This window comes from Mobula hypostoma, chromosome 4 (genome assembly GCF_963921235.1).
Source record: "Mobula hypostoma chromosome 4, sMobHyp1.1, whole genome shotgun sequence".
NCBI classification, from domain to species: Eukaryota; Metazoa; Chordata; class Chondrichthyes; order Myliobatiformes; family Myliobatidae; genus Mobula; species Mobula hypostoma.
This window is the reverse complement of record NC_086100.1, coordinates 60,082,439-60,154,527: the sequence shown is the minus strand read 5'-3', so window position 1 is coordinate 60,154,527 and position 72,089 is coordinate 60,082,439. Positions and strand designations below refer to the sequence as shown.

The 72,089-nt window shown below is 40.3% G+C and overlaps 1 protein-coding gene across 1 annotated transcript; it reads left to right on the top strand.

The window, feature by feature from the left end:
- The first annotated feature begins 18,506 nt into the window (after nt 1–18,506).
- otol1b (otolin 1b) lies at nt 18,507–63,695 on the top strand. The gene is made up of 7 exons (XM_063047293.1): nt 18,507–18,822; nt 22,616–22,783; nt 34,595–34,717; nt 44,546–44,839; nt 49,989–50,078; nt 51,704–51,775; nt 62,812–63,695. The coding sequence occupies exons 1-7, from the start codon at nt 18,507–18,509 to the stop codon at nt 63,693–63,695; spliced, it is 1,947 nt and encodes a 648-aa protein (XP_062903363.1).
- Nucleotides 63,696–72,089: the final 8,394 nt, after the last annotated feature.

The following is a 72,089-nucleotide window of genomic DNA, read 5'->3' as shown; positions in this document are numbered from 1 at the left end:
TAAGTTTGCACACTAATCTCCTGTGTGGGACCTTGTCAAAAGCCTTTTGAAAATCCAAATATACCACATCCACTGGTTCTCCCCTATCCACTCTACTAGTTACATCCTCAAAAAATTCTACGAGATTCGTCAGACATGATTTTCCTTTCACAAATCCATGCTGACTTTGTCCGATCATTTCACTGCTTTCCAAATGTGCTGTTATCACATCCTTGATAACTGACTCCAGCAGTTTCCCCACCACCGACGTTAGGCTAACCGGTCTATAATTCCCCGGTTTCTCTCTCCCTCCTTTTTTAAAAAGTGGAGTTACATTAGCCACCCTCCAATCCTCAGGAACTAGTCCAGAATCTAACGAGTTTTGAAAAATTATCACAATGCATCCACTATTTCTTGGGCTACTTCCTTAAGCACTCTAGGATGCAGACCATCTGGCCCTGGGGATTTATCTGCCTTCAATCCCTTCAATTTACCTAACACCACTTCCCTACTAACATGTATTTCGCTCAGTTCCTCCATCTCACTGGACCCTCTGTCCCTTACTATTTCTGGAAGATTATTTATGTCCTCCTTAGTGAAGATAGAACCAAAGTAATTATTCAATTGGTCTGCCATGTCCTTGCTCCCCATAATCAATTCACCCGTTTCTGTCTGCAGGGGACCTACATTTGTCTTTACCAGCCTTTTCCTTTTTACATATCTATAAAAGCTTTTACAGTTTGTTTTTATGTTCCCTGCCAGTTTTCCCTCATAATCTTTTTTCCCCTTCCTAATTAAGCCCTTTGTCCTCCTCTGCTGAACTCTGAATTTCTCCCAGTCCTCAGGTGAGCCACTTTCTCTGGTTAATTTGTATGCTTCTTCTTTGGAATTGATACTATCCCTAATTTCTCTTGTCAGCCACGGGTGCACTACCTTCCTTGATTTATTCTTTTGCCAAACTGGGATGAACAATTGTTGTAGTTCATCAATGCAACCTTTAAATGCTTGCCATTGCATATCCACCGTCAATCCTTTAAGTGTCATTTGCCAGTCTATCTTAGCTAATTCACGTCTCATACCTTCAAAGTTACCCCTCTTTAAGTTCAGAACCTTTGTTTCTGAATTAACTATGTCACTCTCCATCTTAATAAAGAATTCCACCATATTATGGTCACTCTTACCCAAGGGGCCTCTCATGACAAGATTGCTAATTAACCCTTCCTCATTGCTCAAAACCCAGTCCAGAATCGCCTACTCTGTAGTTTGTTCCTCGACATGTTGGTTCAAAAAACCATCCCGCATACATTCCAAGAAATCCTCTTCCTCAGCACCTTTATCAATTTGGTTCACCCAGTCTACATGTAGATTGAAGTCACCCATTATAACTGCTGTTCCTTTATTGCGCACATTTCTAATTTCCTGTTTAATACCATCTCTGACCTCACTACTACTGTTAGGTGGCCTGTGCACAACTCCCACCAGTGTCTTCTGCCCCTTAGTGTTACGCAGCTCTACCCATATCGATTCCACATCTTCCCGGCTTATGTCCTTCCTTTCTATTGCGTTAATCTCTACTTTAACCAGCAACGCCACTCCACCTCCCCTTCCTTCATGTCTATCCCTCCTGAATATTGAATATCCCTGAACGTTGAGCTCCCATCCCTGGTCACCCTGGAGCCATGTCTCTGTGATCCCAACTATATCATAATCATTAATAACAATCTGCACTTTCAATTCATCCACCTTATTACGAATGCTCCTTGCATTGACACATAAAGCCTTCAGGCGCTCTTTTACAACTCTCTTAGCCCTTATACAATTATGTTGAAAAGTGGCCCTTTTTAATGCTTGCCCTGGATTTGTCGGCCTGCCACTTTTACTTTTCTCCTTTGTACTTTTTGCTTCTACCCTCACTTTACACCCCTCTGTCGCTCTGCACTGGTTCCCATCCCTCTGTTGTGAACTAACCTCCTCACGCCTAGCCTCTTTAATTTGATTCCCACCCCCCAACCATTCTAGTTTAAAGTCACCTCAGTAGCCCCTGCTAATCTCCCTGCCAGGATATTGGTCCCCCTAGGATTCAAGTGTAACCCGTCCTTTTTGTACAGGTCAAAAGAGGTCCCAATGATCCAAAAACTTGAATCCCTGCCCCTTGCTCCAATCCCTCAGCCACGCATTTATCCTTCACCTCATCGCATTCCTAGTCTCACTGTCGCGTGGCACAGGCAGTAATCCCGAGATTACTACCTTTGCGGTCCTTTTTCTCAACTCCCTTCCTAGCTCCCTATATTCTCCTTTCAGGACCTCAAGGACCCTCACCATCCAGGACATGCTGCCATCAAGGAGGAGGTACAGGAGCCTGAAGACTCACAGTCACTATTTTAGGAGCAGCAACTTTCCCTCTGTCTTCAGATTTCTGAATGCTCTATGCACACTAATTCATTACACCACTTTTGTACCGGCTATCTTTCTATCTATCTATGTATCTATCTATCTTTTTATTTATTTCAGAACTAATAGCAATTTTCATGTCTTGGACTGTACAGGTGCAGCAAGCCAACATGTTTCACAACATGTGACCATTATAATAAATTAGATTCTGATTCTGACACCCAGTGCCTGAAAATGATTTTTAAAAACTTAGCCAGAGGGTGGTGAATCTATGGAATTCATTGGCATAGGTGACTGTGGAGGCCAGGTCATTGGGTATATTTAAGGAAGAAGTTGATAGGTTCTTGATTAGTCGGGGTATGAAGGGATATGGGAAGGTGGCAGGAGATCAGGGCCGAGAGGGAAAGTGGATCAGTCACAATGAAATGTGGAGCAGCCTCAATGGGCCAAATTGCCTAATTCTGCTCCAATATCTTAAGATCTTATGGTCTAAAAACACTTGTAATTCTATGAAAAAAATCAAGTGCAGTTCTCTGTGTAGATTTTACCCAACTGTATAGAGAACAACTCAATAGGTAATGCAGCTCAATAGGTAATGCAGGAGAATTGTGAACCACCTGGTTTGCTTACAAGTATATACTCTCAAACACATTGATTTTAGACAACCGAGAGCATGCAAATTTCCACAAACATTTATTGCAGGCATCTGATAGCAAAGATATTATGTTCACCAATGGATTGCTTGTAAATGCTCACCACTGATGAAAGGTTCACTGATCTGATCATGTTTGCTTCTGTACAGCAGTCTTTTGAAAGCTGGAGAGATTTGATGGTGGTTGTCCTCTTCCTTGCACAAGAGGGTTATGCTCTATTTCAGAGCACAAAGCAGATTTAAAGCTTGGAAGGCAATAATACCATCACATTAGGTTCTGTTTTGTACAGAGATTTTGGAGAGCTAGAGGAGCTGGACATCAGGAACACATAGCTATGTAATGAGGCAGGAGCTATATAATGATATGCCTCATTTAACTTTCCTCCATATAAACCATTGCTTTTGAGATGACTCACATTCTTAGAGCAGGGAATCAAACAGAAACAGGCAGCAAGAAGATGGAGCTTGGGAAAAAGTAGTTTCTTTATCACTTATGGACAATATTCTTGCAGGATTCCAGCAGGGAGAAAGCATGAATCCCCACCTTCAGGTTTGCTTGCTGCTGGAAGTCTGAGAATTTCTCTCAACCATTTTGACTCCTGCAATAATGAGGGCACCAAGGCATGGCACCAAGGTAATGTCAGAGCTTTGATTAAAGTTGCTTATCCCTGCTCTGCCACAATACCTGCCACAAGTCTATGGAAAGTGGTAATGGCTCCGTGACTTCAGAAAATAATTCATTAAAACGTTTCTGTAACAGCTATTTATTGTACATCTGCTCTTTTTCATCTGACTGCAACAACTTCTCCCTTTGCTGCCTCATAATTAAGCTCCACTGGGATTCAGTGCTAGGTAGCTTGCAGAGATATAGATACTTCTGGCAATTTCCGTTGGACTTTGTTATCTCTGTGAATTGTCAAGTTATCTGAATGAGGGCATTGATTCTTGTATTGAGAATGGTTACATTTATAAGTATATAACTCATTTTGTCTGGTGTGAAGCTGCTGATTATGAGGATCTTTGAAGTCAAAAATTTCATTTCTGAAATATGGCACGGCTGGATAGGGTCCCCATCTTAAACTGAAGATTTTAATGAAGTTCTTGCTGAGATATTTCTATAGGAAAAAAAAATCACATTCTTTTCTCAATTAGCCCAGACTCTACACTAATAGCACCATGATCACTACAGCATGGAACAGTTGTTCAAATATCACTGAGGAGACCAGATCTATTGCTGTTTTTAATGGGAAGATAATGCATATTTCAAAGAAGCAAAATTTTAAGGGGTTTTATAAAAAAGGTAGAAAAATGAAGTGGAAGTAACATTTCCATCAAAGAGCTAACTACTCAATATCTGTAAAGTAAAATTCTATGACTTTGTCCATGTCCCTGTTTGAAAAGGTTTGCACCCAAAGAACAAATCTAAATCACTTTCTATCTGAACCACATACTGAGCTTAATAAGTACAGGAGCATTATGTTTTTGAGGCATAGGCAGCTAGTCTTCATTACTTTTTTTATTGAAATTGTGATCTGAATAACATGTTGAGTAATATGTCTTTTTGAAAACCTTTCATTTTTTAAACAAAGCCTATGCAAAAATTATAAGCTATATGTTTGAGCAAGGTACATGACTCTACAATCCTGCATTTGGATAAGCAGCATTTTGACATTACTTTCATAATACTACATTCTTTTTAAAGAATACTAATTTGTATAAGTTAATGTTTTAATTTGAGTGTATAATAATTTGATAAACTTTCATTATGATTGTTCACCAGCAGCAAGACAAATTTCCTCACTCCAGCTCATTTCAGAAGTTCACAGCTTCATTATTGCTCTAATTTCCAGCATGTCATTTCTCACCAGTGACACTAATGATGAAAATCTTTCACTGTAATGATTCATTTGCAGAGAAGTCCACACTTAAAGGAACAGTGGCATGGTAGAGCAGCATAATGTTTTACAGAGCCAGTTATGGAGTTCAATTCCCTCCGATGTCTGCTAGGACTTGTGTATGTTCTCCCCAAGACTGCATGGGTTTCCTTTGGGTGCTCCAGTTTCCCCCCACATTCCAAAGACAAACGGGCTAGTTAGTAAAGGTTGTTAAGTATGGCATGTTGGTGCTGGATGCATGGGGACACTTATGGGATGCCCCCTACATATCCTCGGACTCTCTTGGTTGTTGACGCAAATGATGCATTTCACTGTATGTTTTGATGTACGTATGACAAATAAATTGATCTTTAAATATAGTGAATGTAAACTGGAATGATACATTATTTTCATTTAAATATATTTATGAAATCTTTCACAGTTCAGACTTGTTGTTCTTTATGACTACCGCATTTTTGCACTGTCCCCTAGTGGTCAGTTAGAGTACTTTAATTAAACTTGAATTCCAGAATTCCTTAGGATCGTCCTAGCCAGGGCATAAGCTCCCACGACCTATTAACTGCTCCTAATGGCATGCATCTCAAATAGCCGCTTACAACCAAGTCCATCTCCTAGTCTTCACATATGGTTTATCTACTAAGCTTGGCGGAACTGTTTCTACTGACAGGATTAGGGGAAAAGGTGAGTTACTGGTCCCTTAAAACCAGTTGATCTGGGCTAATGGGGCTTGTCAGCGATAGTTACAGCTTATCTAGGAGAAGGAAAACTCTGATCTCAAACCACCACTGCCTTGAGGTTATACCTACTCATGGGGAAGGCTTTGGGAATCTATCCTAAGGAAAAATCTGGAGCTGAAGTCTCTAAGGCAGTCCTACATTGAGTGCAATGCTGACTGGCAACTCTTGCGATGCTGCTGGTACCAAACTGTATTGGTCTCTGCTGTTCCTTTGGATTCATCAGCTGTATGGAGAGGGGTAGCCTGCTGCATGGGCAACAGCTTGCTCTCTATATTGTACTGTCTTGGCTTATGTATCACGTAGACAATTGGGACGTATCATTCATTGCCGACCCTGACCTCATGATGTCGGAATCATGTAGACAAATTATGATTCAAATGATCACATATTTCCAGCATCTGCAGAACCTATTGTGTCTTAATATAGAACAATGAATGTTTAATTTGAAGCAAACTGCAGTTTTTCTTTCTCACAATCTAATGAAAATCAAAAAAATTAATGATATCTCTTTTAACAGGAATGTCACTTCTGTGTCTTGCTGTGCTCATGGGTCTCAAAAGAATTGAATAGACTTTGTGGTCAATGTGGCCACAACATAGGACATGTTAATGCCTTTGGTGGTATCTACTGTGATCTAAATCTATCCTGGAGTTCCTTCATTCCAGTAACATTTTCATCAAGAATCATCCCACAGGTGGTATTTTCAGCCCAAGCTTCCTTCTTCATTTGTGTAGCCAGCTTTCACACATGTAACTTGCAGCGCTGAAAAAGTAATTTTGTCTGGACCATGCACCACAACTGGTCCCACTCACTTGGCACCCTTGAACTTGCTGACCTACCTTATACTTCTCTGAATAATAACGGACCCTCATCAACAATACCAATAGTCAAGAGCTGCATGTCACTCGTTTATCAAAGCCTGGGAAATCAGATATTCTGACATCTTCATTGCCACTCTAAGTGAGACACAATGAATAGGAGAAGAAAATGCATACTAGAAGAGAAGCACTTACGTCAATAGGGTGGGCTGCAACATCACAAATAGACTGTTAACATCTTAGTGAATCCATCTTGTTAGATGAACCCCTCTTGAAACTTCTGCATTCTTCAATATACTGCAGTCATTGCACATCCTGTACATCCTAAATGTAAAAGCTACAGATGTGGCTAAAGAGAAATTTAAGTTTGCTGTCTACTCCAATCCAGACATGAGTGGTCTCGAATCCATTCTACAGCAAGCTATCCAATCCAGCTTCATTGTCTGAGTAAAAGTCAAAAAGACCAAACTCATCTGAAAATAGCAGTTTCTCTACAGAAGTTTTAGACATTGGCAGAAAGTAGCTCGAGGCACAAATTCACAACTGCTTCCTTCATGTCTAGGGAAAGAAGACACAGCAGAGGACCTCAGAGATTTGGCATTCTGACCATCTTAATAAAGGAAACAAATCCAGTTGCAGTAATCACAGTAAGATCTCCCTGCTGTCTGCAAAGGGGATCATTTTCATCCTTCTTTTCCCAGCAGCTGAAGGGGTACCTCTTGAATCACAATGTGGATTTTATGCATACAGAGGAAGAATAGATATTATCTTCAACACACAACAACTCCAGGAAGCAGCTGTGGTCATTACACATGGCTTTTTGAAGACCTTATTAAAGCCCATAGCTCAATGAGTGAGGAAAGACTATGGAGAAGAATCTGCAGACTGTACACTTGCTGCAGATTTTTGCATTTGCTCTTCCTTTGGAAAGGAAAATGTATGAATAAATGTTCATTCAATCCAATAGCCTTAATTTTGTTAAAATCTTTAATTGTGTTTCCTTCTTGAGGAAATTAAGGAAGAGGAACCAGCTACAACTGTGTCTTGCCACATTCCACCAGCAATGCTGGATCTATGTGATGTTACTCTCCAGTATGCGTGCAGTGTTTGGGTTAGTTTTATGCAGATTGCTGGAACTTGACAGTGATAGCCACAAATGGTGCCTGTTATTTCAAAGCAAATGGAACCTCTACTTTAGAATGTACAAAGTGCTGGAAGAACTCAGCAACATCTATGGAAAGGAATGAACAGTTGATGTTACAGGTTGAACCCTTTATTAAGTCCTGATAAAGGCCTCGGTCTGAAATGTCTACTATTTATTCCTTTTCATAGAAACTGTCTGACCTGCTGAGTTCCTACAGCATTTTGCATGTTTTACTCTGGATTTTCACCATCTCCAGAATCTCTTGTGTTTACTTTAGCACTTAGTTTATATATAGTTTCAAATGATCCAAGTGAATCAATTTCCTCGTAGCATTAAAGAAAAGACAGCAGAAATTACTCCTTACTTTTGCTCAGATGGTTCACTAAAACGTCATATAATTATTTACTGAGAAGGTCATCGTAAATGTAGGTTAATCTACAAATTGAGAGGGAGAAGAGAAACTCAGAAGCGTCAGTAATACAGTTGAACAAAGGGAACTATGGTGCTATGAAGGACGAGCCGGCCAAAGTTCAATGGAACAATACCCTAGCAGGGATGACAGTGGAACAACAATGGCAGGTATTTCTGGGAATAATGCAGAAGGTGCAGGATCAGTTCATTCCAAAGAGGAAGAAAGATCCTAAGGGGGGTAAGGGGAGACTGTGGCTGACAAGGGAAGTAAAGGACAGTATAAAAATAAAAGAGAAGAAGTATAGCATAGCAAAGATGAGTGGGAAGCTGGAGGATTGGGAAACTTTTAAAGAGCAACAGAATATAACTAAAACGGCAATACGCAGAGAAAAAATGAGGTACGCAGGTAATCTAGCCAAGAATATAAAGGAGGATAGTAAAAACTTCTTTAGGTATGTGAAAAGGAAGAAAATAGTTAAGACCAAAATTGGGCCCTTGAAGACAGAAACGGGTGAATTTATTATGGGCAACAAGAAAATGGCAGACGGGTTGAACAGGTACTTTGGATTTGTCTTCATTAGGAAAGACACAAACAATCTCCCAGATATAATAATGGCCAAAGGACCTAGAGTAATAGATGAACTGAAGGAAATTTATATTAGGCAGGAAATGGTGTTGGATAGACTGTTGGGTCTGAAGGCTAATAAGTCCCCAGGACCTGATGGTCTGCATCCCAGGGTACTTAAGGAGGTGGCTTTAGAAATTGTGGATGCATTGGTAATCATTTTCCAATGTTCTATAGATTCAGGATCAGTTCCCGTGGATTGGAGGGTGGCTAATGTTGTCCCCCTCTTCAAGAAGGGAGGAAGAGAGAAAACAGGGAATTATAGACCGATTAGCCTGACGTCGGTGGTGGGAAAGATGCGGGAGTCAATTATAAAAGACGAAATTACGACACATCTGGATAGTAGTAACAGGATTGGTCCGAGTCAGCATGGATTTACGAAGGGGAAATCGTGCTTGACTAAACTTCTGGAATTTTTTGAGGATGTAACTATGAAAATGGACAAGGGAGAGCCAGTGAATCTAGTGTACCTGGTCTTTCAGAAAGCCTTTGATAAAGTCCCACATAGGAGATTAGTGGGCAAAATTAGGGCACATGGTATTGGGGGCAGAGTACTGACATGGATTGAAAATTGGCTGGCTGACAGGAAACAAAGAGTAGTGATTAACGGGTCCTTTTCAGAATGGCAGGCGGTGACCAGTGGGGTACCGCAGGGTTCAGTGCTGGGACCGCAGCTGTTTACAATATACATTAATGATTTAGATGAAGGGATTAAAAGTAACATTAGCAAATTTGCAGATGACACAAAGCTGGGTGGCAGTGTGAAATGTGAGGAGGATGTTATGAGAATGCAGGGTGACTTGGACAGGCTGGGTGAGTGGGCAGATGCATGGCAGATGCAGTTTAATGTGGATAAATGTGAGGTTATCCACCTTGGTGGTAAGAACAAGAAGGCAGATTATTATCTAATTGGAGTCAAGTTAGGATAAGGGGAAGTACAACAACATGTACATGTGTTCTTGTACATCAGTCACTGAAAGCAATCATGTAGGTACAGCAGGCAGTGAAGAAAGCTAATGGCATGCTGGCCTTCATAACAAGGGGAATTGAGTATAGGAGCAAAGAGGTCCTTCTGCAGCTGTACAGGGCCCTGGTGAGACCACACTTGGAGTATTGTGTGCAGTTTTGCTCTCCAAATTTGAGGAAGGGCATTCTTGCTATTGAGGGAGTGCAGTGTAGGTTCACAAGGTTAATTCCCAGGATGGCGGGACTGTCATATGTTGAAAGATTGGAGTGACTGGGCTTGTATACACTGGAATTTAGAAGGCTGAGAGGGGATCTTATTGAAACATATAAGATTATTAAGGGATTGGACACGCTGGAGTCAGGAAGCATGTTCTCGCTGATGGGTGAGTCCAGAACCAGAGGCCACAGTTTAAGAATAAGGGGTAGGCCATTTAGAAGAGAGCTGAGGAAAACTTTTTCACCCAGAGAGTGGTGGATATGTGGAATGCTCTGCCCCAGAAGACAGTGGAGGTCAAGTCTCTGGATGCTTTCAAGAAAGAGATGGATAGAGCTCTTAAAGATAGCGGAATCAAAGGTTATGAGGATAAGGCAGGAACTGGATAGTGATTGTGGATGATCAGCCATGATCACAGTGAATGGGCCGAATGGGCCGAATGCACCTATTGTCTATTGTCTATTGTCTATTGTCTATTGTCCATTGTTAAGATATTTTTTTATAGGTGCTGACCAACACAGACCACATTGTGAAGGTGCAGTAACAGAGATAGCATTGTGTCAGTAAGTGGGTTTTCTGGTATCTAGGATTTTTTTTATACATTTTTCTTTTCATCTAATTACCTGCCTAGAATTGAAGCTTCTTGGCTTAGAAATTTCATTATCTTATATGTGGTACGGAGTGTAGGATTCAATTGATTGTCAATTGAAAACAGTAATTACGATTTAGCAATGAAGCATGATACTGATTTCATCTATTCCTGGATTATTAAAACATAAAAAAAGCAAGCACCTGATATATAATTAGTGAACAATTGCCTACTCTCAGTCATGCATGGCCATTCTATATAAAAGACTTGCTGTTGATCAGATATCAAGATTTCTGACCAAAACTGCAGTAGTGAAGTTGGATTCCTTGCAGGTAAAGCTATATTCTTAGAACAATCAAGCAGTGAATAGTGAATGTCTCAAGCAGATTCTTGGCTTTTTTATGGTGATTTAGTTTTAATAGGAGCTAGTTTATGTATTTCCCTTAAAATGTACAGATACTTCAATTACTTAAAATTTGGAGTATATTTAATATCTACCTGAACTTCTTTTGAGAAAAATGTGATGAATATTTATTAAGAAACACACTGCTTCAAAAAGTCTTATATTTCATTTAATGTGCAATTGATTCATAACACAATGGTAACTGTGACTGTCTTTTCAATGGAATTGGTAAACTAAGCACTAAAATGTGCTTTTGGATGTCTGGAATTAAACCAGTTGATGGAACTTTTCTGAGAAATGATCAATGGCATGAGATCCAAAAGATTCCACCTACCAATGGTTTCATGTTCCTTTTCAACTTAAAATACCAGGGCATTGAGTCTGAGATGTCACAAGAAAGAGGAAACAACAATGTTAAAATGAGCAGATAACTTGCTTCAATTTAACAAGTTTCCCTTTACTTGAAGTAATACAAGTAGCTGAATTGTTGTGCTTATTCCTGAATAGCAAACAATGTAAATCTGTGTTTCCACTGAACTTTTTATTTGATAACATTTGCTATCATTTTCTGCAATTTAGTATACACCCCCAGAGTTTTCTTCAAACTATTTAAACATTTATCAAAGAAACTTCTATCTAGCACAAGAGATTCTGCAGATCCTGGGAATCGAGGGTAATTTATATACAAAATGCTGGAGGAACTCAGCAGGTCTTTTATGTGGTACATTATCTACATACCAATGTAAGATAAAAATGACAAAGCAGATACTAACTCAACCTAAATTTCAATTTTTAAATGCACAATCCACAGTAATATTATAGACATATGGAAGAAGAAGAAACAATGCAGTAATTGAGTGCTGACAACTTCGTTTGTAACATCAACACTAGTGCTTAGCTTTTGTTAATGTACCACACTGAACACTAAAGGCATGTGAGGTTTCAAAACAGCCTTTAGCTCTTGAGAGCATATTTCTCTTATGGGGAAATTTAAAACTATAGGGCTCTTCTTACTTCTCTTGGAAAATTGTAAATCTTTAGATTTTACTGCCCTGTCAGCTCTGGAGGCCAGATCAATGAACAACATCAAGGCCAACATACAGTGCCTATAAAAAGTATTCACTCCCCTTGGAAGTTTCCATGTTTTATTGTTTTACAACATTGAATCACAGTGGATTTTTTTGGACACTGATCAACAGAAAAAGACACTTTTGTGTCAAAGTGAAAAAAATCTCTACACGTGATCTAAATTAATTACAGATATAAAACACAAAATAACTGATTGCATAATTACTCACCCCCTTCAAGTCAGCATTTAGTAGATGCACCTTTGATAGCAATTACAGTCCTGAGTCTGTGTGGATGGGTCTCCATCAGCTTTGCGCATCGGGACACTGCAGTTTTTCCCCATTCTTCTTTACAAAACTGCTTAAGCTCTGGCAGATTGCATGAGGATTGTGAGTGAACAGTCCTTTTCAAGTCCAACCGTAAATTCTCAATTGGATTGAGGTCTGGACCCTGTCTTGGCCACTCCAGGACTCTAACTTTGTTGCTTTTAAGCTATTCCTGTGTAGCTTTGGCTTTGTGCTTAGGGTCATTGTCTACCTGGAAAACAAATCTTCTCCCAAGTCGCAGTTCTCTTGCAGACTGCATCAGGTTTTCCTCCAGGATTTCCCTGTATCTTGCTGCATTCATTTTACCCTCCACCTTCACAAGCCTTTCAGAGCCTGCTGCAGTGAAGCATCCCCACAGCATGATGCAGCCATCACCATGCTTCACAGTAGGGATGGTGTGTTTTTGACGATGTGCAGTGGTTGGTTTACACCAAACCCTGATGAGAAAAGTGGGGTGAATACTTATGCAATCAATTATTTTGTGTTTTATATTTATAATTAATTTAGACCACTTTGTAGAGATCAGTTTTCACTTTGATACGAAAGAGTCTTTTTCTGTTGATCAGTGTCAAAAAAGCTAAGTTAAATCCACTGTGTTTCAATATTGTAAAACAATAAAACATGAAAACTTCCGGGGGTGGGGTGAGTACTTTTTATAAGCACTGTATATGTGTTTGGTCTTTAGAAGAGTCAAGGATTATGGGGAGGATAATCAGCAAAATAACTCAAGAATGTAGGGCTGTGATCAAGTTGTTGACCTGAAACCAAAGACAATTGCTATAACGACTTGTCAAGGATGACCCCACACTCCTATGATATTCCTTAGAGTATAACTAAATTTCCGGGAATAACAGACCCTGTAGATAGGGCAGAAATTGTGCAGTAACTGTCGGCACAATGAGTGGCTGAGATAACTGTTGGGAAATATTTCTAAAGACCTTGTAGCTGAACTTGGGGAAAACATTTTTACTTGCTTTTCTATTTGTTTTTTTTTATGTGGCACAATTTCTAAAAATAAGAAAATCTGAAGGATTAAAGAGGTTTAATTCAATAGCATTGGAAATCAGGTATTGGATCACTGCACAAGTAACACTCCATCAATAGAACAAGTGCAGGTAGAATGTAGATAACATCATTCCTGCTCATTTACAGCTATTTAATTTTTGATCACCATTGGTAGCTGTGCTATTTAGGATAACAAAATTCAGGCAGGACCAATGCCAGGTAAAGGCAGTGTGCATTTTTTTTGCAGTTGTTGCCTATGATTCAAAGTGTTTTTTTTAGGTTTATGAACTGGTAGAGTGAACAGTAAAAGCAGCTTGTTTGAGGAGGTGTGGTGTAACATGGTGGAGAGTGGGTTTCTCACTTTGGCAGTGCTGTGTTACAGACTTTGGTCAGGTATGTGGAAAGGATGAAAAATGTCCTCTAACCAAAGGAACTGGCTGATCCTTTAAAGGTAGTAGGAGGAAATACCTCAGAAGGTGGTGAACCAGATTCAAACATCAAACAGTTGAAGACTGTGCTAATGCGAAGTTTAGTTCCATGCATACGCGGCAAAGATTCATGACCATTTCTTCAAAAGCCAAGGCCCATCAGCTCCAGTACTGACCTCACATTTTACTGAATACACCCATCATTCACCAGTCAGCAATCTGTATCATGTCTAATATTCATTCATTGTTCCACTTTCTTGTACAGATCCCATTGCAGGAAATCGCACAACCACACATGACAATTGGCACAACCCCAACAGTTATTCAACCATAATAGACACATCACCCAAGAACATGATGTGATACCCACTGGCATGATTTTGCCTTTTACTGCACAAGTTGGCGCACAATTGAGGGCAGCTTACTGACAGGCGACAGTCACTCACTAATCACTTCAGCATAAACTCTGAACCTGATTCTGTTTGGACTCAGACACCGCCTCTGACTAATCTCATTGCCAGTGATGTGGCTGAAACCAGTTGAGATGATTGTATACAAATGCCTCAATGTTTCTCACATTTTTGTTCTTACAGTTCCTTCTGATTTACGAGTTGCATTTGGCATTCCATAACTGTGCTTTCTTTTCTGTTTTGGATTGTCAGGAACTGCAGTTTCACTGGAGAATGTTGCATAAACCAGGTGAGAAAAACACTGAATCCACAGTGTCATGCTGTTTAGCTTTCTCAGCCACCAGTTTAGATGCTAGCACAACACAATACAAAGGCTAGTTTAGAGCTAAGATCGTCAGGTAATTGGTCACTGGGCTTGAATGGCTTACAGTAAGGGAAGGGGTAAAGAGCAGACTGGCTGTTCACACCCTGGAGGGCATCCTTGTAGATTAGGTCTCCTGGCAAAAAAACTTTGATGGCATAGACAATGGAATGCATAATGAGATGCTTGATACACTAGCGGTTAAAACATAGAACGTAGAAGAGTACAGTGCTGGACAGGCCATACAGCCCACAATGTTTTGCTGATCCTGATGCCAGTGTATACTGACTATGCATCATCCATACCCCTCCATTCCTTCATATTCATCTGTCAATCTAAAACGGTTTTTAAGCTGCTTGCTTCTACTACTACCTTAGTAACTCATTCCAGATAGCTAACACTCTCTGTGTAAAAATCTTGCTCCTCACATTAGCTTGAAACTTTTCTCCTCTATCCTTAAATGCTTGTTTTCTGGTTCTATCCTAGGGATAAGATTCTGGTTGTCTACCCTATCTATGCCTCTTATAATTTTACAAACCTCTATAGGTCTCCCCTCAGCCTCCAACACTCTAGGGAAAACAGTTCTACAGGACATCCTGTTAGCTATGAAAAACAAATTGGAAGCTATCATTTCCATTATAGAAGTAGGAACAATTTTCTTTTATGAAGTGTACCGAAATGCTTCATAGATGTTGCCTGACCTACTGAGTTCCTCCAGCATTTTGTATGTGTTACCCTAGATTTCCAGCATCTGCAGATACTTTTGTGTTTAGCAATTTTAGTTATTACTTCCGGAACCAATCATCATACAATGTTTGCTGGACAATATCTCAGCTTCTTTATGCAACTGTATCCCCATATTCATGTGCTGAAGGGGAAGCCTAGACTGTAAATCCATAAGACCATAAGACAAAGGAAAAGAATTAGGCCTCACTGAGTCTGTTCCGCCATTCCAGCATGGCTGATTTATTATCCCTCTCAATCTCACTCTCCTGTCTTCACTTGGGAACGTTTGACACCCTGACTAATCAAGAAGCTATCAACATCCGCTTTAAGTATACGCAATATCTTGGCCTCCATGGCCATCCATGGGAGTGAATTCCACAGGTTCACCAAAGAAATTCCTTTGCATTTATGTTCCAAGTGGACGTTTCTCTATTCTGGGGTGGTGCCCTTTGGTTCTAGACTCACGCGGTATAGGGAAGATCCTTGCCACATCAACACTGTCTAGGCCTTTTAATACTGATTAGGTTTCAGTGAGATTACCTTCATTCTTCTAAACTCCAGTGACTACAGGCCAAGAGCCATCAAACACACCTCATATATTAACCCTTTCATTCCCAGAATCATTCTTGTGGAACTCCACTGGAACATCTCCAGTGGCAGCATATCTCTAGTTGTGCTACAAGATCATCTAACTTGTTCCGTATACTGAGGCATTCAAATATAGCACCTTCAGTCCTGTATTCATTACCCTTTTCAATTTTGCTCCCATATTACACTTCATCGCATCCTACTGACTGAAATTTTGCCCTATCAACTGCCTGTCCTTCAGATGTCTGACTACACACTTTATCGACTTGTATACCAACTGTCCCATCCTCAACTCAGCACTCTGGTTCCCATCCCCCTGCTAAATTAGTTTAAACCCTCCTCAAAAGTTCTAGGAAACCTAACCATAAGGACATTGGTTCCTCTCAAGTTTAGGTGTAACCTGTCATTCTTTGTGCTGGTCATACCTTCTTCAGAAGCGATTCCAATAATCTAGAAACCTGAAACCCTGCCCCCTGCACCACTCCCTCAGTCACTTATTCATCTATATTATCATGCTATTCTTGCTCTGACTAGCACGTAGTACTGGGAGTAATCCAGAAATCCTGCTCCTCAGCCTCTTTACTATATCCCTATACTTACTGTGCAGGGCCACTTCCCCCTTTCCACCTATGGCCATTGGTGCCAATGTGCACCATGACCTATGACTGCTCATCCTCCCTCTCCAGAATCTTCTGCAGCTGCTCTGGGACTTCCTAGACCCTAGCACCTGGGAGGTAACGCACCATCCTGTTGTCTCTTTCCAGCCACAGAATCTCCTGCCTGTCCTTTGATCAAGTCTCCTACCACTATCACTCTGCCTGACTTTATCCTTGCCTGCTGAGCCTCAGAGTCAGCCACAGTGCTACTGGCTGGGCAGCTGCTGCTGCTGCTAGGCGCTGATAGATTACCCCCCACCCCCCCCAGCAGTATCCAAAGGGGTATACTTGTTGTTCAGGGGAATGGCCCCAGGGGAGCCCCTTACTTCTCCTGTGGTCACGGATCTACTATCTGCAGCATGCACTTGGGTGTGACCACCTTAGTAAAAGTCTCATCTATGAGGATTTTAGCCTTCAAGATGATACTGAGTGCATCTAGCACTTGCTCAAGTTCTTCGACCTTGTCAGTCAGGTATTGAAGTTGGGTGCACTTCTTGCAGATGTAGTCATCAGGGAGACTGTTAGGTATCCTGAAATCTCATATCTCACAGGAGGAGCATACCACTGCCTTAGATACCACACTGCCTACACTTGTTATACCTCTAACTTTTTAAACTTAAATCTAGCCTTATCAGTTTTCATCGAAGACTGTTGAGCTAAAGCCTGGACACTCTGACACTGCACACTTCAACAACATCACTCCAAAGGTGGCCATTCTGCTTACACCTCACTTCTTTTTATCAGCCCCTGCCTTAGAGATCACTATGACTGCAGCCTGCCGAAAAGTTCCAAAAGACCGCGAGCCCTTTTTAAAGTTCGCGCTGACTGTCCAACAAATGACTTCTTGCGAAGGTGGCAGCCTGTGTGATTTTAATGCCTTCATGGGGTCTTGTAGTTTATCCTTTTCTCTTTGCTCCCTGGTCATTCACTCTTTCATGCTGCATACCGGGGAATGGTTATATGTGGGAATAACTGAAAATCACAGATGGTGGAAACCCTGGGGGAAAAAAAGAACAGAAATGCAGGAAGCACTCAGCCGATCAGACATACTTAGCACTGTTCCAGTGCAACTCATAATGTATGTATCTGACAACAAAACTATATTCATTTGAACCTATTTAAAAGAAAGTCCTTGGCAAATGATATTTAACCCCTATATATTCAAAAGGGGCTATGGTACAAAGAGTGAATATAAGATTTGGAGATGTATCAGGACAGAATCTTGAATCTTATATTTCCACTATGAAGAAATCAATTTAATCAGACTGATAAAATGAAAGACTGTCAGATAGCTGTCACTGTATTTTGTAAAATTATATGTAACTCCAAGTAAATATCACAATATTGTCCATTTGTACAATCTGGTAATCTTAACCAGAGTAAATGGTGTGAAAATACATGCCATGAAAAAAAAATCTTTGGGATACGTTGTTAAATGGGATGCAACGAATCTCAAACACGAGGAAATCTGCAGATGCTGGAAATTCAGGCAACACCACACAAAATGCTGGTGGAATGCAGCAGGCCAGGCAGCATCAATAGGAAGATGTACAGTCGACGTTTCGGGCTGAGACCCTTCGTCAGGACTAACTGAAAGAAGTGATAGTAAGAGATTTGAAAGTGGGAGGGGGAGGGGGAGATCTGAAATAATAGGAGAAGACAGGAGGGGGAGGAACGGAGCTCCCTTCTCCAGCCTGGTATGCCTTTTGCCAATCAACTTTCCAGCTCTTGGCTCTATCCCTCCCCCTCCTGTCTTCTCCTATCATTTTGGATCTCCCCCTCCCCCTCCCACTTTCAAATCTCTTGCTATCTCTTCTTTCAGTTAGTCCTGACGAAGGGTCTTGGCCCGAAACGTCGATTGTACTTCTTCCTATAGATGCTGCCTGGCCTACTGCGTTCCACCAGCATATTGTGTGTGTTGCAACGAATCTCAGTTGGTCCTAACTTTGGACTCTACATCTAAAATGAGAGTCTCTGATGTTGACTGATGAAATAGTAAAATATTTCAATCCCCAACTTTACAGGGTTTAATTCAGTAAGTATATAAAATTCCTAAAAATATCTCTGCACTAATCTCTAAATATCTTTGTTTGTTGTTTTGGCATTTTGCAGTAATGCTCTATACACTTGTGGTAGTACTGTCGGTACTGGCTTGGAGAATACAAGCTCAGAAAGAAGCCAGCTCTGAAGTCACTGGTAGTTTTATATCAGTGAATCATGGTGAACTTGGATCAAGTGAACATGAGTCTGAAGGTCTAACAACTGCTTTTCCTTTGGAATTTGAGAGCACTTCATCTGATCGGCTTACAGCTACTCAAGTGAATGAAGGGAGTACACCAATTACTGTGGAACCACTACAAATTACCACCCTTCTAAATGATGGAGGTTCTGAAGCTGGACGAGCTTCTTTTACAGAACTTGTTGTTAATGGTAATCCTATATTGCCTTGAATCGACATTTTTAAAGCCTACTTTAAGAAGCACATGTCAAGTCTTTCTCCCTTGATAAAGACCATATTTTTCATGAGAGTTCCAAAAAGTGAAGTTACTACAGTATATTACAATTTATTAATTCTATATTGATACATCTGAAGCACTGAATCAGTAAAATAGAAACATAGAAACATAGAAAACCTACAGCACAATACGGGCCCTTCGGCCCACAATGCTGTGCAAAACATGTACTTACTTCAGAAATTACCTAGAGTTACTCATAGCCCTTTATTTTTCTAAAGGCAGGACAAGCATTAACCATGCAAAGTTAAATTATCATTTCTGCCATACCTTAGGACCTAGTGTGTTTAAGGAATGGAGATAAGTGGAGAGTCGGAATTGCTAGCTCTCATTATGTTGCAGTTTTTCCGAACAAGTTCATTTTGAAGATGAAATCTGGTGTGCTTTGATACAATGACTTGCCAGTTTGATGCTGTGTACATGGGCAATCTTTAAGTCAAGAATGGCTGGAATTATGTATTCAAGGGGAAAAGGGAAGAGAGAGAGAATGAAGAGTGAGATTATCACTGGGTAAAGAAAGGCAAAAGAGGTATTAAAGGTGGGGCAATAGAGGATAAAGAGAGGATAAATAATAGGAGGGCTGATTATTTTCTTCTGTGTGGCATATGATGCCAATTATATCTGGGTATGTGAAGGGGATTTGATAATTGGAGAAGAAGAAGAATGGAAAAAGCGAAGAGAAAACTTAAGGAAGTAAACAGTGGAGTGAGCATGTGGCTGAACTGTGAGGCTGAAGGTTCATAGAACATAGAATAGTAGAGCACATTACAGGCCCTTTGGCCCACAATGTTGAGCTGACCCTCAAACCCTGCCTCCCATACAACCCCCCACCTTAAATTCCTCCATATACCTGTCTAGTCGTCTCTTAAACTTCACAAGTGTATCTGCCTCTACCACTGACTCAGGCAGTGCATTCCACGCACCAACCACTCTCTGAGAAAAAACCTTCCTCTAATATCCCCCTTGAACTTCCCACCTCTTATCTTAAAGCCACGTCCTCTTGTATTGAGCAGTGGTGCCCTGGGAAAGAGGCACTGGCTATCCACTCTATCTATTCCTCTTAATATCTTGTCAACCTCTATCATGTCTCCTCTCATCCTCTTTCTCTCCAAAGAGTAAAACTCTAGCTCCCTTAATCTCTGATCATAATCCATACTCTCTAAACCAGGCAGCACCCTGGTAGATCTCCTTGGTACCCTTTCCAATGCTTCCACATCCTTCCATAGTGAGGTGACCAGAACTGGACACAGTACTCCAAGTGTGGCCTAACCAGAGTTTTATAGAGCTGCATCATTACATCACGACTCTTAAACTCTATCCCTCGACTTATGAAAGCTAACACCCCATAAGCTTTCTTAACTACCCTATCTACCTGTGAGGCAACTTTCAGTGATCTGTGGACATGTACCCCCAGATCCCTTTGCTTCTCCACACTACTGAGTATCCTGCCATTTACTTTGTACTCTGCCTTGGAGTTTGCCTTTCCAAAGTATACCACCTCACACTTCTCTGGGTTGAACTCCATCTGCCACTTCTCAGCCCACTTCTGCATCCTATCAATGTCTCTCTGCTATCTTCGACTATCCTCTACACTATCTACAACACCACCAACCTTTGTGTCATCTGAAAACTTGCCAACCCACCCTTCCATCCCCACATCCGGGTCACTAATAAAAATCACGAAGAGTAGAGGTCCCAGAACAGATCCTTGTGGGACACCACTAGTACAATCCTCCAATCTGAATGTACTCCCTCCACCACGACCCTCTGCCTTCGGCAGGCAAGCCAATTCTGAATCCACCTGGTGTGGTAAACCATATATATATGTTGTAACTGGGTTACCTGTCCGGACACACCCCTCTGCTGACTGATCTTGTGGCTCCTCCCACAGACCCCTGAATAAAGGCGATTGTGCCATTGCTCCTCCTCTCAGTCCAGGGGCAGATACTCAGCATGGTGGAGGTCACGTTTTACTGCTAATAAAAGCCTTTCAGTATTTACTCTACTTCCAGTCTTTCGTAGTTATTGATAGTGCATCACCTGGCCAAACTTCCCTGGATCCCATGCCTTCTGACTTTCTGAATAAGCTTACCATGTGGAACCTTGTCAAATGCCTTACTAAAATCCATGTAGATCACATCCACTTCACTACCCTCATCTATATGCCTGGTCACCTCCTCAGAGAACTCTATCAGGCTTGTTAGACACAATCTGCCATTCACAAAGCCGTGCTGACTGTCCCTGATCAGACCATGATTCTCTAAATGCCCAGAGATCCTATCTCTAAGAATCTTTTCCAACAGCTTTCCCACCACAGACATAAGGCTCACTGGTCTATAATTACCTGGACTATCCCTACTACCCTTTTTGAACAAGGAGACAACATTTGCCTCCCTCTAATCCTCCGGTACCATTCCCGTGGACAATGAGGACATAAAGATCCTAGCCAGAGGCTCAGCAATCTCTTGTCTCACCTCGTGGAGCAGCCTGGGGAATATTCCATCAGGCCCCGGGGACTTATCCGTCCTAATGTATTTTAACAACTCCAACACCTCCTCTCCCTTAATATCTACATGCTCCAGGACATCAACCTCACTCATATTGTCCTCACCGTCATCAAGGTCCTACCTTCACTTATCTTGGAAGCTAAGTTCAATAATTTGCAACCAACCTTTTTCAAAAGGAAACTGAATTGAGGTTCAGTCACCGATCTTGCTGATAGCCATTGGTAATTGGTGGGTTGGAAAGAGAAAGGGATGGGGGAGGCAACAGAGAAAATATAATGGTTTTATTATTATTTATTGCATAACAGTTATGCACAATGACCCAGAAATTATTAAGATGTTGCAAAGCTGTATCAAGTGGGTTTGATCCTGACCTTGAGTACTGACTGTGGTCTGCAAACTCTCCCTGTGGGTTTCCCCTGTGTGTTCCCATTTCCTCCCATAAAATATGGCGCTAGTTTAATTGGCTACTTTAATTTGTCCTAGTGCAGATGGTAGCAGAATTAGTTGAGGGGCTTGGGAAAGACCACAGTTTTCAAGGGATTAAGTAGAGAATAGGACTGATAGGAGTGGCTTGAGAGCAGGTGTAGAATTGGTAGGCTGAATGGCCTCTTATGTCAGTGAAAATATGAAATATTGTAATCATAAAAAATATCACAAAGACAGTGTGAACTACATATTCATTCACTGGTATACTCTACTTCATTCCTCACTGGAAAATGAATACAATTGAGCCCAATTTCTATGTCTTTCAGTTTTAGGTCATAACTTGTAACTAGTAAAATCTACTCTTATTTACTATTAGTAAGTAAGGCATCCGTTAGTCTTGCGAGACCATGGATCTGCACCTGGAAAGTCTTCACTCTCCAGGGCGCAGGCCTGGGCAAGGTTGTATGGAAGACCAGCAATTGCCCATGCTGCAAGTCTCCCCTCTCCACGACACCAATGTTGTCCGAGGGAAGGGCATTAGGACCCATACAGCTTGGCACCAGTTACTATTAGACTATAGAAAGAATTTTATAATTGTAAGAATACCACTTGTGCATGTTTTTTATTCTACTTGTTTTTCAATGTGATAATAGGAACCCTCAAATAACTGTCAGATTTGTCAAATATTTAGGTAGTCATATAGTTGATGTTTTATTTCAAATGTCTGTTGAAGGATTGAATTTTTAACAAGTTATTTGCTCTGTGTATTATTTTCAGGTTTGACTAACATTAATAATGAAAGCACTGTTACTGAACGACCAAGTCGGAGTTCAGAATCAGAAGATAGTGACGAGGATGATTCTGATGAGATAAAGTCCCAGGGTTCAAGTAGAAGGGATTCTGGAAAGGAAGGCAATCTTCCTGCAGGGAGAAAACAGTTTCGTGGTAAACGCATGACAAGCAAGATGGGGCTGGTTTTTCCTTTGGGAGGAACAAATTCCTACGAAGGAAATCAAGTTACTGAAGTTACCCAACCACAAACAACTCAGCCCCCAACTTCTGAAGAAATAATTGATAAGATTATAGTTGCACGGGCATTTTCAGTTGGAATATTCGGTCAATACCAACTTCCATTAATTGGGACTCCAGTTCAGTTTCAAACAATTTTCTTTAATGAAGCGCAATTATATAATACAAGTTCAGGGAAATTTGTTGCTGAAAGTAGTGGCATTTACTCATTCACCTACAATATGATATTCTCTCTTAAGCCAAGGCAAGTTAATTTAATTGTTAATGGTGTTCCTATTGTTAATAATTTTGCCAGCCAGTGGAAAGCAAACATTAATCAGGCTTCTGCATCTCTGATCTTGCATCTCAGAAGCGGGGATGAAGTATGGTTTGAATTTGTCAATAGTGACCAGAACATAATATATAGCATGATGTTTACCTTTTCGGGATTTCTATTTTCTCGCTGATTGGCTGCATACTTGTAGCTAATATGTTACTTAAAATATTGTTACTCTAATGCAACATTGTGATAATCTATATCATTCTTACTATCAGTATCTAAATTGAGCATTTCTTAAATCTTCAAAGATATTACTTATTTTCTATCTGTTGTAATACAAAATATTTTCCTTTTCTTTTCATATGAATTGAATTCATCAGAATAAAAATATTTGATTAGCAAACTTTTCGTGATAATGTGAGAAAAAAATTGCAACTAAGCTTAGTTTCTGACTAGCAATTGGTCAATTATTAAAAAGTAAAATCAAAATACTCAAAGCAACACACACAAAATGCTGGAGGAACTCAGCAGGTCAGGCAAATAAGTAGATAATCGACATTTTGGGCCGACATCCTTCACTGGGACTGACAAAGAAGGGGGGAAATGCCAGAATAAAAAGGTGGGGGCAGGGGAAGGAAGCTGGCTGGAAAGTGGTAGGTGAAACCGGATGGGTGGAAAGGTCAAGGGTTGGAGAAGAAGGAGGAATCAGATAGGAGAGGAGAGTGAACCTTAGGAGAAAGGGAAGGAGTATAGTTCGGGGGAAGTAACAGGCAAGTAAGAAGAGGTAAAAAGTCAGAGTTGGGAATAGAGAAGGGGGGATACTCGGAATATTCAAATCTGCATAAATTCTTCAGAAAACAAATGAAAACTTTGAAACAGTTTAAAAATATGAAACACACCTCTGTCACACAGAGTAATTCCTCTGTCTTCCATTGCACATTGTTCAAACAGATTCTCAATATGTGCAGGTGAGCTGCTACAGCTGTGCGCTCTATAATGGTGACAGGACTCACACTTCCACATGGGCACTAATGTGGTGAAATTCTATTACAAACTATGCATCCAATTGCAGCAGTTTATCCACAAAAAATGAGCCAATAATTGAATATGGAGAACAAACTAAGACAAAAGGTACATTTTTCATCCGTATCACATCCTTGAAACTTAATTTTACATTCAACTTTATTGGGTTTGTTACAGTTATAAGTGAGTAGAGATGTTGTAGCCATCAATGTATTTTTGGTTGGATTAAGGTGGTGACTGACCTGTCCAAATGATTCAATTCCGAATGATTTCCTGCAAATCTAAAGATCCCTGAAGATGTTAGAACAGGGAGTGTGGTAGTAAATAAGGTATACAGGATGTAGGCCTTCAATAGTCAGGGGTTAAACCATAAAGCAGGGAGGTTGCAGCTTCAGAAAGCATTGATGAGCCTGCAACTGCAATGTGTGCTGTTTTAGTTCAGCATAGAAATGACAGGAGTGCACTGAAGAAGGTTCAATGGGGATTCAGCAGAAAGTTGGTGAGGAGAGGCTCGACAGGCTGTTTCCTTTTCTTGAAGCAAAGAATACTGACAGGGATGTACAAAATTATGACGGGGCATAGATTGAAATAAACTTCTGCTTAGCAGAAGTGTCAACATTCATGTTAATGGAATAACAGGAATATAAGGAAGAATGTGGGAATATTTTAACAATTCAGATTGCAATGTTTCAAGGTAGCAGCTCTCCACCTTTTTCACAAGGGACTGTAAGAGATTGAGAATAACTTCTGTACTTGACATTAATGCCACGACATGCAGGTGAATTAAAAACAAAGATGGCAGACTCATGCCCACTTGAGTAAATAAACCAGTGCTGTACTAAATGAGTTTTGAAGTTGAAGAGCCACCTTTTCAATGGGGCAAAACTAAGATGATAAAATTTTCTAATCAATGTCCAGGGAAACATTAGAAAAATGTACTCAATAGGATAACCCCTGATGCTTGCATTCTATAAAGGGCTCTGTTTACATTACATTGGAGTAACATTGTTAACATCTTTAACACTGAAACATTATAATCTGTGCTCTCTGGTGATGGAGCAATCACTAGTTGTGCAATTACATAGAGTTGTTAGTCAAGCCTACGCATGCCGACCCCTCCCAGTGTCCACCAGCTAACAGGAGTCACCTGCCACTCGTTTCAAGCACGTCACCTACAGCCTTTATGAACTCACCTCTCATCCACAATCCTTGATTGCTCATTCAAACAGCAAGTCTCAACCAGTTACTCCTAGACTTCAGTTACCTTGTCGTCTGTGAGTTTTGTATTTGTTCTCTCTTGTTTTGTTGCCCCTGGTAGCTTGTTATTTGCAATTGATTACACTATTAGAGTTTTCATTCACTGCTAAATCATCTCTGCTTTTGGGTTAAACCTCCTCTACATTTCCTGACTGGATGAATGAACCATTGATTGACCCAGCAGAGTCTGCCTGCCTAAAGGGAGCAATCTGTCGACATGAGCACAGAATCCGGAAGCAGTAGGAAACCATTGGCCATCTACATGCCACTCTTTTCCAACTCTCCATATTGATACAGCAGTTCCTCGACAGTCAACTCGCTCCCTCTGAGCCCTGGATTCCAGTGCCTGAGTACTTCTCCGTATCCCCAACCTGATGCCATAACCTCCTCTCCCAGCCTACAGACCGAGCCAAGATTGCCTTCATCATCTCTCTCTCGAGTGGACGAGCTCTGACCTGGGCTGCTGCTAACTGGGACAATAAAAACCATCATTTGCAATAAATGAGGAAGCATTGGATTTTTGACCATCCAGGAAGTGGAAAGGGGTAGCAGATTGGATACTTCATCCGCATCAAAGCTCACTGTGCTTCAACAGGTGGGTCATTGTCTCAGTTTTGAGGAACTCAGCAGGCCAAGCAGCACCTATGGAAAAGAGTAAACAGATGACATTTTGGGCTGAGACATTTCATCAGAACACTTGCTCAGCTGTTTCAGTTATTCCACAAAATGAGTTTGAATGGCATTTCAAAGATACTGAACTGAAGCCTGTAGATAATCCAGCTAAGATTTTACTGTATACTGGAGAAAAGATAATTCCTGTGAGAATGACATTTGTAACAGTGAAATAAAACAACCAACAAGCAACATTGGGCTTGTATGTGGTAAAAACAGGAGGACTTGCTTTATGGGGACATGATTGGCTGAGATCCATCCACCATCGGCATGCCACGTACCCTACAATACAGCCAACTGAAAGCAAATTAAGAAAGGTACTGGATGATGCCACGGCATTGTTCAAGGATGGCATTGGTGAACTCAAATGTATCAAGGGTAAAATAATGTTTAAAAAATGTGAAATGAAAATGCCTCATCCAAATTCTACAAGTTCCGCAAAGGTGGTTCATTATACTATCTGTCATAAAGTAGCCAGTTAGCTGAATCACAGGGAGGCTGAAGGAATTCTTTCCAAGGTTGAGTGGAGTTCATGGGCAACACTGGTGGTCCAGTAGCCAGGAAGGATGGGTCTGTTAGGATCTGTGGTGAGTTTAGTGTCACCATCATCCCAGTACTAAAAGTAGATCAATACCCTCTGCCCGGGATAGAGGATATCTTTGCAAACCTTTGTGGAGGGAAATATTTCAGTAAAGTGGATATAACTGAGGCAACCTAATGATGGAGATGGAAGAAGATCCAAAGTCTTTCTTACTATAAACACTCACAAAGGGCTTGATTGCTATAATAGGCTTCTAGATTGGTCATGGCTAGAATTAACTCCTGTCTCAGTAAGGATCTGGACCCACTGCAATTTTCCTGTCACCACCGTAGGTCTATGGCAGATGTAATCTCAATAGCTCTCCATGCGGCCTTGGATCATCTGGACAATATAAATGCCTATGCCAGGATGCTGTTTATTGATAATAGCTCAGTGTTTAACACCATTATTCCTACAGTTCTGATCAAAAAGCTACAGAACCTGGGAGTCTCGACCTCCCTCTGCAAATGGATCTAAATGGATCTTCAACTTCCTAACCTGAAGACCACAATCTGTGCAGATTGGAAATAACATCTCCATCTCACTGACATTCAACACTAAACCAACAGAAGGATGTGTGCTTAGCCCACTGATCTACTCTCTCTATACCCATGACTGCATGACTAGTCATAATTCAGATAGCATCTATAAGTTTGCCAATGATTGTTGGCAGAATCTAGATGGAGATGAGAGGGTGTACTGGAATGAGATACACCAGCTAGTTGAGTGGTGTCAAAACAACACCTTGCACTCAATGTTAGTAAGAGCAAAGAGCTGATTGTGGACTTCAGAAAGGGTAAGATGAGGGAACACAAACCAGTAGCCATAGAGGGATCAGAAGTGGAGAGAGTGAGCAGCTTCAATTTCTCGAAGAACCTAAATTGGTCCCAACATATCAATGTATCTATAAAGAAGACAGTGGCTATATTTCATTAGGAGTTTGTGGAGATTTGTTTGTCACCTAAAACACTTCTACAGATGTGCTGTGGAGAGCAATCTGACTGGCTACATTACCATCTGGTGTGAGGGTGGCTACTGCACAGGATTCAAGTAAGCTGCAGAAAGTTGTAAAGTTAGTCAGCTCCATTCCATCATGGGTACGAGCCTCTGTAGCATCTAAGACATCTTCAAGGAGTGGGCCAGGTGCTGCAAGGCTCCGCAGGCATTCAGTGTTACCAGGATGACATCACTGTTACCAGCGAGGATGGCAAGGAACATCTCCAAAATCTCAACACAGTGTAGAAAAGATTAGATTTTGGGCTCAGAGCATGAAGTGACAAGTGTGAATTCTTTAAGCAAAGCATCACTTACTATGATCACATCACTGATGCACAAGATTTACACAATTGTGCTGAGGGAATTCAAGCAGTGTTGGATGCCCCAAGGCCAAAGCAGATCCTGTTCAGGATTTGTCAATTATTATAACAGGTTCCTGCCAAACCTGGTTATTGGGCTTCATCCCTTGAACTCATTACTACAGATTGGGAAACAAATGGCAATGGGCAAAGCAGTGTGAGGTGGCTTTCGAAAAGGCAAAGGAAGTGGTGACATCAGACACTGTACTCAGACATTATGATCCACATCATCCAGTGAAGTTTCCCTGTGACACCTTGCCTTATGGTATAGGTGCAGTCATGTCACATGTTATTGGTGATGGAAGTGAACGGCCCATAGCCATTGCATCAAATTTCCTTACTGCTGCAGAGAAAAACTACACACAGGTTAACAGAGGGGCCCTGAGGCTGGTTTGGGTTGTAAAACATTTTAATCAGTACTTGCATGGGACAGAGCTTACCTTCGTTGTTACTGTCATCAACCCCTAGGGTTCATTTTGAATCCACAGGAGGGTGTTCCACTAACAGCAGCAACACGAATGCAGAGATGGGCTCTGTTTTGTGGAGGACACAATCACAAGACTGAATCCAAGAGGACAACTAATATGGAAATGCTGATGGACTTAACTGTGGAAAAAGAAATACTTGAAAAGTTTACAAAAGAGGACACTCCTCTTGATATTTTTTCAGTAATGCAAATTATCAGTCTCCATATTATGGTAGAGATGATCCAAAGGGAAACCGGAAAAGACCCCACACAGTCTCAGGTCTACAGAGCAAGCCAAATAGCTCAAATGTGCAGCAGAAACTCCAGTTCCTCCATTTTTTACCAGGGCCAGGAGGAACTTGCCCTTGATGGGGGTTCCTTTATGTGAGAATTGAGAGTTGTTGGACCATCCAAGCTGAGATCTAAAATGTTGGAGTAGCTCATACCAGTCATCTAGACGTAGTTAAAATGAAAATGTTGGTTCAAAGTTTTATCTGGTGGCCTGGGATAGATCAGCAGATTGAGCTGCTTGCCATGCACTGTTTGGAGTGCCAACATGTCCTGAAGATGACTTGAGCAGCGCCTCTCTGTTCCTGGGATTTTGCCAGACCGTTCATGAGCACAAATTTCTTGGTAGTAGTGGATGCAGCTACAAAGTGGCCATAAATGTTCCCAGTGGTCCCCACTACAGCTTTGCATACTGTTGATGTGTTGAGAAGCCTCTACTCAAGGACTGGTGTTCCAGAACACTTAGTCAGTGACAATGGACCACAGTTTCGGTCATTTCTGAGAGTGAATGGAACAAGACGTATTATCACTGCACTGTACCATCCAACTACAAATGTCTCAGTGGAAAGGGTTATCCAGAGTTTAAAGAATGCACTGCGAGCAATGATAGACATAGTCATAGTCATACTTTATTGATCCCCGGTGGAAATTGGTTTTCGTTACAGTTGCACCATAAATAAATAGTAATAAAACCATAAATAATTATATAGTAATATGTAAATTATGCCAGGAAATACACAACACACTACACTAACACTGAATCAGAAACTGACCAATTTCCTCAGTATATCTCACAATGCAGCAAACCTCTCAACCAACAACTCACCAGTTCTATAGTTCCTGGATGGTACTTTGTGCTCACACTAGGAACTCCTGAAACGCAACCTCAGAAGGTGTATGCAGGACAAACCTCTGAGACAAACTGAGGGCTCCTCAAACAAGGAGTTTCAATGTTTCACTCCTGGGCAAGCAGTCCTGCTGAGGAACTACAGAGGTGATCAAAAGTGGGTACTTGGAAAGATTAAGGATAGGACTGGACCACTCCCTTACACAGCGGAGATTGCGTCCGATGTCATCTAAAGACGACGCATCAGTCAGTTGAGGAGAGCAGAAGAAAGGTGTTCAGAGTTATCATAACGACTTCTTGAAGTTCCAGAGTCGACTCCTATAATCCCCACAGAGGAGGCCAGAGAAGCTGAGATAATTTCACAGCCGCAAGTCTCTCCTGCCAAGCAGAGTGACTCTCCCCCCATCCTTCTCCACTCATGAAAGACTTTATCCTACAAGAGAAAGAAATCTTCCACAGTGATTAAATCTTTAGGCCTGAATTTAAAATTTGCTGTGCTGTGGATGTCTATATGGTCGTTGTTTTATATAGTGTATATAAGTTGAGACGCATTCTATATTGAGTTGGAGTTTATAGCTAAGCAGGGAGGAGTGCTGTCCCATGTACTTCCGATTAGTTTTGGAGTTACAACATAAAACACTGGTGACCTGGGGATGATGGCAAAATTATTTATCTCTTGGTGGTGTATGTATAGATCTTGGCTTAGGTACTGCATTGCCAGTAGGGGGCGCCACAGAAAGCACAGATGACAGGAGAGCACTGGCTGTGTCATTTAATCTTAATGGACGTTCTGCAGTTGTCTCAGAATCCTGTCCCTTTTCCACAACTGGGTCTCGATTGGTCAGTTTGCGTTACTTTTCAGTAGCCATAGAAGTGGGCAACAGCTGATCAATTGCCTTCTCCAGATGTCGTGGTTACTAGTTTCCACTGTGTGTGACACAGGACCTGTTTGTGCCACCACCGTCACAGGTATCCACTTCATTCCAGAGATGTAGTTCCCGGCAAGTGTTTTCTCTCCTGTTGTGAAACTTCTGTACTTCACTTTAGCACATCTCCCTGTTTGGGTTTTCTATTCATTTAGCCACTCTGTTTTGTGTTTAGGATCTAAGCAGGTCAAGACAGGTATGAAGCTTTCAGTATAGTGGCTGGAGCCATTTTGGTGGTGGCATGAGGTGTGCTGTGTTAGGTCAGCAAAAAAAAGTGCTAAGATGCTGGTTCCCACTAAAGTCTTTTTTCATTGTTTGTATGAATCGTTCAGTAAGGCCATTAGTGGCCCAGTGATATGGTGCTAACTTGATGTACTGAATACTATTTGATTCCGTAAATTCTCGAATGCTTCAAACAGGAGTTGTGGGTTATTATCACTTACAAGCTGTTGAGGAAGCACAACATGGCTAAAGATGGAACATAGCTCCTCAGTGCATTTTTCATATGTAGCACATTTCATGATGACAACTCTGGGCCATTTGCTGCGTGCGTCCACTATGCCCAAGAATATGTGGCCTTCTACAGGTCCCGCAGAATCCTCTGCCATGGTTCTTCAGGCCATTTATATGGATGCAAAAGAGCAAGCTGAGGAACATTTCTCACTTGCTGACAAGATGAGCTCACTTTGTCTTTCTCTTTATTGGTTACATCCAGTCCTGGCCACCAGAAGTAGCTGCATGTGATTTATTTCATATGAACTGCTCCACAGTGTCCTGCACGTAGCTTGTCAAGCACTTGCTTTCCTACTGGTGGAGGAATGACTACATGGTAGCCCCATAGTAAACTCCCTGCTTGGACTGTGACCTCTTTCCATCGAGCCTGGTAAGGTTTCAATTCTATGGTTAGCTCTTCTTTCCATTCATGAGTTACCATGTCCTCCACTTTAGATAGAACAGGGGCAGTACGTGTTTGCTTCTGGACTTGCACCACAGTTATCACTGTAGGTACTTCCTTGAAGTAAAAGATCTCTTTTGGGGACAGCTGTGACAGTTAAGTGAAGTCTGGATAGTCCATTAGAATTTAACTCGTGCTCAGAACTCCTGTGCATTATATCATACTGATGTGCAGATAGTAACAGAGCCCATTGTTGCATTTGACTAGGAGCCAAGGAACGAATGCTCCCATGTGGACCAAACATTCATGTCATGGGGCAATGATCTGTCAGTAGTGTAAATCATCAACCAGAGAGGAATTGATGGAACTTAACTCCAAAGACAATTGCGAGTGCTTCCTGCTCAATGTTGGCAGAGTGGCTTTCTGCCTTGCTTAATACCTTGAATCAAAAGTGATTGGACGCTCTTCACCCGACAGTATGATGTGCGAGATATCTGCCCCCACACCATAGGGCAACGTGTTGCAGGCCGACTGTATGGGCATGATGGGCTGAAGTGTGTGAGTACTTCAGATTGAGGTCTGTTGGCCTTTTTAAAAGCCACTTGACAGCAATCTGTCCACTGCCAGTGTGTTGATTTATTTAATAATGGTTTTAGCATGCTAGCTAGGTCAGCAACAAACTTTGCACAGTATGCTATTAATCCAATGAAAGATCTTAATTGACAGCATTCTGTGGTGAGGGAGCCTCCTTGATCACCTTCACTTCTCATGGTGTATCGTGAAGCCCTGAGTTGTTGAAAAATTGGCCCAAGATTTCAATTGAAGGTCGAAAAAACTCACACATCATTCTGGACCCTCATCCCGTTTTCCTTGAGTCTTTGTAGTGTAGCATCCAGGTTTTATAGATGTTCACATTAACTTTCCCCAGCAATGAGTAAGTCATCTAAATAGCATTACACCCCTGTCAGCTGCTCAGCATCTGGTCCCTTGCTTGCTGAAAAAGTGAGGGAGCTGAGGTAATGCCAGTGGAAGCCTTCAGTATCAGAACATCCCTTTGTGAGTCACTGTGGTCAAAAGTTCCTTGGACCCTGGATCTTCATGCATCTGCATCTTGGTAAATGTCAGTCCTCCGGCCAATCCTTCAAAAAGATCATCAATGAGGGCAAGAGGGGTTATTATTCAGCAGTAAGAGTCAGGTTAATGGTTACCTTGAAGTCTCCACAAAGCCTTAAAGACCCATCCTTTTTAGGACAGGAATCCCTGGGGTTGCCCATTTACTTACACACACTGGTTCCAATTCAGCCTCTGCCTTTGGTTTGAGGGCATAGGGAACAGATCTTTCCTTCAGCCATTTGCAATTGTATCAGGCTTAACAGCCAGCTTAGCAGTGATTCCTTTCATACTACCCAGTTCTTCATTGAATACTACTGTGTGTTTTTTCAATACCTCTTGTAGACCAGTACTCCAACCAATCAAGTGCACTTCGTGCTTGTTGAGTTTGAACTGCTCCGATCACGAGTGGCTGAGAGGCACTGGATAACTACTTTTAACAACGTACAGTGGGAGTTTCTTTTTCTGTTAATCTCCACTGTAAGATGTACTGATCCCCTCACTGGAACAACCTCACGGTGTAAATCTTTAATGTCAACCTTGCCCCTTCTGGGGTGAAATGCTGCAATTTCTTCTTGTAAACTGTCTTTGACGCCAGCATAACTGCAGCACCTGTGTCCACCTGTATCCTCACTGTGTCCCCATCCAACCACAGGATTGCTCAATAGCTGTCTCTGTGGCCTGAACCAGATAAAACATGCAAAGCTTCTTCAACCACAGAGTGGGAGTCACTCAGACCATCCTCAGTATGCTGCATCTTCTTTACATCTTTCTGTTATCCCAAAATTAATTTTTCTTTATTACAACGTTGTTGTTTGAAAATGTCTTTTTTTCTTTTACAGGTACATTCAATATATCCATTTTTGCCACAGCTTCGGCAATCTAAATCATTATACCAGCATTCTTTTGCTGAATGCCCAGTTTTACCACAATGTTAACATTGATTGACATAGGTTTCTCATTCTTTTTTTTAAATCTTTTTATTGAATAAGTATACAAAAAGGTAAGCCATATAGACACTAATACACTGTTAGAATATAATAAAATTACAGAAGATATTAATACAAAAAAAATACTACAAACAATGTAATTTAAACATAACATACCAAGGTAACATAATAGTATACTAATTTTTATATATATATCAATAGAGAAAAAGAAAAAAAAAACCCCAAAAAAACCCACTGTGCAACTAACTAAAAGCAAAGCAAAACAATGGGCTCACTTTAAACCAGAGTTAAAAAACTTAAAATCATGTCCTCAATCCCAACCTCCATTAAAAACAGTAAAAAAAACAAGAAGGGTATATATTACATTAAATGAAAATATTGAATAAAAGATCTCCAAGTCTGTTCAAATTTAAATGAGGAGTCATAAAGATTGCTTCTAATTTTCTCCAAATTCAAGCATAATATCGTCTGGGAAAACCAAAAAAAGGTAGTTGGAGCATTAAGCTCTTTCCAATGTTGTAAGATACATCTTTTCGCCATTAAAGTAAGAAATGCAATCATTCTACGGGCTGAAGGGGAAAGATTACTGGAAATTTTAGGTAGTCCAAAGATAGCAGTAATAGGGTGAGGAGAGATATCTATATTCAATACCTTGGAGATAATATTAAAAATGTCTCTCCAAAAAGTTTCCAGAGTAGGGCAAGACCAAAACATATGAGTTAAAGAGGCTATCTGCCCCGGACATCTATCACAAAAAGGATTAATATGAGAATAAAAGCGCGTTAACTTATCTTTGGACATATGTGCTCTATGAACAACTTTAAATTGAATTAGGGAATGTTTAGCACAGATAGAGGAAGTATTGACTAATTGTAAAATCTGCCGCCAATCATCCACGGAAATGATAAGGTTTCTCATTCTTAAAGTCAGTAGAAGCCATTTTCAAACACAATCATGTTCCAGGAAAGTTAACTAGTCTTGTCTGTCTCTTTCCTTCCTTTATTTTATTTAACCATCCCTTTTTCATTCTCTTCCTTCGGATTCTTCATTCACCATGCTTGCTGCAGCCATTTTCTTTTTGTTCACTCGTATTACACAGTGGTACACTGGCAGCTTTGGACATGGGGTTTTCTTGCTGACGGGAATGAAATAAGGAATATCGTGCAAGGTCTTGTCACCTTGGTTGTGGTACTGGGAAGCCAGGTGGCTGTGAATAAGACACGTGAGAGACGGAGGGGTGAGGAACAAATGTGCTGCTGTTTATTTTACTTGTAAATCATCTACCCAGAATGTCCTCTCACATTATGTTCAGTACGTAACACACAGGGAAGCTTGGCAGCAATCCATAAGGATTGACAGCAATTCATATACCTGTACATGAATATGTAACAATGAATCTCTGATATTTTTGGACAAATGCAGCGGCTCTGAGGATCTTATAAACAGCAAACTGAATGCGCCACCATCTAAGCTCACCGCGACCTTTCAGCATCTCTTTGCTTTGAAAATATAATAATCTTGAACTTATGATATTTTACTCCTAGCAGAAGCTAAAACAACAGAAAGTTAATATACATAAACATTCTGGATGGCTTGTATTTCCTTTATTTCCTAAGGCTTGACTTTTGATTGATACTTGATATATTTGTGTTTCATTAGAAGATATTTTCCAAATAATTGTTAGTATCAAAATAGTCAACGGAAATTAATCCATGTATTGGTATGTTCAAGTTTACCTTGATGGTGCATTTTCAAAAGAGCCCTTTAATACTGTTATATTACATTATATTTATGATGGATCGTTGAGATTCCACCTCTCCACAAAATTCGTATACACTGCAACCACAAAATAAAAGTTTGCAAATGCCTTTTAAAATTAACCAACCCACAACTTCCAATACCACAAATTAACCCATTTTCATCTAAAATCAAGGCTGACTACATTTCTCACTTTCCAGGATTGTAGAGTGATCTTTGATTTGGCTTTGACCAGCAAAATCTAAAGCTTTCAAATTAGTTTTTCTCTCTTTTAAAATCTGCAAGATGTTTCTATATTGTAGCAATTAATGCTAAAATATTACCTGTACGTTTCGAACTTCAATGAAGTTCCGGACTTCATTTTTTGCACATGAATTATTTCAGACCTGCATTAACCTGTGCACAATCAAATAACTGTGTGATTTACTATAATGACAGCAATGATTCAAAATGAATAATGTACTGTAAAAGCTTTGACTGCTTTGTAAAGTTTTATTAGCTTTGAAATATTTTATTTTAAATTGAAACAAAACATCCTTTTGAGATGTAGTTATATAACTAATTAGTTGAATCCCATTTTAAAGAACTAAAAGGAACACCAAGAAGTCATTGAAATGCAAAATATTTCAGTTGAAATAGAGCTACTTTCTGCCTCATCATTGGAGTTTAGAAGAACATTCAAAAAAGCAGCCAATCCCATTTCTGAATAAAAACAACCTCTTACATTGTCATTGGTCCTGGGGAAAGATAATTAGTAAATAAATTGTCGAGTGTAAGCAATATATCGCATGTACTGAACTGATGCTGGATGATTGGAATAAATGGTAAAGAAAGTGTCACGGAAGGTATGTCAGAATGTTTTGTTGATGCTGCCTTCATTCTTTTGCTTATAAGTGGTAGAACATTTAACTTCGGTATATTCTTTGGCATTGTGATGCCCAAAGAAAATATGATTTTCAGACTCTAATGATACACAATAATCAACAGCAGGTATTGAAATTATTTATTACAACATTATTAATGGTAGAAGTTTGTGATAAAAAGTGTTTTTTTGCAGATATATATGCTGAGGTGCAATATTTCTGGTCTTTATTTAGGATTAATGGAAAAAGAGACCAATAACACAATTTTTTTTGACTGCTCAACACAACCAAGGATAAAAGTATTAATAGTTTACTTTTTATGTGCAACATTTCCAGTTCAAGAAAAACTAATGGTAATGATCATAAATTTTATGAAGTATCAATTTTATTGCTTGTTATCATATGAATACCATTTAAGGATGACATTTGACACTGAATCTTAGGCTTTTAACAATCCTGAAATTAACTTTGGAGTGATAAGAAACTTTAAACGCTGTTGCTGTGCAAAAGAAGCAATGGATATTTGATTTCAGTGGTTTTAATGAACCAAAAGAACAGAGTTACAAAATACTTCAGTTACATTTTGCAACAAAGACTTGAGTTGTTATTGGATAACTGTTGGTTTTTGGTTACCACAATGAAGAGAAAATAATCCTTTGTCATTAAAATATTGCACTAGTATAGATGTACAGTACCACTAAGTGTTTGGAACAATAGTGAGTCTGTTTATGTCTTCCTATTGCATTTTATACAAGTGGAAATGAGAACCGTTTAGTGATATCTGAGTTTGGGATTGCTTTGCTCCACTGGAAGGCATATGACCAAAATCAACAATCAAGAGCAAATGGCAAATAATTAGTTTCTCCCTTTTCACTTTTGAATAGGATGTTAATGAAATGTTCTTTGAAATAACATATTTTGTGCTTTTTCTGAACTATTCCCACACCAGATTGATACACTTATTAATCTATAATGTGAATAATTCATTAACAAATAATGATGATAAGGTTAAATAGATAAACACTCAACACATTACAATTAATTGTAACACTTAATTTCCAAACATATAAATGTAAATTTTAGGTAATGGAACTTGACCAGAATTCTGTGATTATATCACACACTAACGGGCAGCACAGCAAAAGGGGTTCAATTCCTGTTGTCGTCGTATGCTTTCCCCGTGACTCCATGTGTTTCTTCCAAGTGCTCCAGCTTTCTCCAATATTTCAAAGATTTATAGGTTAGGGTTGGTAAGTTGTGGGTTTTGCTATGTGAAGCACTTGTTGGCTTCCCTCGTCACATTTTTTATTTATTAGAAATACATATTATTTACAAACTCATTTAAATACTTTAAATAAAGAACATAGAACAATAGAGCACAATGCAGGCCTTTCTGCTCACAATGTTGTGCCAACCTTTTAACCTATTTCAAGGTAAATTTAATGTTTCTGTCCCACATGACCCTCCATTTTCCTTCATCAATGTGCTTACCTAAAAGCTGCTTAGATGTCCCTAATGTATCTGCCTCTTTCACCACACCCTGGCAGATCTTTCCACACACCAACTACTTTTTGTGAACTAAACCTATCTTTGACACCCCTATACTTTCCTCCAATAGTGCCCCCCTCATATTAGCCTTTTTCCCAGGGTGAAAGAGGCCATCTATCTATGCATCACCGTCTGGTAGTAGGGCTCCACTGCAAAGGATCAGAAAAAGCTGCAGAAGGTTGAAAACTCAGCCAGCTCCATCAAGGATGCTAGCTTTGCTAACTTTCAGGATACTTTCAAAAGGTGGTGCCTCGAAAAGGCAACATCCATCCTTAAAGACCCCTGTGACCCAGCTGATGCCCTCTTCTCATTGTTACCAACAAGAAGGAGGTACAGGAGCTTGAAAACGCACACTTATCATTTTGTCTTCTTCCCCTCCTCTTTCTGATTTCTGAGTGGACAATGAATTGTAATTTACAGTTTTTAATCATGTATTGCAATGCGTTGCTGCCACAAAACATCAAACCTCATGGCATTTGCCAGTGATATTAAACCTGATTCTGATTCCTACTATCATAGAAACCATAGAAAAACTGCAGCACAGAAACAGGCCCTTTGGCCCTTCTTGGCTGTGCCGAATCATTTTCTGCCTAGTCCCACTGACCTGCACACGGACCATATCCCTCCATACACCTCATGTATCTGTCCAATTTATTCTTAAAAGTTAAAAAAGAACCAGCATTTACCACCTCGTCTGGCAGTTCATTCCATACTCCCACCACTCTCTGTGTGAAGAAGCCCCCCCCTAATGTTCCCTTTAAACTTTTCCCCCCTCACCCTTAACCCATGTCCTCTGGTTTTTTTCTCCCCTTGCCTCAGTGGAAAAAGCCTGCTTGCATTCACTCTATCTATACCCATCATAATTTTATATACCTCTATCAAATCTCCCTTCATTCTTCTATGCTCCAGGGAATAAAGTCCTAACCTATTCAACCTTTCTCTGTAACTGAGTTTCTCAAGTCCCGGCAACATCCTTGTAAACCTTCTCTGCACTCTTTCAACCTTATTTATATCCTTCCTGTAATTTGGTGACCAAAACTGAACACAATACTCCAGATTTGGCCTCACCAATGCCTTATACAACCTCATCATAACATTCCAGCTCTTATACTCAATACTTCGATTAATAAAGGCCAATGTACCAAAAGCTCTCTTTACGACCCTATCTACCTGTGATGCCACTTTTAGAGAATTTTGTATCTGTATTCCCAGATCCCTCTGTTCTACTGCATTCCTCTGTGCCTTACCATTAACCCTGTATGTTCTACCTTGGTTTGTCCTTCCAACGTGCAATACCTCACACTTGTCTGTATTAAACTCCATCTGCCATTTTTCAGCCCATTTTTCACGTCCCTCTGCAGGCTCTGAAAACCTTCCTCACTGTCTACTATACCTCCAATCTTTGTATCATCAGCAAATTTGCTGATCCAATTTACCAGATTATCATCCAGATCATTGATATAGATGACAAATAACAATGGACCCAGCACTGATCCCACTCGGAGAAGCAATTCTCTACTACTGTTCTTAGGCTTCTACCATTGAGCCAATGTCTAATCCAATTTACCACCTCTCCATGTATACCTAGCGACTGAATTTTCCTAACCAATCTCCCATGCTGGACCTTGTCAAAGGACTTACTGAAGTTTATGTAGACAATATCCACTGCCTTCCCTTCATCCACTTTCCTGGTAACCTCCTCGAAAAACTCAATAGATTGGTCAAACATGACCTACCACGCACAAAGCCATGTTGACTCTCCTTAATAAGTCCCTGTCTATCCAAATGCTTGTAGATTCTGTCTCTTAGTACTCCCTCCAATAACTTACCTACTACCGACGTTAAACTTACCGGCCTATAATTTCCCGGATTACTTTTCGATCCTTTTTTAAACAACGGAACAACACGAGCCACTCTCCAATCCTCCGGCACCTCACCTGTAGACAGCGACATTTTAAATATTTCCGTCAGGACCCCTGCAATTTCAACACTAATCTCCTTCAAGGTCCGAGGGAACACCCTGTCAGGTACCGGGGATTTGTCCACTTTAATTTTCCTCAAGACAGCAAGCACCTCCTCTTTTTCAATCTGTACAGTTTCCATAATCTCACTACTTGTTTCCCTTAACTCCATAGACTTAATGCCAGTTTCCTTAGTAAATACAAATGCAAAAAACCTATTTAAGATTTCCCCCATTTCCTTTGGTTCCGCACATAGCCGACCACTCTGGTCTTCAAGAGGACCATTTTTATCCCTTACAATCCTTTTGCTCTTAGTATACCTGTAAAAGCTCTTTGGATTATCCTTCACTTTGACTGCCAAGGCAACCTCATGTCTTCTTTTAGCCCTCCTGATTTCTTTCTTAAGTATTTTCTTGCACTTCTTATACTCCTCAAGCACCTTATTTACTCCCTGTTTCCTATACATGTCATACAACTCCCTCTTCTTCTTTATCAGAATTGCAATATCCCTTGAGATCCAAGATTCCTTATTCCTATTCATTTTGCCTTTAATCCTGAAAGGAACATACAAACTCTGCACTCTCAAAATTTCTCCTTTGAAGGCTTCCCACCTACCGTTCACACCTTTGCCAGAGAACAACCTGTCCCAATCCACGCTTTTTAGATCCTTTCTCATTTCTTCAAATTTGGCCTTCTTCCAGTTCAGAACCTCAACCCTAGGACCAGATCTATCCTTGTTCATGATCAAGTTGAAACTAATGGTGCTATGATCACTGGAACCAAAGTGCTCCCCTACACAGACTTCCGTCAGTTGTCCTAACTCGTTTCCTAACAGGAGATCCAATATTGCATCCCCTCTAGTTGGTCCCTCTATATATTGATTCAGAAGACTTTCCCGAACACATTTTACAAACTCTAAACCATCTGGACCCCTAACAGTATGGGAGACCCAATCAATACATGGAAAATTAAAATCCCCTACCACCACAACTTTATGTTTCCTGCAGTTGCCTGCTATCTCTCTGCAGATTTGCTCTTTCAATTCTCGTTGACTATTGGGTGGTCTGTAATACAATCCCACTAATGTGGCCATACCTTTCCTGTTTCTCAGCTCCACCCATAAGTACTCAGTAGACAAGCCCTCTATCCTATACACCTCTATCAAGTCACCCCTCCTCTTCATTCCCTCCAAAGAGAAGAGACCTAACTAGCTCAACCTCTCTACATAAGACACGTTTTCGAATCCAGGCAGCATCCTTCTGTTAATGAGGCAACCAGAAATGAACACAATACTCCAAGTGTAATCTAACCCAGGTATTAAAGAGCTGTAACATAAACTCATAGCTTTTGAACTCAGTCCCCAGATTAATGAAGGCCAACACACCATATACCACCTTAACCACCCTATCAACTTGCATAGCAACTTGGAGGGATCTAGAGATGTGGATTCCAAGGTCCAGGATGCTGTCAATCCTGCCATTAACCTTGCACTCTGACTTCAACCTTCCAAAGTATCACATCACACTTTTCCAGATTGAATTCCATCAGCCACTTTTCAGCCCAGATCTGCATGTGATCAATGTCCTGTTAGACTATGAGACCATAAGATATTGGAGCAGAATTAGGCCTTATATCCCATTGAGTCTGCTCCACCATTTCATTATGGCTGATCCAATCTTCCTTTCAGCCCCAATCTCCCACTTTGTCCCGTATCTCTTCCTGCCCTGACCAGTCAAGAACCTATCACCCTCTGCCTTAAACATACATAAAGACTTGGCCTCCATAGCTGCCTGTGGCAAAGAATTCCACAGATTCACCATTCTCTGGCTAAAGAAATTTCTCCACATCTCTGTTCCAAAGTATCACATCACACTTTTCCAGATTGAATTCCATCTGCCACTTTTCAGCCCACATCTGCATGTGATCAATGTCCTGTTAGACTATGAGACCATAAGATATTGGAGCAGAATTAGGCCTTAGAGCGCCCCTATATTCTGAGGCTTCTGTCCTCTGGTCTTTGGCTGTCCCAGCATAGGAAACATCCTCTCCACATCCACTCTATCTAGGCTTTTTGATAGGTTTCAATAAGGTCACCCCTCATTCTTCTGAATTCTACTGAATACAGGCTCAGGGCCATCAAACGCTCTTCATATGACAAGCCATTCAATCCTGGAATCACTTCTGTGAATCTCCTTTGAACCCTCTCCAGTTTCAGCAGATTCCTTCCAGGATAAGGGGACAAAAACTGCTCACAATGCTCCAAATGAGACCTCGCCAGTGATTTATAAAGTCTCAACATTACATCCTTGCTTTTATATTCTAGCCCTCTTGAAATGAATGCTAACATTGCATTTGCCTTCCTCACCAGAGAGTCAACCTACAAAAAATTAAACTTTAGGGAATCCTGCACAAGGATCCCAAGTCCCTTTGTGCTCAGTGTTTTGCATTTTCTCTTAATTTAGAAAATAGTTAAACTTTTCATTTCTTCCACCAAAGTGCATGACCATGCACTTCCTGACACTATATTCCATCTGCCATTTCTTTGCCCATTCTAATCTGTCTAAGTCCTCCTATAGCCTCTCTCCTTTCTCAAGACTGCCTGCCCTTCCACCTATCTTCATATCGTCTGAAAACTTTGCAACAAAGCCATCAGTTTCATCATCCAAATCATTGACTTAAGTATAAAAAGAATCAGTCCCAACACAGACCCCTGTGGAACACCACTAGTCACGGGCAGCCAACAGGAAAAGGCTCCCTTTATTCCTACTCTTTGCCTCCTGCCAATCAGTCACTGCTTTATCCATGGTAGAACCTTTTCTGTAATACCATGGGCTCATAGCTTGTTAAGCAGAGTCATGTATGGCACCTTGTCAAGGGCTTTCTGAAAATCCAAGCACACAACATCAACCTGCTTGTTATTTCTTCAAAGAATTCCAACAGATTTGTCAGGCAAAATTTTCCCCTGAGGAAACCATAATGACTACAGCCTATTTTATTATGTGCCTTCAAGTACACTGAGACCTCATGCTTAGTAATTGATGGCAATATCTTCCCAGCCACTGAGGTCAGACTAACTGGCCTATAGTCTCCTTTCTTCTGCCTCTTTCCCTTCTTGAAGAATAGAGAGACATCTGCAATTTTCCAGTTTTCTGCAACCATTCCAGAATCTAGTGATTCTTGAAAGACCATTCCTGTTGTAACCTTCGACATCCATCTACACCGTCCACAACACCCCCAACCTTCATGTCATCGACAAATTTACTAAATTCCCATTCCAACCACTCATCCAAGTTATTGATAAAATTCACAAAGAGCACTGGTCCCCAAACTCTGTGGAATGCAACTGGTCACCACCCTCCAGGCAGGTCATGGTTGTTATTAAATTGTTTCGTCTCTCTGCACTTCAGCAGTCAGGTACATTTTGCAGCTAGGGAAAATTAAGTCCTAATCTGATTCTTGATGCCCAAAAAATTAAGATGCAGAAGAATTTTTTTATTAGACTAAGTGGCATTGTTCTTTGGAAGTCAGTCGAGGTTGCATTTTGAATTAGGCAAAAATTTGAGACCGAAATATGGATATCTGCTTTTTTTTCTCAGTAGGTAATTGAGCTGAATTACCCTTTCAAAAAAATTTCTATGCTATTGTTCAGAAGGAAACAACAGCATTTCTTTTAAAATAAGCTTATACTTTATACTTCATTGTCGCCAAACAATTGATACTAGAATGTACAATCATCACAGCGATATTTGATTCTGCGCTTCCCGCTCCCTGGATTACAAATAATAAATATTAAAAATAGTAAAAATTCTTTTATTCTTTATTTTTACCTTTATTCAGAACTCTTTATTTCTTATGATTGTTGAATGTTGTTTTTTGGTGCATGTCGTGCCAGCACTCCACAGCAAATTCCTAATACATGTAAATGTATATGGCGAAATATATCTGTATATCAAGGATCCTTGATAAACCGGTATATACTTCGCTCACATAAAGCTAGCATTCAGCTGAAAATTGCAAATACATTGCCACCTGCCACATTCTTTTGCTGTGGAAAAGTTTGTGAGCCTCTGTATTATTAAATAGAAAATTCTGATTTCGCCTGCTTTCTATGGAAGTTTTAGACTGGTGGGTCAGCATACCCGAAATTGAAGTTTGTTACGTCTTACATCGCCCAACTTACATCGATATAATGGGCGAAGAAATGTATCTATACCGGTTTATTGCATCTAGTTACTGTATGTAAAACAGAAAATTTGCAAATCGGTAATGAAAAAAGAACATCATGGTAATATATTTAGAATAGTAAAATCTTTGATAGTTTAAACAAAAATAACAAGCTTCTCGATAATTTCAAATGTTTTGCGAAGGCTATTTCTTGTTCTTTTGTAAATTGATAAAGAAATTAGGACATTATGATAAGACATTTTGAATGGTAAGCCATATTAGATTTAAAATTAACTAACAGAATCCAGGACACTAAATTTTCTTGTGAAGTGGAAAAATAATGCCTATCCTTCTTTCCCCATTTTTATGTAGGTTGCATATTTACCGATTTGCTGACTGTTTAACTGTCATCACTATTGAATAGGAGTGTGTGTGGTGGCTTTAATTGTAGTTACTGATTATGAATAAACACACATAGTTCTGTGTAATTGACTTGGTTACCTGTTGTACTGTCAAATCTGTGTCATTGGTTGAGGAAAGATGATGGATGTGTTGCCAAACTTCGAAAAATATTAAGATAATGTAAAATCATTGAACAAAATGATTTTGTAGTCTATTCATATTTAAGCATTTCATATTAGAAGTTCTTCTAGCAATGCAAACAAAGTTATAATAGTTTCTGAAATTCTTTGTTTTCAGCTGGAAAAATGTTTAGCCTTTCATGGCACACAAAACTGCTATTGTTCCTCTTCATAGCACAAGTCGCAGCAAAAGATGAGTTCAAGAAAGATGAAGGTTTTTCAAGAGCTCTATTTCCAACCTCAACAGTATCTGCTGAAGAACTTGGTACTGATAATTCAGATCTTTCCTCTGAAAGTGCCACGTTGAAATCAACATCGTTACGTTTATTTGACACCTTCCCAACAGTGCCACCGTTTGAAGATGGTGGGAATTTTACTATAGATTCAGATGAGTTCTTTTTTAACTGCTGTGATTGCTGCCCCCCTGTACCAGGACAAAAGGGTGAACCAGGGGAACCAGGTGATGCAGGTAAATATGATACAATGATTGAAATGTCTAGTAAATCTTTTGTATGTCTTTAGAGCTGGCGTGCAATACCACCTTTACCTCAATCACTACCAATAACGGCTGTGAATTTGTTTCACCACACAGGAAAATCCGAAAACATACAGGAAGCAAATTTATAAATTGGTTTATTATTGGCAAATGTACTGAGGTGCTCTAGAAAACTTACTTTGCATACTGTTCATATACTGTGAACCAATTTATTACAACAGTGCATTGAAATAGTTAGTACAAGGCAAACAATAACAGAGTGCAGAATAAAGTGTGAGAAACACACAGAAAATGCTGGAAGAACTCAACAGGTCAGACAACATACACGGAGAGAAATGAACAGCTGATATTTTGGGTTGACAACCTTTATCAGCATGTGTGTGCTGCCTCAGATTTCCAGCATCTGCTGGATCTCTTGGAATAAAGTATTACAGTTATGGAGAAAGTGCAGTGTAGGTAGATAATAAGGTGTCAGGTTATAATGAGATTTGGGTTAAAAGTCGATCTTATCGAACCGGGAAAGCAATGAGTAGTCTTATAATAGTAGGGTAGAATCTATCTTTCACCCTGGTTGTACATGCTTTCAGGCTTTTGTATCTTCTGCGCAATGGGAGAAAGGAGAAGAGTGAACTCCCGGGGTGAGTGGGGTCTTTGATCATGCAGGCTGCTTTATTGAGGCAGGAAATCTGTGGACAGAATTCAGAAGGAGGAGTCTGCTTTCCAAGATGTGTTGAGCTGTGTCCACTGCTCTCTGAAGTTTTTTTGTGATCACAGGCAGAGCAGTTGCAACACCAAGCCATGATGCATGCAACTAGGATGCTTTCAATGGGGCATTGATAAAAATTAGAGGGGGTCAAAGGGGACATTTCAAATTTATTTAGTCTCCTGAGGAAGTAGAGATGCTGGCTGTGATGTCAACGTAGCTGGTCCAGGACAGGGTGATGCTCACCCATACTTTTGGTATGAACTGTTCTGCATTATTTTTGTTACCAACGCTCTGAGTTTAGGGATAACAGAAATAGCATTCTCATAAAGCAAATACTGCAGACAGAGCTGGCTTCAGTAGTTTTATGATTGATTTGCTGCTATGAAATGTACTCTGCAGCTATTTTTATTGCCTTTCTTCTATTAACATATTTATAACTTAATGAAAGCTTTGTGGTAAATCAGCTTTGTCACAGCCTTTATGGATGAACCCTTGTTGCTCTGTACCTTAATGATTTTTTTGTTCTATTCTTAAACCGTTTTTCCTTAAGGCTGGTCAAATTGACATTTTATGAATCAATAGCACTGAATATGAGACCATTTGCCCTACTGGTATACCCAGTTCTTCATGCATTGTATCTCTGGAATGCAAGCTCAGTGGAAATGAAAACTGACAGTGGAACCAGCCTACCGAATCTAGCTGTGATGTTGGGTCCATAAAGGCCAATTAAGTCCCAATTACTGATTATCATTTGATATTTTTAATATATCCACATTCTACACCTGACTGTGACAATGTGCTCAGTTCCCATTCATTATTTTCTTCAACAGTTATTTTTTTCTTTACAAATCATGAGATGAGAACACCCAATCAATCTTCTTTGGAGCTGAAATGTACAAGTAGAAACATCAGTCTAAGTCAAAAGCTAATTGCATTTTGATGCTCAGGAAACCGAAGTATACCTGTGATATTTTCTCATTTTTATCACTTAATGTCACACAGGCTGAGATTAGTTTTAAAAAATGAGTCACATAAAGAATAAAACATTTTTTCAATTGAAAAAGAGTATCATCTGTGAATTTTCTCTGCTTAATAACAACTATCTTTGTCATTTCTTTATTGTATAGACTGACTTTTTAAAACAGATGCCGTGACTGGAAGTAATGGGCTACAACAAATAGAACGGTGTGGTTACTTCAACTAATGTTAAGTCCGATAGAGCTCACCAAAGAATGTTATACACATAGAGGTTATCACATATTCTCGCCTTATATGGGATATTATGCTCAAGCATTAATTTGAGAATGTTCTGTCTCTATTAAAATTAATCCCTGCTCCTTCCCCTTGAAGAGTAGAGGGCAGCATCAAAATTTCATGACATCTGCACGATGCTGTAAATAATATTGATATCATATTTGAACTACTAGTATTAAAGAAGAATGAACGTCTTTACCTTGTTCTAAGCTCATTAAAAACTATGGGAAGCTTTGTCCTTTGCTCTTATATTTGCCATAAATTATATTGAAAATGTCATGACAGCATTAAGCAAATTCCAAAAGCAGGTGGAGAGCAAATTCTTTTCATTATATGAACTTGGGTTGGGAGCAAACGAGAATAAATGGGAATGATCACAGTGATGGTCTGCTGCTCAGAAATACTGCATAAAGTTGCCTGCCTGTGACTAGAGATATACCATTCATTCTAGAGATATATCGTTTATTCTAGAGATATTAGATTAGATTAGATCATGAGGACACAGTCCTCGTTTATTGTCATTTAGAAATGCCTGCATTAAAAAATGATACAATGTTCCTCCGGAATGATATCACAAGAAACACAAGACAAACCAAGACTAAAACTGGCAAAACCACATAATTATAACATATATTTACAACAATGTAAAGCAATACCGTAATTTGATAAGGAGCAGACCATGGGCACGGTAAAAAAAAAGTCTCAATGTTCCGACAGCCTCATCATCTCACACAGACAGTAGAAAGGAGAAACTCTTCCTGCCATGAACCTCCAAGCGCCGCAAACTTGCCGATGCCGCACCATTGGAAGAATCCGACCGCAGTGGACTCGAGTCCGTCCGAAAACTTTGAGCCTCCGACCAGCCCTCTGACACCGAGCACCGAGCACCATCCTCTGCCGAGCGCTTCGACCCCACCCCAACTGCCGAGCAACAAGCAAGGCCGAGGACTTGGGGCCTTCCCCTCTGAAGATTCTGGATCACACAGTAGCAGCAGCAGCAAAGCAGGCATTTCAGAAGTTTCTGCAGATGTTCCTCCGTGCTCTCACGTCTGTCTCCATCAAATCAGGATTGTGCATGGCACCCTACTTGACAGATAACCGACATCACCACCGGAGTGGCCGCTGCGAGCTGCGTCGCGCCGCCATCTTCTCCTCCCACTGGTCATATACCGTTTATTCTAGAGCTGTACCATTTATTCCAAGGCATGTTAAAGTGTAATCCAAGAAGCAGCTGTATTAATGAGAAAGTAAAAAACTGCAGATCCTGGAAATCTGACATAAAAGCAGAGAATAATGGGAACAGTCAGCAGGTCAGGCAGCATCTGTGGGGGGAAGAAAGAAGCAGTTAACCTTTCAATCAATTCCATAGCCCTTTATTAGAAGAGAAAAAATGTTTATTCTCTTGCTCTTTGTTAGCAAAGAGAAAGAGAATGAACAAACCAGGTTTCGAAAATCTTTGGGCTTGACCCGATTAACACTTCCAGCATTTTCTATATAAAATATGATTTAAATTTATTTAGTCATTTGTCTGAGCCACAGGTTAAATACCTATGTCTAAAACTGATATTTAAGCAGAAATGATCTGCAACACTGTGTTTTCAAGTTCAAATAATAAAAACTCAAACACATTTTATTGTTTTGAATTGCAGTAGACAGGAAATAATGCCTGGAGTACAATAACATGCACACTTAAGTTACTTGTCCAGCCCTTATGGAGTCATCAGAAAACTATCCGCTAGATTCAGCCCATTAATTTCCTGACGTCGGGGGAGCAGTGCTCTGTATGGCTTTGCAGTGCATTTATTCAATTGTCTTAACAAGTCATTAGATGTTTTCTAGATGCAACAGTCAGTCTGATCCAGCAGGCAGCATGTCTTCTTCTGGGAGGCAATGGAAACCTACCAACCACTCATTATATTGCTCCTCCTCAGACAATAATGTTCAGTCTGCAGCCTCCTGCAGAGTCCATCATTCTGTTGATCCACCCTCCTCTCTGCAGCTGCCTCGGTCATCCGACAATGCCTCTGCTGAAGCAGCACCTGTCATAATGTGGCTGTGGAAAGCTGCCAAATTCGACGACTGAGGGAACATGCCCAATGTTCATAAATGTAGTGCATAATCCTATAATCAGCAATAATTTACTCCAGCATGCTAATGGAGATACAGCATGTTCTCCATTAATAACAATAATGCTAATGAACTTTCCATAGACAAAACAATAAATATTATATTAATAAATCAGTTGTCAGCTTAACTCGCGTGAAATGCCAATGCGCTTTTGCTATAGTTCCACTGGTGAGTTCCAGAAACTTGAGATCCCTGTGCAACATTAGCTCAACATGAAAGTTACTATTAATATTGTGTTTATTGATCACTTAATGTGTTACAATCTCCAATCTATTTCTTCCCTTGAGCATTCGCTCTTCAATGTCATTGTGCTGGCATTTGCTTTTCAAATCGTTGTCCTTTCTTTGTGGACTAAGGGCCCGGGCAGCTCCCAAAATAATCACAATAATTAGATTCAACCCCTTCCATAATGCTAAGGTAAAAAGTAAAAATGCTGTTAATTTTAAAACGTAGATGAATTCCCCAAGCCATATCTTTTAGAACACTTGTATTTTGGTATAAGTGTAAATGATCAAACACTACATGCAAGAGCAGGACTCAAGGATTTGAAATCTCTTTTTTTGCATTTGGCTCTTCAAGTATATATCAGCTCTCAGAGCAATCTTATTCCTTCCCTGTAACCTATTCTTTCACATTCACTCCTGATCCTTTCACTAGCTGCCTTATTAGAGGTAATTTATAGTAACCAATTGACCTCAGGACTGGAAGGAAAGGGGGAAAAATCCAGAATAAGAAGGTTAGGTGAGTGAAAGGGGTACAATTTTGGAGCTGTGAGATGGCTGCATGATCTCAGTAATACTCGACCACCCACACTTTGTTTCTGCAAGACATTTGTTCAGCATTTTGAGACATGTAAGTTGTGAAAGGTATTATAAAACAGGGCAATAATTAAGTCCATTCCAACATTGCCAAATGAAAATCATATTTCTTAGGTATAGCATGATGCAATTCTCTACTTGGTCTGGCAATGAGATCACAAAATTATTTTGATATCTTCAACATAAAACTTACTATTGTTTCCCTTTTCTTTAATAGGGCCACAGGGCGAGAAAGGAGATCAGGGGTTAACAGGCTTACCTGGGTCTCCAGGGCTACCTGGCATAAAGGGTTCAGAGGGAGAGAAAGGTAAGCTAAGCATGAATTTCCTCTGTCCAAGAATTGATCAATTGAACCACCTTGATGTCCTTTTGGTACCAATGGCATTAAATTAGTTAGAGCTTTGCATGGATATGTTTGACGTGGACTTTGCATTGACCTTGAAGCATACATTTGTACTTTTCCTGAGCTGCTCATCACCTTGACTAGTTTGCTGATGAATGTGTTGCATAAGCAGCATGGAAATATCTGACATCAACCCTTGTGTGTCACTGATCTGATATTTTCCTTGTCAAACTGGGCAAAGCCAATGTGTAATCTATACACAGGGAATATGGCCTAACCAGTAGGTAAATGTCTCAACTGCATTATTTAAAGAGTTTTTTCAAATGTAATTATTTTTCTGGTTACTTATAGAACTGTGTTAGAGGGTAACTATCAAAGTAGAAAAGGCAGCTGGGATGTAAAGGAGTATTACTTTTGCAAAATATTGGGACCATTTTGGCAGTTCTTCTGGCTCTCCAGAGAGTCTAGGAGGAGGAGGAGGGAGCACAAATCCAAGATGACAGTAAAGATCTGAATGATCCAGGAATGAAAGGGTTAACATATGAGGAATGTTTGTTGCTTCTGGGCCTGTACTTGCTGGAGTTTAGAAGAATGAGGAGGGGTCTCATTGAAGCCAACCAAATATTGAATGACTCAGACTGAAAAAATGTGGAGAAGATGTTTCAAATAGTGGGAGAATCTAGGACCAGAGGGAACAGCCTCAGAATGGAAGAACAGAAATGAGATGGAACTTCTTCAGCCAGAGGGCGATAAATCTATTGAATTCATTGCCAGTTATGACCGTGGAAGCCAAGTTATTGAGCATATTTAAAACAGAGGTCAATAGGTTCTTGGTTAGAAAGGACATCAAAGAACATGAGTAGAAGGCAGGAAAATGGGGTTAAGAGGGAAAATAAATCAGCCATGATCAAATAATGGAGCAGACTTGATAGAGCTAAAAGGCCTAATTTTGCTCCTATGTTTAATGATCTTATGGTTTTGAAGGAAAAGATGGAATAAGGAAAGGACTATTTCCATGAGAATCCTGTTCTGCTATAGTTGGAGTAGCTTCAAGGTTCACCCAGCTGAGGGCAAATGTCCATGAGGGTTAAGGTTCACTAGATGCCATGCTGAGGCCTGACAGGCAGAGTTTCATTCCCAGAGCTGTGCTGGACCAGTTGACCATGTATTTCAGTTTTGTGAATCATTGTGTGAATCTGCAGACATGCATCACAACTCACAGCTTGAAGCACAGGTCACACTTGTGAGAAAACATGCCACTGTGAATGAGAAGCACGGTTAACACAGGGTGGGTGCTATGGATGTGGTTATACTTCAGATGCAATGTGCACTTGGGTAATTTGGCTCAGATTATCTATACATCCACAACTCTAGGCCATACTTTCAAGTGTGATCCAGTTTCTCCCTCAGAGTATTTCCAGTAGAAAATCTATATTAATGAATGTCTCCTATTGAGAACTTATAATTGTTTTAGTGAAGTTATTTATCATGGAGTTTTGATATATGGTGCCATTTATAAGAACAAATTCTGTTTCTCAAAACTAAATATTTAATGAGCATTTTTAAAAATTGGACATTCTTGTGTTTAGGATCTAAAGGAGACCGTGGCCTGGATGGATTTGATGGTCTTCCTGGATTTATAGGAAAACCAGGGGAGAAAGGTATGCTAATGAAGATACTATATATACTTATGAAGGTTTGTGATAGATCCAATCACAAGATCATCATATATCATCTAAAACTTCGATGAAATGCCCATTAAGGTGCTACATTTTAAATAATATTAACTAATGTATTTAATTAGAGGCATTTTGTTTGCAATAAATGGCAGACATGGAAGTTCGACTTCCACCTTGTCCATAAATTCACTTGATTCATTTCTGACACCATTGTCGATTTCTCTGCCTCCATCCTTAGAGACAAATGATCTACCAATATCTTTTATTAACCTACTGACTTATACTGCTACCTTGAATATAACTCTTCCCATTCGGTCTCCTGTTAAAATGCCAACTCCATTTTTCATTTCCTTCAACTCCACTGCACCTGTTTCCAAAAGGAGGTTTTTCATTCCAAGATATCAGGGATGTCTTCCTTCAAAGAATGGGGTTTCCCTTCCTCCATCGTTGATGCTACCCTCACCCATATCTCGTCTATTTACTGGATATCTGCCCTCACCCATCTTCCCACTGCCCTTAGAGGAATACCATTGCTCTTATCCTCACATACCACTACATGAGCCTCCGCATCTAGCACACCATTCTCCGCACTTCCATGATCTTCAGCTGAAACCTACCATCAAACCCATATTTACTTGCACACACCACTCTCTGCTTCCTGCAGGGATCGTTCCATCTGTGATTTCCTTGTCCATTCATCCCTCCCCACTAATACCCCTCCTGGCACATATCCCTACCAGAGGAAGAAATGCTGCACCTGTCCATTCATCTCCACCCTCACCTCCACTCAGGACCCCAAGCAGTCCTTCCAGGTGAGGGAACACTTCACTTGTGAATCAGTTAGGGTCATCTACTGTATCCAATGCCCCAAATGCAGCCTCCTCTACATTGGTGAGAATCGACATACATTGGGGGATCTCTATAATTCAGTTTTGTTCATTTGATATCCATTTCTTTATTTATTCATGTCTTCATATTCTGGTGTTCCTATCAAACTATAACTTTTGCAAACTGGATAATTATATATTTAAGCAACACACACAAAATGCTGGAGGAGCTCAGCAGGCCAGGCAGCATCTATGGAAAAAAGTATAGTCGACGTTTCGGGCTGAGACTCTTCGGCAGGACTGGAGAGAAAAAGATGAAGAGTAGGTTTAAAAGGTGGGGAGGGGGGGAGAGGAGAGAGCTACTGTCATGACGAGGCCACACTCAGGTTGGAGGAACAACACTTTATATTCTGTCTGGTTAGCCTCCAACCTGATGGCATAAACATCGATTTTTTGAACTTTGCCATTCCCCATCCCCTTTTCTCTCTCTCACCTTATCTCCTTGCCTGCCCATTGTCGCCCACTGGTGCTCCTCCCCCTGTTTCTTTCTTCTATGACCTTCTGTCCTCCCCTATCAGACTCCCCCTTCTCCAGCCCTGTATCCCTTTCACCAATCAACTTTCCAGCTCTTTACTTCATCCCTCCTCCTCCTAGTTTCACCTATCACCTTGTATTTCTCTTTCCCCTGCCCCAACTTTTAATTTACTCCTCACCTCTTTTTCTCCAGTCCTGCCAAAGCATCTTGGCCTGAAATGTAGACTGTACTCTTTTCCATAGATGCTGCCTGGCCTGCTGAGTTCTTCCAGCATTTTTGTGTGTGTTGCCCAGATTTCTAGCATCTGTACATTTTCTCTTGTTTGTAATTAAATATTTAGCTGATCTAACAGTTGTTGATATCCTTAATTGTCTACTGCCAAATAACGAGGAAACAGTGAGTCCTTTGGGTCATTCTCTTTTCCAGTTTAATTTTCATAGGCCCTGAGGTGACTGATGAGTCTGATTTTTGAGCCGTAAATGTACTGGAGATGTTACAGGTGGTAATACATGGAAGGGTTTGTCCACCAATGCTGAGTGACTATTACCTGCATTTTCTGTGTTTATCTGTAACCAGGGTGAGCCGAGTTTCTTCAAAAGTGATCATCCCTCCTCTGAATCGTCTTTACTAGAAAGTCTTGCTGTAGGTCACCATCTTCCACTATGAAATATTGTTGTCACATTTTTGACGTTTACCTCAGAGCTTTTCTTTTGCCTGTGTTTCCTGTTTCATCTTTATTTAGAACCATGGCTGGCATTCAGTAGGGATCTGCTCTGGGACCCCTGATCTTTGTGATTTTTATAAATGACAGAGATAAAGAAGCAAAAAGGTGGGTTAATAAGTTTGCTGGTGACACAAAGGTTGATGGAAGAAGGCTATAGGTAGTGTAATAAGTTATTGTAGGTTACAACTGGGCATTGATCGGATGCAGAGCTGGGCTAAGAAGTGGCAGATGAAGTTCAATCCGGAAACGTGTGAAGCAGTAGATTTTGGAAGGTCAGAATACAAGGTTAATAGTAGGATTCTTAGTTGTGTGGAGGAACAGCAGGGTTCTGGTTTCTACATCTATAAATCCCTCAAAGTGGCTGCACAATTTAATAGGGTGTTTAAGAAGGGACATAATGTGTTGGTCTTCATTAATTGGGGGATTGAGTTCAAGAGCCATGAGGTAATTTTGCAGCTCTAGAAAACCCTCATTAGACCAGACTTGGAGTATTTTTGTTTCCAGTTCTGGTTGTCTCATTATAGGAAGGATGTGGAAGCTTTGGAGGGAGTAAAGCTAGGGTTTTTCTCTTTGAAGTGAAAGAGGATGAGATGTGATGATAGAAGTGTATAAAGTGATGAAAGACATAAATAAAGAGGACAGTCAGCACCTTTTTCCCAGAGCAGTAATAGCTAAAATGAGCGGGCACAATTTTAAGTTGATTAGAGCAAAGTGTAGGGGGAGGGATGTCTGAGATAGAATTTTTATACAGAGAGTGGTGAGTGTATGGAACACACTGCTATGAGTGGTGGTAGAGGCAGATACATTAGGGACATTGAAGAGAGTCTTACATAGGCACAGGGATGATAAAAAAATGGACAGCTATGTGGGAGGGAAGAGTTAGGTTGATATTGGTTGGCATAACATTGTAGGGTGAAGGGCCTATATTGTGTAGTACTGTTCTATATTTTATTTTGATGGTTTGAACAGGTTTTTTTTAGTAGATATGCTCCAGTTCTGTTTCCCTCCATTAATGCTGGATAGTCAGGGTTTTAACACTGGAGTTATTGACCATCACCGGGACACTTATACGAATGTGGTGATCTGCCCACTTTATGTTCTGAATCTTCTGAAGAAATGATGGTTCTGGCTTTTCAGGTTTCCAAAATGTGTTCTGGAACTCACCTATGTCTTGGAACTATTGATCAAAGTTGTATTTGCTACAGCTTTGTAAACTTAAAGCCTGATTAGTACTCTGATGTTGGGGTCATTGAACAGTGAAACAAGGTGCTGAAGGCCAATCTGGCACAATGAAACCTGCACTGAATCTTGACATCTATGTTTGGCCTCAGTGAGAGGTGGCTGCTGAAACTGAGAAAGTATTCTATGTTTTCTAGTTCCTCCTTGTTTATGCAAACTTTCCTTACTGGACTTTGAGGTTTATCAGACGCAGGCTGGTAGAAAACTTAGTTCTTGCTAGTTCTTGAGGGTTATTTCTAGGTTGCTTTAAAATTCAGGAAAGTTGTTAAAAAAGCGTTTTAGGTTAACATTTCAGTTTGCAACAAAATCATAATCATCAGTGTGCTGGAGCTTAATTATTGTTTTTATGCTATTTTAACTTTAGTGTACAGTCATTAAGTTGTTTTGTGTTTGCTGTAATGTCCAAAGATAGCATTCTAATAACTATAAAATAATCCTTATGCACTTGCCCTCATCCTTATCATATGCTGGAAGAAAATTGCATTAATTAGTTGGATTGAGATGTTAAAAGGAATTCAGATAACTGAGGAGCTTGATGAGGTGATAGAACAACAAAACAGAATCATGTCTGCTCTCACTGAAGTAGTCGTTAAATTAGCAGTTTGCAGCAGCGATACAGCGCGACGTTGAAATTACTATGAACTACAATATCAATAAATTGTGCAAAGGATGAATAATGAAGTAGTGTCCATGGATCATTCAGAAATCTGATGTAGAGGGGAAGAAGCAGTTCCCAAACACTGAGTGTGGGTCTTCAGGCTCCTGTACTCCTTGATGGTAGTAAGGCAAAGAGGATATGACCCAGATGTTGAAGATTTTCAACAATGGATGCTGCCTTCTTGAGGACCGATGGCAGAAAGGGTTGTGCCAGTGATGGAAGTGGATCTACAGTTCTCTGCATTCTCATGTGGTTCTCTGCAGCAGAGGATCCATACCAGGCTGTGATGCAACATGTCAGAATGCTCTCCATTGTACATCTATAGAAATTTGCAAGAGTCTTTGGTGACATATCAAATTTCCTCAAAGTCCTAATGAAGTAGAGACAGTGACATGCATGACTTCTTTGTGATGCATCAATGTGTTAGTCCCAAGATAGATCCTTCATGATGTTGACACCCAGGAAATTGAAATTGCTCTCTCCACTGCTGACATCTCAACGAGGACCAGTGTATGGTCTCCTGACTTCCACTTCCTAAAGTCAACAATCTTGCTGACATGTACTGAAAGGTTGTTACTGTGATGCCGCTCAACCGATCTATCTTGCTCCTGAATGCCTCCTTATCGCCGTCTGAAATTCTGCCTACAACAGTGGTTTAATCAGCATATTTATAAATAGTGTTTGAATTATGCCTTGCCACACAGTCATGAACATAGAGAGAGTAGAGCAGTGGGCTAAGCAGCACGTATCCTTGAGATGCACCTGTGTTGATTGTCAGCCAGGAGGAGATGTTATCATCAATCTGCACTAACTGTGGTCTTTCGATAAGGAACCCAAGGGTCCAGTAACAAAAAGAGCAACAGCGGCTAATGTCTTGAAGTTTGTTGATTAGTAGTGAGGGGTTGATGGTGCTGAATATGGAGCAGTCATTGAAACAGAAGCCTGACGAATGAAATACTTCATAAGTATGAAAGATAAGAAATAACTGCTGGAAGAAGCCATAGCCTTGTTTCCCATATAAACTAATAACTGATAATTTACCTCTGTACCACTTACCAGCAATAATGTTGTATCCCCTCATTCTTATAATATTCAAACTTTATCAATCCTGTCTTGAATTTTCTCAGTGACTAAGCCTTCAAGGACTCCTTGGAGCGAGAATTCTAACAATTATAACCACCCAGGTGAAAAAGTTTCCTTCAATGCTGATTGGCTGGCCCTTTACTTTGAGATTGTGAACTCTACTTCCAGCAGGGAGAAAAATGCTCCTTGCATTTGGCCTGTTAGGTTTGGTGAATGTTTTATGTGTTTCAACAAAGTTATACAACATTCTTTTAAGATCGACTCCAGTTTGCTGTGAGAACAATTATTCACACCAGGAATCAATCTAATTAACCCTCGTTCTACAACTGCAATTACAAACATATCCTTCTTCAGTTAGCAAGTCTGGGTGCATACATGAAAGTTTAGGTGTGAACTCATAGGGGCTGTAGACAGCTATATTAAAATGTTTTAATTCTTGTACTCAAATTCTTTGAAATAAAAGCTAACTAATTGCTTGATCTGTCAATTGCCTGCTGTAACTGTATGTTTTCATTCAATGATTTGAGATCAAAAGCGCCCACGTCCATTTGAACACCAACACCTCATTCTTTAACCACTTTTCTATATTTTCCACCAAGGAGACAAGCTCATCCATTTCACATTATGTTTCATCTGCTTTGTTCATTTAACCTCTCCATATCCCTGAAGCCTCTCTGTATCCTTCTCGCAACTCATGCCAGAAGCTAGTTTTGTACCTCTTGTAAGTCAGTAGGTCCGTTGGTTTAATCTGTATCCTCTATAACATATTGACATGGATCATTGACTACACAAATGACAGCTCTGCTAATTAGAATCCTAACTTATTTTTCAACTAATGCTTTTCTACAGCCATTGATGCTGGTATACCATATGCATGGTGATGTTATCATTAAGATAATTAACCTGTAAGTCCATGGCCTACATCATAAGCCTGGAGACCTGAGTTCAGATCCCTACATGGTAGCTGTGAAATTTAAATTCATTAAATAATCTGGAATTGAAAAGTAGGCTCATTAATGTGGACTGTAAATCCTGCATATTATACCACTAACCCAACCAGTTCATCAAAGTTCAAAATAAATTTATTATCAAGCAATAAATTTAAAGCAATAAAATAGACAACCTTGGGATTCATCTTCTTGCAAAACAAAGGTACACAATAGAGACCAAAAAATCCCCACATCTCAAAGCCCGACAAACATCCAATGTACAAAAGATGATGAGTTGTGCAAATAATAAAAAAAAACAAACAACTAATGCAAACATCAGCCGCAGGGTCCCTGAAATGAGTCCACAGTTGCAGAGTCAGTTCAGTGCTGGGGCGATTGAAGCTCATCCAGGAGTCTAATAGCTGCTGGGCAGCAACTGTTCCTGAACCTGCTGGTGGGGATCCAGTACTCCTGCACCTCCTCCCGATGGTAGTAGCGAGAGGGATATGGGTCAACTCCAGGCAGGTGGTGATGCATACTGATTCGTTTTCCGCTCTCAGGACCTGGAGGGGTTGAACACCATTTTGTTTTCTGCTCTCGGGCCTCGATGCTTTAATCAGTGCGGAGTAGTGGAGCTGAACTCTGGTTCTTTTTTCACTCGTGGGTCTCAATGCTTTAATCTTGCTTGAGGTTTGCCCCAGAGATGGCTGCTCTGTGATGGCTGACTTTCATCTTCAAAGTGCCTACATTCCCAGTAGTCAAGTTCGGCTAATCCACATCCATGGGGTCTGTGTCCATAGGAGGGGATCTTATTGAAACATATAAGATTATTAAGGGATTGGACACGCTGGAGGCAGGAAGCATGTTCCTGCTGATGGGTGAGTCCAGAACCAGAGACCACAGTTTAAGAATAAGGTGTAGGCCATTTAGAACGGAGTTGAGGAAAAACTTTTTCACCCAGAGAGTGGTGGATACATGGAATGCTCTGCCCCAGCAGGCTGTGGAGGCCAAGTCTCTGGATGCTTTCAAGAAAAAGATGGATAGAGCTCTTAAAGATAGCAGAATCAAAGGTTATGGGGATAAGGCAGGAACTGGATACTGATTGTGGATGATCAGCCATGATCACAGTGAATGGCGGTGCTGGCTCGAAGGGCTGAATGGCCTACTCCTGCACCTATTGTCTATTGTCTATTGACACTCAAAGCTGTTGCACAGGTTGACAGTGTTGTTAAGAAGGCGTATGGTGTATTGGCCTTTATCAACTGTGGGATTGAGTTCAAAAGCCGTGAGGTAATATTACAGCTATATAAGACCTTAGTTAGACCCCACTTGGAGTACTCTGTTCAGTTCTGGTCACCTCATTACAGGAAGGATGCAGATGCTGTAGAGAGAGAGCAGAGGAGATTTACAAGGACGTTGCCTTGATTGGAGAGCATGCCTCATGCGAATAGGTTCAATGAATGGCCTTTTCTCCTTGGAGAGAAGAAGGATGAGAGGTGACCTGATAGAGGTGTATAAAATGATGAGAGACATTGATCGTGTGGATAGCCAGAGGCTTTTTCCCCAGGGCTGAAATGGCTAACAGGAGGGGGCATAGTTTTAGGGTACTTGGAAGTAGGGACAAGGGCATTGTCAGAGGTAAGTTTTTCACATAGAGAGTGGTCGGTGTGTGGAATGCACTGCCAGTGTCGGTGGTAGAGGTGGATACAGTGGGGTCTTTTAAGAGACTCTTAGAAAGGTACATGGAGCTTAGAAAAATAGAGGACTATGCAGTAGGGAAATTCTAGGCAGCTTCTGGAGTAGGTTACATGGTCGGCTCAACATTGTGGGCCGAAGGGCCTGTAACCTGCTGTAAATTTTCTATGTTTCTATGTTCTATGAATCCTTCTGGAGATTGTGAAATTGTTAGTTCATTGAGACAGTTCAAAAGTACATTTCTTAAATGCAAATTGCAGGCTGTAGATTGAAGTGGTCGTAGTTCAGAAGAAGTATATCTGATAGAATTACCAGTAGTTTTGTGAGCTACCCGCAAAACATTGCTGAATATTATCAGAGTCATCTTGGACTCTCATTGTCCTTCAAGAAAGGGAAGTAGCTGTCCTTAGGCAGTATGGACTGTAATTAACTTCATGACTAGTGCACTGTGATTGACTTGTAACAAACCCCTGAACTGATTAAACAAATAAATCTGTTGTACTTAAACAACTACCTTGAAACAAGAGAAAAATGGATTGAACACTTAGCATGACCTGGTCATTGACTGCAAACAGGGCTAAGCTGCTTCTAGTTCACCTTACAAAATCCTCCTCCAGAGATGAGTAATCTGTCACACACACTAGTCAAGGAATTCATACTCACAAAATCGTCTGTGACAGTATGTGCCAGCCCCAGCCAGCAGAAGTTATGTTCTACCCCATTGGCCAGACAGACCCATCAATGATAGTTGTACAGTCATATTTACTGAGGGAGTGGTCCTGGGAATTCTCAGCATTGATTCCAGGCTTTGTGAAGCCTCAGGGCACCAGAATGAAACGTGGGCAAGGAAAGCTCTTGCTGATCACCATCTCTTGTCCTAGCATAATTTACTGATCCATGTTGGACAATAGATGGGAGGAACACCAACATTAGCATAGGCACAAGCTGGGCTTTAATCCCCATCACCACTGACCAAGCTGGATGAGTCCTGAGAGACCACAATGACACACTAGGTGTGTTGCACGTGGTAAACATTGACTGGAAACTCTGTGCAAGCATTCACATAAATATTGTGACTTCAAGAGCCGATCAGAACTCAGGTATCTGAGTGGCTCATTTTCTGGAACCCCAAAGACTTTCCAAAGTTCAAAGTAAATTTATTATCAAAGTACATTTGTGTCACCATATACTACCTTGAGATTCATTTTCTTGGCATTCACAGAAGAACAAATAAATACAATAGTCAATGAAAAACTGCACACAAAGACTGACAGCCAATCAATGTGCAAAAGAAGGCCAACTGTGCAAATACAACAAGAACAAAAACTAATAAATGCTGAGAACATGAGTTGTAGAGTCATTGAAAGAGATGCCAGAGGCTGTGTTCAGTGATCAGTTCAGTTGAGGTGAGTGAAATTATCCATTCTGGCTCAGAAGCCCGATGGTTGAAGGATAGTCACTGGGCCCGGACCTGGCAGTATGGGACCTAAGGCTCCGCACCTCCTTCCCATTGGCAGCAATGAAAAGAGCACATGACCTGCATGATGAGGATTTGTGATGATGAATGCTGCTTTATAGTGGCAATTTTTCTTGTAGTTGTGCTTAATGGTGGAGAGGGCTTTGTCTGTGATTGACTGGGTGGTATCCAATTCTTTTTTTAGGGTTTTCCATTCTTGGGCTTTGTTGTTTCCATACCAAGCTGTGATACTATCAGTCAGGATACTGTTCACTGTACGTCACTGGAAGTTTGTCAAAGTTTTCGGTGATATACCGAATCTGCACAAACTCCCAGGAAAGTAGAGGTTCCATCTTTGAAAAAGCACTTACTATTGGTCCTAGGACAGACCTTTTGAAATCATAACGTCAAAGAATTTTAAGTTTGTGTCCCTCTACACCTGTGATCCTTCATTGAGGACTAGCTAACAGACCCCCGGATTTCTTCCTCTTGGAGTCAAAAATCAGCCTGTTGGTGTTATTGCTATAGAGTGAGAAACTGCTTTTGTGGCACCATTCAACCAGATTTTCAATCTTCATCTGAAATGCCAATTCATCACCACCTTTGATTCGAAGAACGGTGGTGTTGTCAGCAAACTTAAGTATGTCGTTGGAGATGTACTTAGCCTCACAGTCATTAATATAAAGTGAGTATCTGTCTCCTACAGCCAGTAAGTCTGCCTTTTGATATATCCAGTAAAACATGATTTGATGAGAAAATCAGATTGTACAGAAATCAATTCCTTTCCTAAGTTGTTAAAGGGAAAACTAGTGTTTAACCTCTTGAAAAAATGATGTAGAATCTAATGGTCGTACAATGTAGAGGATTTCAAGAGAATGTGCAGTCAAATTCAGTTCATTACTTATTAAGAAAACGAGCCATTCACCAGTTACAGTTGCTGGTTAGAAGTATCCTAACAGCAGGCATACTTTGTAGGAGTTACAGTCGCCTATCCCTTCACCACTCCTCCTGTGAACAGTTACATAGGGTTCTTATTTAAGATGAAACCTTTGAAGCATAAAATGATTAGACAAAGGGATTTGAAAGATGCCAGATAAAAATGCAATTATCTTCTTTTAGAAAAAATTTTATTGCAGAGCAATTTAGCGAACTATACCAACCCTTTGAGATCGTGTGAGCATAGTTACTGATGATAGAGGCTGCTTCACTGATTAGTTATCAATAAGCCATAAATACAATAAACTTGTAAATAGCTTGCTATAATTAATCTACAGTATTTTTTTGTAAAATCAATAATGGTGATTTTAGAAGAGTTAATCATCTTCATGCAAAATTTAAATATTAAACTAGAAAAGCTAAAATAATGCATTGTTACTTAAAGTTTATTTGGCAAAACTCTGCATTAGCGAAATAAAGGAGATTGTTTTGTTTAATAGTGGTCAATGGTCATTGTAATAGAGAATATTTTAGCAATAACCTGTAGTTAAATGTTATTCTATCTCTTCAATTTGAATTGAATTTGTCCTTCATTGTTAGACTAAGATGCTGTAATAAATTGATTGCTTCATTTTCGGACTAAATTTTTTCATCAAGTATAATGCCACAGACTTCTAGTGCAAGTTGGTCCAATTGAATATAAAGTATGTAATTAAAATAAGATTAATGTGATCAATTGTACAAGAAATAAGTATGCAATTCAGCAATTTACCATTGTTCCTTTATTTTAATTTATATGCTTAGCATATCAGAAAATTCATTATGTGTTTGTTTATAATTCTGCTTGAACTGTGCTAAATATTATTATCATATCAAATGCTTGTAACTTCTGAATACTTAGAAGATTCTCCCACCATCTTTGTGCTTTTATTTCAGGAGAGCAAGGAGCAAAAGGTGATAAAGGAAACATTGGCTTCCCTGGATTTAAAGGAGACAAAGGAGACAAAGGAGGACCCTGTGAAAACGGCACCAAAGGAGACAAGGGGGAGCAGGGGGATGTGGGCAAAATGGGGTTAACGGGACAAAAGGGTGAGAAAGGTGAAAGAGGAGACATAGGAGAGAAAGGAGAGTGTGGGGACCTTGGTGAGAAGGGGAATCGTGGAGAGCCTGGTGCAGAAGGTGAGAAGGGTGACAAAGGTGAAAAGGGGGATCCAGGGATTGATGGCATCAAGGGAAGTGATGGCGTCGTTGGAGAAAAGGGAGATCAGGGCCAAAAGGGAGACAAAGGGGACCGAGGGTTACAGGGGCCAAAAGGATTAGTCGGACCCAAAGGAAGAGATGGTAGCAGAGGTCTACGTGGGAGAAGGGGTACTCGTGGACCAAGGGGTTTGCCGGGGCAAAAAGGTGAGGATACAAAAATCACACCGTCTGCATTTAGTGTTGGATTGGTCCCAAATAAGTCCTTCCCTCCAGTTGGCACTCCAGTAAAATTTGAGAAAGTTTTCTACAATGACCAGAATGCCTACAATCCAGTAACTGGAAAGTTCCACTGCAGTATTGGGGGTGTTTACCTGTTTTCATATCATTTGACTGTGAGAAGTAGACCTATAAGAGTTAGCCTGGTAAAAAATGGCACTCGTATCGTGAAGACCAGAGATGCAATTTTTGGACAAGACATAGATCAGGCATCCGGCATGGTTATTCTTAAACTGAAACCCAACGATGAAATCTGGTTGATGATAACTCGGGAGTGGAATGGGGTTTTTGCAAGCAATGATGATGATAGTACATTTACTGGATTTCTTTTGTATCAAGACTAGACTTTTATACATATACATTGCTTCACATTTTGTAATCACCTTGGAAGTCCATTGGATGTATTGCTGGTTTTAGATCTTGTACTTGCTGGGTCAAAAAATGAAATAGTCAATATTTGTAATAATTTTTAAAATGAAAATAATTCTGATTTTTGTTTTGAATATATGTGACACTACTGAATACATGATAATAGTTTATTAAAACAATAAAGTCAGTGAGAATTTGGCATTTATTTTCTTTGCAGTGACTTTATATATGGATCTGCTCTGCGCCTAATTCTGCTGCTTTATCTTATGGTCTATGTTCTTGTCAGCGTTCCAGGTTTCAGAAGGCCTCATACATTGGCACAAGCACAAATCTGAGGTGTTTTGAATGTCAGAGGATGGCATGTCTTTCTCTCTGCTCTGTAGCTGGGTGTACCAGTTAGCTCAGTGGTGAAACAATAAGTTAATGTACAAAGGGTTCCAATGCATTTTATACTGGGCTCAGCTTTATGGGAAGGAAGCCTGGCAAATGATTCTCCTCCTATCAGATCTAATTGCAAACAATCACAAAAGACGCAGAACACAAGTAACTTTGCACTTTTGTCCTGAATTTATCTGATTTAGAGATTAAACAGAAAATGAGCATTGAAATGATATTACGACATATAGGTCAGACAGCATCAATGGAGGGAAATGAACACTCAACACCTGGATTGAAAACTAGGGGAGGTACCCAGAGTTGAAAAGTGGAGGGAAGTCATGGAGCAAGAGACAGCTGGTGATAGGTGGATTCAGGTGAGGAAGGGTAATAGGCACATATTAGGCTGAGATGGGTAATAGGAGGGAATATCGTTGTCATGGGATTGTACAGATAGTGGAAATGGGACTATGTCACTTGGTCATATCAAGGCTGGTGAGTTGAATCTGATGGCAAGTAGAACCCAGCCATTGCTGATGAGAAGGTAAGAATGACTAAGAGCTGAAGTGTCAGACAAGGAAATGTAGGTTCTGGAATGTGGAGCCATAAACTGAAGGGACTTAGTGAGCCGAGCAGCATTTGTGGGTGGGGAAGGAATAGTCAATGTTTTGAGTTGACACCCTGCTTCAGGACTGATGCATGGGAAAAGGAATAAACTGAGTTCAGAATTCTGTACAGTAAACAAATGAGAATTTTAAATTGAAGTCAAAGGAAGCCTGATATAGGGCTAGTTAAATAATAGGTGGAGTCTTTATATTAAGATCAGAACAAAGTACCAAAGCAAATACAATCAATAATATCATTTCTCTGATCTCCTGCTCTGAGCTTGAGAGTTTCATTAGTCATTTTTCCATTTTCAATTCTTGAATATAATTTTTCCATCCTTAGTTCTTTTTCTCCAAATGTGGACTTCTCTTGCTCAAATGATTCTGTGGTTGTCATGGTCCTGATCAGTTATTCCCTGGCTCCCTTTAAATTTACTTTGTGCTACGATCAGGACCGTTGACTCCTTGTTTTTCTTAATTCATTGTTTCTCCGTGTTTCTTGGGCTCTGTCATTAAAGGCACTCGAGTCTCAGCTGAACGAGCAGTATTAGTGTCGGGCTTATAGCTCCTCGGCGCTAGACTGTCATCGGACGTCACTGAAGCAAGTATGAGCAAGTCACCCTGCCGGAACGAGCCAAGTTACATCACCGGAGCTACTCAAGTCTTCTCCCCGAAGCGAGTGCCAGTAAGTCGCCTCTCCTCACTGGAGCCAGCCTGTTAAGTTACCGCGCCTGATCGAGCCGCTAAGCTACCTCACTGAAGTGGGTCCATCAAGTTAACCCGCCGGAGTGAGACGAGAGCCGCTGTCTGTAGTTCCTGGGCCGTGTCAAGGGCTTGCCACTACTTGGAGCCATTTCGTGTTAAGGTATGAACTGTCTATCATTGTGTGGTACTGTATCTTCATGTCCTCGTCTCCGCTGAGTAGGTCTGGCAGTTTTGTTGCTACTCTGAGTTAGGAAATGTCTGTTTGTGTCCACGTCTCTGCTGGGTAGGTCTGGCCGTTTGCCACTACCCTGAGTGGAGAATTGTCTCTTCATGTTCTCGTCTCTACTGAGTAGGTCCAGCTGCTTGCCACTACTCTGAGTTGAGGAATCCTGTCTCTCAGTGTTCTGTGTCCTGTGTCTAAAAGACAATAGACAATAGGTGCAGGAGAAGGCTATTCGGCCCTTTGAGCCAGCACCGCCATTCACTGTGATCATGGCTGATCATCCACAATCAGTATCCAGTTCCTGCCTTATCCCCATAACCTTTGATTCTGCTATCTTTAAGAGCTCTATCCATCTTTTTCTTGAAAGCATCCAGAGACTTGGCCTCCACAGCCTTCTGGGGCAGACCATTCCATATATCTACCACTCTCTGGGTGAAAAAGTTTTTCCTCAACTCTGTTCTAAATGGCCTACCCCTTATGCTTAAACTGTGGCCTCTGGTTCTGGACTCACCCATCAGCGGAAACATGCTTCCTGCCTCCAGCGTGTCCAATCCCTTAATAATCTTATATGTTTCAATAAGATCCCCTCTCAGCCTTCTAAATTCCAGAGTACACAAGCCTAGTTGCTCCAATCTTTCGACATATGACAGTCCTGCCATCCTGGGAATTAACCTTGTGAACCTACGCTGCACACCCTCAATAGCAAGAATGTCCTTCCTCAAATTTGGAAACCAAAACTGCACACAGTACTCCAGGTGTGGTCTCACCAGGGCCCTGTACAGCTGCAGAAGGACCTCTTTGCTCTTATACTCAATTCTCCTTGTTATGAAAGCCAGCATGCCATTAGCTTTCTTCACTGCCTGCTGTACTTGCATGCTTGCTTTCAGTGACTGATGTACAAGAACACCTAGATCTTGTTGTGCTTCCCCTTTTCCTAACTTGACTCCATTTAGATAATAATCTGCCTTCCTGTTCTTACCACCAAAGTGGATAACCTCACATTTATCCACATTAAACTGCATCTGCCATGCATCTGCCCACTCAGCCAGCCAGTCAAATTCACCCTGCATTCTCATAACATCCTCTTCACATTTCACACTGCCACCCAGCTTTGTGTCATTGGCAAATTTGCTAATGTTACTTTTAATTCCCTCATCTATATCATTAATATATATTGTAAACAGCTGCGGTCCCAGCACTGAACCCTACGGTACCCCACTGGTCACCACCTGTCATTCCGAAAGTGACCCGTTAATCGCTACTCTTTGTTTTCTGTCAGCCAGCCAATTTTCAATCCATGTCAATACTCTGCCCCCAATACGATGTGCCCTAATTTTGCCCACTAATCTCCTATGTGGGACTTTATCAAAGGCTTTCTGAAAGTCTAGGTACACTACAACCACTGGCTCTCCCTTCTCCATTTTCATAGTTGCATCCTCAAAAAATTCCAGGAGATTAGTCAAGCACGATTTCGCCTCGTAAATCCATGCTGACTCGGACCAATCCTGTTACTGCTATCCAGATGTGTCGTAATTTCATCTTTTATAATTGACTCCAGCATCTTTTCCACCACCAACATCAGGCTAACCGGTTTATAATTCCCAGTTTTCTCTCTTCCTCCCTTCATGAAGAGAGGGACAATATTAGCCACCCTCCAATCCACAGGAACTGATCCTGAATCTGGAGAACATTGGAAAATGATTACCAATGCGTCCACGATTTCTAAAACTACCGCTTTAAATACCCTGTGATGCAGACCATCAGGTTCCGGGGACTTATCAGCCTTCAGACCCAACAGCCTATCCAACACCATTTCCTGCCTAATATAAATTTCCTTCAATTCATCCATTACCCTAGGTCCTTTGGCCACTATTACATCTGGGAAATTGTTTGTGTCTTCCCTAGTGAAGACAGATCCAAAGTACCCATTCAACTCGTCTGCCATTTCCTTGTTCCCCATAATAAATTCATCGGCTTCTGTCTTCAAGGGCCCAATTTTGGTCTTAACTATTTTTTTCCTTTTCACATACCTAAAGAAGCTTTTACTATCCTCCTTTATATTCTTGGCTAGTTTACCTTCGTACCTCATTTTTTCTCCGCATATTGCCTTTTTAGTTACCTTCTGTTGCTCTTTAAAATTTTCCCAATCCTCTGGCTTCCCACTCATCTTTGCTATGTTATATTTCTTCTCTTTTATTTTTATACTGTCCATTACTTCCCTTGTCAGCCACGACCTCCCTTTACTCCCCTTAGGATCTTTCTTCCTCTTTGGAATGAACTGATCCTGCACCTTCTGCATTGTTCCCAGAAACACTGTTCCACTGTCATCCCTGCTTGGGTATTGTTCCATTGAACTTTGGCCAGCTCCTCCCTCATAGCACCATAGTTCCCTTTTTTCAACTGTAATACTGACACTTCTGAGTTTCCCTTCTCCCTCTCAAATTGTAGATTAAAACTTATCATATTATGGTCACTACCTCCTAATGGCTCCTTTACCTCGAGGTCCCTGATCAAATCCGGTTCATTGCACAACACTAAATCTATAGAAGAGTCCCAAGTCCAAGTTTCTGATGTTCCGAGTTCCAAGTCCGGGTCCCGAGTTCCAAGTCCAAGTCCGAGTCTACCCACGCTTATTCCAGCTTTTACTTTGCTCACTCCTTGATCTCCTTTTGAACAATCCTTGCTTCCCTGGTAACGATTAATAAATTCTATTCTTGTTAACGCTACAAAATGTGTTTGTGTCCGCACTTGTGACAGTGGCTTTCCATTGAAATCTATCACAACTAACCTAGGTCATGCCTTGTTCTCATTGCTACCATCAGGTAGAAAGTACAGAAGTATGAAGGCACATACTCAACAATGCAGGAACAGCTTCTTCCCCTCTGCCATCCGATTTCCGAATGGACATTGAACCCATGAACACCACCTCACTGTATATCTATATATGTTTACTGCAATTCATGTTCTTTTCTTATTTCCTACTATTATGAATTGCAATGTACTGCTGTCACAAAGACAACAAATTTAACTTGATTCTGTGAAGTTCGTGCTTCTTCCCATCCCGTTTCCTGAAAGGAGTCTTTTCTTTACAATGCTTGGGCTATAATTGGAAACCTTGAGGCCATATGTATGTCAGAAGCACAGGAAGGATAAGTGTGAGAAGTAGAAGGAACATATCACTAGTCAAAATAACCACTTACCTGTCTCATCTGCCACCTCCTGCTCCATCAGTGGAAGAATATGCAGGTCCCACAAATGACATGTCAGTCACCTCAGAACTCACAAAATGGGAGAGCAAATAAGTCATCCTCAATCCCAGGGGACAGTCTAAGTAGATGAGGAAATCTTATCAGATTACACGTGAAGCCAATTCAACTTTAGATTCAGTGGCCATTACAGAAACATAGTTGCACAGTGGAGATGACAGGGAGTTAAATATCCAAGGGTATCAGTAATATGAAAGGATACAGTTTCTGTGAGCGAAGCTCAGGGACTTAACAATTGTAATTGCACATCAAGAAAAAGCACAGAGGTGTGAACAGCTGCACTTCAGCCTTTGGCTTGGAGAACACACCCATTGTTGCTCCTTAAACTTGATTTATACTTCTGCGTTAACTCGACACTGTAACCTACACAAGTGACTTACGCGCATTTATACTTGTGCATTGGTGTGTCTGTGTCGCTCTGCAATTCGCGCACGTCACGCATGCGCACACACCTACCCGTGCAAGGCTTCATGGTCATAGAAGTCTTTCTCGGGGTAAGCAAGAAGCGAGCGTCTTTATTCGTAAAAGTGAAATGTATACTCCATAATTTTGGAGGTCTGTAAAGCTTTATGGAAAACATTGCAGCCAGAGTTCCTTTCGTGCCCTTCAGTCGCCCAATGGGAAGCTATTCCAGTTTAGGATGAAATGCGATGCTACCAAGCAGGCCAATCACAGCTGTCACGTTCTGCATTGCCACGACGCGCGTTTACATTTTGGGAGAGGTGCACGTCGCAGCAACGCAGGCTCTGGCATAGGGTTCCGTGTCGGCTTTGCGTAGGGTTTGCGGCGACGCAGTACTTATGGTGTCGTGTTGACGCAGAAGTATAAATCAGTCTTTACCCACACCTGTAAATGAGATTCTCTTCTTCTCTTGCCAGGAGGCTTTTCTGACTGTGGACTTTGGCCACGAGAACAAACGTCGTACGAGTCTTAGAGCGGCACAGGCAGACTCTCACGCGGCTCTGTGGCAGCCTCTGTCTTTGTCACTGGTGCCATTTTGTCCGGCATTTAGTGTGTGTTGCTTGGATTTCCAGCATCTGCAGATTTTCTCTTGTTTGTATATTTTATGATGCTGATTCATCATTTTATTTTTCTTTGAAATGAAATCAGATCAACATTTTTACACTGACTTGTTTTTAGCTGGTAAAATACAGTACACGAAAATAATGTTGAAAGCTATAAATGAGTGACTGCAGGCAGAAAAGAACATTAAAGGTGACAACACGTCAGGCTTTAGAGAGTCCTAGATATACATGGCGATAAAACTGGGAAACTTTTAGTTAATCAATTGAAATCGGCCTCGGTTAAACGACAGATTCTTAAGATTCGTAAACAAGATGGCACTTTGACAGTTACCATGACGAGATTAATAAATCCTTTCAAAAATTCTATACCTTCTTATATCAATCAGAATTTCCTGATGACTCCACTATAATGCATGAATTTTTTAAGAAATTGAATATTCCAAAATTATCATCTAATGAACGTTCAAAGCTAGATGTACCTATTACAGTAGAGGAAATAAAGAATGCTATTTTTTCAATGAACTCAGGTAAAGCACCTGACCCAGATGGATTTACAGTAGAATTTTAAAAATTTTTCTCTACTACACTGACTCCTTGGCTATGTATTGTTTTTAGGGATGCAGTATCTATAGGTAAATTACCACAATCTTTCTATCGAGCTTCTATTTCCCTAGTTCTTAAAAAAGATAAGGAGCCCATTGAATGTATATCTTATAGGCCTATATCTTTGCTGAACGTGGATTCTAAGATTTTTTCTAAAATATTGACAATGAGATTGGAGAATGTATTACCTCAAATTATTTCTGCTGATCAGACTGGATTTATTAAAAATCATTACTCTTTTTTTAATATTAGGAGATTAATGAATATTGTTTATATGCCTTCATCCAAAATTCCAGAATGTGTTATTCCATTGGATGCTGAGAAAGCTTTTGACAGAGTTGAATGGACATATTTATTTAACACCCTTGAGAAATTTAATTTTAGTTCGATATTTACATCTTGGATTAAACTGATATATCTGACTCCTTTGGTTTCGGTATTTACTAACAATCAAATATCCCCTCTTTTTCATCTATTCCGTAGTACCAGGCAGGGCTGTCCTCTTAGTCTACTACTATTTGATATTGCCTTGGAACCGCTAACTATTGCCATTCGTGACTCCCCTAATATATTTGGCATTACCCGTGGAACTGAGTCTCATAAATTATCACTATATGCAGATGATCTACTATTATATATTTCTAACCCAGGAAAATCTATTCCAGCAGTATTAACTTTGCTTGCTCAGTTTAGTAGTTTTTCTGGTTATAAATTGAACCTAGGTAAGAGTGAACTTTTCCATTAAATATGCAGATTCTACTTACAGAAACTCTCCATTTAGAGTGACTACTGACTATTTTACTTATCTAGGAGTTAAAATTACTAAGAGACATAAGGATCTATTCAATTTTAACATTTTACCATTATTTAATCAGGTTAAACAACTGATTACTAAGTCGTCCCCATTGTCTCTATCATTGATTGGCCGAATCAATGCTGTTAAAATGATTATTTTACCTAAAGTTTTATATTTATTTCAAACGATACCAATCTTTATTCCTAAGTCCTTTTTTGATACTATTGATTCTAAAATTTCCTCTTATATATGGCAAAATAAAAATCCCAGATTAAGCAAAATATACTTACAGAAATCTAAGAAAGAGGGTGGTTTGGCTTTGCCTAACCTAAGATTTTATTATTGGGCAATTCATATTCGATATTTAATATTTTAGACATAAGATTGGAATATAACTCCAAGCCCATATTGGGTAAATCTTGAAGGCCACTCTGTACAAGGGTTTTCATTAGCTTCTGTTTCAGGAACTTCACTTCCTTTTGTACTATCTAAATTGAATAAACAAACGCTTAACCCTATAGTTAAACATACATTGCGAATATTGTTTCAATTTCGTAAATATTTTGGCCTGAGTGAATTTATGTTATCAAGTCCTATTATATCTAACTTCTTTTTTCAACCCTCGGTAATGGACCAAGCCTTTCTGATATGGAAAACGAAAGGTATAATATGCTTTCGTGATTTATTTCTGGATAACGGTTTTATGTCTTTTGAGCAGTTATCTAAGAAATTTGATTTGCCTAGATCTCATTTTTTTTAGATATTTACAAA

What these genes read in the sequence shown, in the direction of transcription:
- otol1b (XM_063047293.1), top strand. Translation starts at nt 18,507, where the DNA reads ATGCTCTATACACTTGTGGTAGTACTGTCGGTACTGGCTTGGAGAATA. An exon ending in TACAGAACTTGTTGTTAATG is followed by an intron (nt 18,823 to 22,615) that starts GTAATCCTATAT and finishes TATTATTTTCAG; the next exon opens with GTTTGACTAACATTAATAAT. An exon ending in AGGAAAACCAGGGGAGAAAG is followed by an intron (nt 51,776 to 62,811) that starts GTATGCTAATGA and finishes CTTTTATTTCAG; the next exon opens with GAGAGCAAGGAGCAAAAGGT.